Raw genomic sequence first — 67,481 nt, 5'->3', positions numbered from 1 at the left:
ATCTTTGTAATTAATTTAACCAAACAAACAATCCAATTAATTTTTCAAGTAACTAAGCTAGCATACAACAATAACAAAGCAAATACAATACAACTAACAATCAATCCAAACAAAGCTACTTAGACTATGCATCCACTTAAACTTAGTAACAAAATGACAATGATAATGGCAAACATCATGTATTAAGCATCAATATCAAATTACAATAAAGGCAACCTAATACTAACAACAAAATATCATGATGGGTATTCAACAAGTTAATTACCATAGATTAGTAAGTTTGTCAAAACTACCTAATCTCACAATTAAAGGAAAGATAGCATGAAAACAACAAACTAACCACCTAGAATCATGTAAAATAGACAAGTTTAAGAACACTAGTTAAACACATGAGTCTTTCAAATTAGCAAAATATAAACTAAGGATTATGGCCTTAATCTCTAGCAAACATTAACCAACTCAAAGAATCATATTATCAACATACAATTTTCCAATAACAAGTGATAGGTTTCATGCTTGTTAAAATTCATAACCAAGTTAATTTTCACTAGTCATTCCTAACTTAGTGGTATAAACAAAGTATGCATACACAAACTAAGTTCATAAACAAATACTCAACACATAGTTTTCCAACATATTATGGCTAAGCATCTATCAAACTAGCAAGACTAGGAATTAAAACAAGCATTCAACCATTAAACTCTATTCAAGAACATGTCATAAACTTGAAGAACACCAATTTACCAGAATCATGCATAGATAAATATCACATAAGTAGAAGTTTCAACATAATCCAAGTAACAAGAGTATTTAGCCCATAAGGCTTAATACAACAACCAAAATCAAAGTAATCTTACAATTCATTGTCAAGAACAAAAGATTGCAAAATAAGATGAATGATGATTGCTACTTGAAAAGATGATCACACAAGATGGAAGCCTTGAATTCTCTCTAGCAAACACACAATAATTTTCCAGCAAGTTTGAGAATTCCTCTACGGCTCCACCCATAAATGAAGAGAAATGAAGGCTTATAAGCTGTCTGGTCACTTGGCACGGTCGTGCCAAAAAGTGCACGGTCGTGCCCAGATATAGTAAGTCAATGTTTTGCTTTCTCTCGACCAATTTTGCAGTTTTCTCTGATTTGGCACGGTCATGCCAAAAAGTGGCACGGTCGTGCGGCTCGGCACTGGCTCCGGCACTGGCAAGCATGGTCGTGCAGGTCTGGCACTGGCAAGTGCACTGGCAAGCATGGTCGTGCAGGTCTGGCAGAATGCTTATTTTGTCCCCGAAACACCCTCTTTTCATGTTTTCTTTGTGGGGCGGCCGCCCGGACCTGCAATTTCACAAATAACTCTAATAAGCACCAAAACCAATGAATTTGCATGGAGTTTAACACAAATATGAGGATAATTCAATGCAATAAGATGTACACTTTGGGTTACATCAAACATCCCCACACTTGAACTTTGCTTGTCCTCAAGCAAATAAAACAAACTCCAAAATAACAATAATAACCCGCAAGCAATAATTATTCGATTCTTTACTGGATTAAGCAAGCATTGTATATATGTACAAACAAGCCTAATAAGAATTAAGACATAATCTAGAGAACATTACAATTTGTCATCACATTCCCACCTTGCAAACCTCACAATGTTCACTCATACACTCGGCTATATTTAGTGATCATGCGTGTAATAGTGCATGCTGAGAACACTCGATGCCAAGACGATGACTAAGCACGATATAGGCTTGTTCAAGGGTCAAATCAAACCGATACATATATGGCATAAAACACGAGTACTTGAGGGTTGTTGTAACACCCCGACCAAAGGCGGATTATACATCGGGGCGCCACGTATTGTTTCATTACTCGTGACACTATTGGGTGTCAATATTTAATAAATACATTCATTCGCGCACGCGCAAGTTGTGACATCTGCCCGATCCGACCCGATCCAGGTACCCGTTTCTCTGACCCGATCTCTCTTTTATTATTTAATATTTATACTTATATTTTACTTTTAATAATAATATATATTTTCCTTCCCGCCTCTTTCTCTCTCTTTCTTTCCGCCGTCCCCTCCCTCTTCCTTCTCTCTTTCCGCCTTCTTTTCCCTCTTGTCGCCGTCCCGCCCTTACGCCTTGTTTCCCTCCTCTTTGCTTGTCCTTTGGTTCTTCCCGCCTAAGGATGTCTGCAGCTCCACGCGCCAGACTCCTTACATGGAAGCCTGCGTGAAGACATCTTGTTCCTGCGATGCGTGAAGAGAACTCTTCTCGCAGCGCGCTAAGAATGCATGTTCTTCCCGCAATGCGCTAAGAATGTATGTTCTTCCCGCGATGCGCTTAGAATTCTTGTTCACGCAGCACGCTAAGGATTTGTGATTCTTCCCGCAGTGCGCTAAGGATTGTTGTGCCAGCCTTCGCGCTCGCGCACTCAGCCTTCCCGCGCTTAACCCTTGTATCTTCTGTTTATTCCAGCCTGTATGCTTTTGTGTTGTCTTATCTTCTGTGCTGTTGACCTAACCTATCTAATGTCTGAATAGTTACTTTCGGCGCAGCATGCGTACCAACCCCCATTGGTTGGTAGAAAAAGTGACTGACATTATCTTTTGAGATCTGCTTTTGCCATGCTTGACCAGTACCTTTATCTGACCCGCACATGCCTGTTACTGTTTCCCTGACAGCTTTATCTTGCCCCCTGCAGCTGCCATATCTTTTGATATCTTTTGCTTTTGGAATCTTTTGCTTTTTGAGATCTTTTCCCCTTTTCCTAGGGATTGTGTTCCCTAGGGTTTCTCTATAAATAATAACATTATTTTTCCTAACACTACACACACAAAACACTTAATCTCTCCTGTTCTCTTGCTCCTTGCTCTCTCTGCCGTCTTCCTCTCTGCCTCCGTCTTCCTCTCTGCCTCCGTCTTCCTCCTTGTTCTTCCTACTTTTCCGGTAATATATATTATAATTTACTTATTAATTATGCTAACTTATAATCAAGACTTAAAACAAATCATTAAAACAATAATCTTATTTATAGGTTAACTTGTGCTTGTTTAAAGTTGGTTCTTGCTTTATCTATCACCGCATCATTTATCAAGTGAGTTATCTCGTATCTAATCCCTTTTTGCTTTTAATGTTTTGGGATGTTCATGTGTTCATACAACTTAGAGTCTCAAACTTGTTTATGAACTTTAGTCGCGCAGTATCCCATGTGTTGCGGACGTAGACTTGGCTGTTTATTTGTATGTGTGGATCATTAACCGTATGGACGGTCTATTCCGCAGTTTTCATGGTACCATTAGATGAACACGGGAGAACATTCGTTTATGATTTTCTCTTTTGTTTACACATGCACAGTTAGTCTTGTTTGTGAGCTCAATTGTGAGCACTGGCAGTCTTGTCTCTTAGAGTTGGTCCCGATCAGATTACACCCTTGTTGAAAACCAGACATACACATGTTGCGCGCAGATTTATTGTTATCTATGTATTGTATTAAACTTGATTTCTCACCAACACGCAAGTGTTTGACGTTTATTTTAACACATGTTCAGGTTTGCAGTAGCTGTTTTGGAGCTTGTGGACACGTAGGACGTTTTTACTTTTGGACCTAGAATTAAAATGTATCAGGACAAGTTAATGATGTTTGAATGTTATAATTTATAATATATTGATTTATGTTTGATTTATGTTCTTTATTTTCCCCGCTGCGCGTGCGCGATAAAATGTGTATTAATAAATATTGACACCAATAGTGTCACGAGTAATGAAACAATATGTGGCGCCCCGATGTATAATCCGCCTTTGGTCGGGGTGTTACAGATTGGTATCAGAGCTCGTTGACTTTAGGATAGGTGGTTAGACGTAACGGCCTAGAATACCTAAGAGTCCCTTCTCGCGCATGAGAGAAATCTCATGTTCGCACGCTTATTGTTAATTACTCGTTATTTATGAATATGCTCGCGCTTGCGCAGTATATGATTTTATGTTTTATTCCGCGATATTTCGATTTTTGATTGAATTTCGATTTTTATTGATTTTTCTTACATATTCGTTTGTTGGATTTGAAAGTCCGAAAAGTCATGGTGATACATGAATAGTTGATTTTCAATTTCCATTTACGATTATGTTCTGAGGTTGGAGACTTGAAAAGTCATGGTGATACATGAATTGTCAACCTCCAATACTCATTTTCTTGTATATTTTATATTGAGGATTGAAAAGTCATGGTGATACATGAATTGTCGATTCTTGATTCGAATTTGTTACCTTTATTAAGTCTGCATTTAGGGTCATTTATTTTACTTTAACTTTTGACAGTAACTGACTCCGCGAAACCAAGCTTTTCGAGGTTATACTTTGTGCTAAAACCAAGATATTAACTAAAATTAAAACTTTTATAGAATGCCTCCGCTATCTCGTCGCCATCTCAAGAAGAAAGAAGCCGCGCGCAGACGCTCGCAGCAACGTTCCCAGGAAATGGCCGCCGCGATAGCCCAAGCTTTGAGCCAAAACAATGCTAACACCTCTGGTTACAACATTAAGTCCTTTAACGCGGGTAACCCTCCAAAGTTCACAGGTCTTGAAGGAGCCACCGTGATGCTCCAGTGGCTTGAGAAAATAGAAAACACTTTCCTCCACACCCAATGCCCCTCAGACAGACGAACCCTATATGCTTCCAGTGTCCTGGAATCCAGAGCGCTTACATGGTGGAATGGAGTAGCTCATGCGCGTGGCGCAGAGGCTGCTTCTAGCATGACATGGGAGGAATTCAAGGAAATTCTTACGCGAGAATTCTGCCCTCCCAACGAAGTTAAGCGCCTGGAGGAAGAATTCTGGAACTTGAAGCAATACAGCGGTGAAGCGCGCGAGTACGCGACGCGCTTCCACGAGCTAAGCTTACTGGTCCCTCACCTTGTTACCCCTTCCCGCCGAGCCATCGAGAAATTCCTTGGGGGTCTCCCCATGGAAATTCAAGATTCTGTATGGGCCAGAAACCCAGTTACCCTCCCTGACGCTATTGAGTTGGCCGCTGTGCTCAGCGACAACCATGTCAGAGCAGGAACTCTGTTCCTGCGGGGAACTGAGAAGACCAAAACCACCAAAACTGTCCCTGAACCCGCAGAAACCAAACCAGAACCCTCAAACCGTAACAACCTCAAGCGCAGGCGCAAGGCCTATGCGCTTACCAACCCGCCCATTGTCCAGCAACCCGTTTACCAACCCCCAGTTTACGCGCCTAACCCACTGTCAACCTACCCAGCACCTCCTGTAGTCCATAACTATGCCTTAACCAATCCAGCACTCCCTGCCCCGCCAACTAAGAAACCTTACACAGGAAACCATCCCTTTTGCCCAACCTGTAGATTTCACCACCCAACCCAAACCCCGTGTCGACTTTGTAACCGATGTGGCCGTACTGGTCACACTGCTGAGAACTGTAGAGTCCTTCTCGCCAATCCAATTGCGCCAACACCACCAGTCTACCCGCAGAATCCACAACCAACCTACCAAAACCCACGACCCAGATCGTGCTTTAACTGCGGTGATCCCAGTCATTTCCGGAACGCGTGCCCGAGACTGCAAGTGCAAATCACACAAGCGAATCCGGTGAACCAGATTTCGAACCAAGTGACGCGTGGACGAGCTTTTAACATAACCGCGCACCAAGCGCAAGCGAATAATGACGTAGTTAATGGTACATTTTTACTTAACGGATTTTATGCTTCTGTACTTTTTGATACTGGCGCCGATAGAAGTTTTATCTCTCGCGCCTTTGAGCGGAAGCTTGCGCGACCGCGCGATAACTTAAAAGAAGATTTTTCAGTTGAATTGGCTAATGGCGAAACTGTTTTAATAAACTCGGTAATTAAAGATTGCACGCTTAACCTTAACGAAAACGATTTTCTGATCGACCTCATCCCTATGCCTCTTGGAAGCTTTGATGTTATCATTGGTATGGACTGGCTCTCGAAGAATCGCGCCGAAGTTATTTGCGCCAAGAAATTGGTTCGCCTACCTCGAGAAAATGGTGATCTTTACATTTACGGTGAAAAACCCTCCAGTGGTCTTAAACTTATGTCTTGCGCCGAAGCCCAAAGGCTCATGCGGAAGAAGTATATTGCATTCCTAGCCCATGTGGTTAAGCCTGCTGAAGAAAAGAAGCTTCGCGATATCCCTGTTGTGCGTGATTTCCCTGAAGTTTTTCCTGATGATCTTCCTGGTATCCCTCCCGCTCGTGAAGTCGAGTTCCGTATTGATCTTGTCCCTGGTGCTTCCCCCGTGGCTAAATCTCCTTACCGTCTTGCACCCGCTGAGATGCAAGAATTGGCCAGCCAACTTCAAGAGTTGACTGCTAAAGGATTCATTCGCCCTAGCTCTTCGCCCTGGGGTGCTCCGGTGTTGTTCGTTAAAAAGAAAGATGGATCGTTTCGCATGTGTATTGATTACCGCGAGTTGAACAAACTCACCATTAAAAACCGGTATCCCTTACCGCGTATTGACGACCTCTTTGATCAACTCCAAGGTGCCTCTTGTTTCTCGAAGATTGATCTCCGCTCTGGCTATCACCAGTTGCGCATCCGCGATGAAGATGTTCCGAAGACTGCTTTTCGAACTCGTTATGGCCATTTTGAATTCTTGGTCATGTCCTTCGGTCTAACCAACGCACCCGCCGTTTTCATGGATCTTATGAATCGGGTGTGTAGGCCTTTCTTGGATAAATTCGTGATCGTGTTTATCGATGATGTTCTGGTGTATTCTAAGACCAAGGCCGAGCATGAGCAACATCTCCGATTGGTATTGCAAAAGCTTAGAGCCGAGCAACTCTATGCTAAGCTTTCCAAGTGTGAATTTTGGTCTGATGAAGTACAGTTTCTTGGTCATGTTGTAAACAAGATGGGTATTCATGTCGACCCATCCAAGATTGAAGCAATCAAGAACTGGATTACGCCATCCTCTCCTTCTGAGATCCGTTCCTTTCTGGGCTTAGCTGGTTATTACCGGCGCTTCATTTCGAACTTCTCAAAGATCGCTTTGCCTTTAACAGCTCTGACGCACAAAGGTAAACCGTATATTTGGGGCTCGAAGCAAGAAGAAGCCTTTCTAACGCTCAAGCGTTTGTTGTGTGAAGCTCCTGTTCTTGCGCTACCTGAGGGTAATGATGATTTTGTCGTGTATTGCGATGCATCCAACCAAGGTCTCGGTTGTGTTCTTATGCAACGAGGCAAGGTTATCGCTTACGCATCAAGGCAACTTAAGGTTCATGAAAAGAATTATACAACTCACGACCTCGAGCTTGGTGCAGTTGTTTTTGCCTTGAAGATCTGGAGACACTACCTTTATGGTACTAAGTGTATCCTCTACACTGACCATAAAAGCCTTCAGCATATCTTTGATCAAAAGGAACTTAACATGAGGCAACGCCGATGGAACGAACTCATCAGCGATTACGATTGTGAGATCCGGTATCATCCTGGTAAGGCTAATGTGGTAGCCGATGCGCTCAGCCGAAAACCCTGCCAACTTAACTGCATCTTGCCGCGCACCCAGCTTCACTTCGCGCCGATTCAAAGCAACCTTGAATCGCGTATTCGTGACGCGCAGCGCGCATCCATCAGTAATGGTAACCTTCGCGCCGAGTTAGCGTGTGGCGCGGAAGCACTCTTTGTCCCTAATCTGAGTGGAATTCTCTGCTATCTCAATCGCATCTGGATCCCTTGTGATGAGAATCTTCGCGCTGATATCCTGAGTGAAGCGCACAAATCTCGGTATTCTATTCATCCCGGCGCTGATAAGATGTACAAGGATTTGCGCATAACTTATTGGTGGCCCGGTATGAAGAAGGATATTGCTGTGTTCGTAGCTAGATGCCTGACTTGTTCTAAAGTGAAAGCTGAACACCAACGCCCATCTGGTTTGCTCGAACAACCAGAAATTCCTACGTGGAAATGGGAAGGTATAGCGATGGACTTTATTACCAAGTTACCTTTGACAGCAAGCAAACATGATAGCATCTGGGTAATAGTGGATCGATTGACTAAATCTGCTCACTTTCTGCCCATTCGTGAAAACTACCGTGTTGAGCATCTCGCGCAGCTTTATGTCAAGGAAATCGTCTGCCGCCATGGTACTCCTTTGAGCATCATATCCGATCGCGATGGCCGTTTTATATCTCGCTTTTGGAAATCTCTCCAATCTGCGCTAGGAACTCGCTTGGACATGAGTACGGCATATCATCCTCAGACTGACGGTCAGTCTGAGCGAACTATTCAAACTCTTGAGGATATGCTCCGATCTTGTGTTCTTGATTTTGGAGGTAATTGGGATTCACACCTGCCTTTGATCGAGTTTTCTTATAACAACAGCTATCATTCCAGTATCGGTATGGCCCCATTTGAAGCACTTTACGGTCGTAAATGCCGCTCCCCGATTTGTTGGAGCGAAGTGGGTGAAACTCAAATCACAGGACCCGAACTTGTTCAAGAGACAACCGATAAAATCGCCAAGATCCGTGATCATTTGCTGACTGCCAGAAGCCGACAGAAGAGTTACGCAGATCGTAGGCGAAAGCCTCTCGAATTTCAAGTTGGTGATCTTGTTCTCCTCAAAGTGTCGCCTTGGAAAGGTGTTGTCCGCTTTGGGAAGAAGGGTAAGCTTGCTCCTCGTTATGTTGGTCCATTCAAGATTCTCGCGCGTGTGGGAAAAGTTGCCTACAGACTTGACCTGCCGCTCGCGCTCAGTAATGTGCATCCAACGTTCCATGTTTCCAATCTCAAGAAGTGTTTAGCTGACGAGAACCTTCACATTCCACTTGATGAAGTTCAAGTTGATGAATCCATGCATTTCATTGAGAAGCCTGTTGAGATTATGGATCGCGAGGTTAAGCAAACCAAGCGCAGTCGTATCCCTATCGTGAAAGTTCGTTGGGAGTCCAAGCGCGGAGCCGAGTTTACATGGGAAAGGGAAGATCAAATGAAGATCAAGTACCCGCACCTGTTCTCTGCGCAACCTACTTCGAGATAAATTTCGGGACGAAATTTCTTAAAGTAGGGGAGACTGTGACATCTGCCCGATCCGACCCGATCCAGGTACCCGTTTCTCTGACCCGATCTCTCTTTTATTATTTAATATTTATACTTATATTTTACTTTTAATAATAATATATATTTTCCTTCCCGCCTCTTTCTCTCTCTTTCTTTCCGCCGTCCCCTCCCTCTTCCTTCTCTCTTTCCGCCTTCTTTTCCCTCTTGTCGCCGTCCCGCCCTTACGCCTTGTTTCCCTCCTCTTTGCTTGTCCTTTGGTTCTTCCCGCCTAAGGATGTCTGCAGCTCCACGCGCCAGACTCCTTACATGGAAGCCTGCGTGAAGACATCTTGTTCCTGCGATGCGTGAAGAGAACTCTTCTCGCAGCGCGCTAAGAATGCATGTTCTTCCCGCAATGCGCTAAGAATGTATGTTCTTCCCGCGATGCGCTTAGAATTCTTGTTCACGCAGCACGCTAAGGATTTGTGATTCTTCCCGCAGTGCGCTAAGGATTGTTGTGCCAGCCTTCGCGCTCGCGCACTCAGCCTTCCCGCGCTTAACCCTTGTATCTTCTGTTTATTCCAGCCTGTATGCTTTTGTGTTGTCTTATCTTCTGTGCTGTTGACCTAACCTATCTAATGTCTGAATAGTTACTTTCGGCGCAGCATGCGTACCAACCCCCATTGGTTGGTAGAAAAAGTGACTGACATTATCTTTTGAGATCTGCTTTTGCCATGCTTGACCAGTACCTTTATCTGACCCGCCCATGCCTGTTACTGTTTCCCTGACAGCTTTATCTTGCCCCCTGCAGCTGCCATATCTTTTGATATCTTTTGCTTTTGGAATCTTTTGCTTTTTGAGATCTTTTCCCCTTTTCCTAGGGATTGTGTTCCCTAGGGTTTCTCTATAAATAATAACATTATTTTTCCTAACACTACACACACAAAACACTTAATCTCTCCTGTTCTCTTGCTCCTTGCTCTCTCTGCCGTCTTCCTCTCTGCCTCCGTCTTCCTCTCTGCCTCCGTCTTCCTCCTTGTTCTTCCTACTTTTCCGGTAATATATATTATAATTTACTTATTAATTATGCTAACTTATAATCAAGACTTAAAACAAATCATTAAAACAATAATCTTATTTATAGGTTAACTTGTGCTTGTTTAAAGTTGGTTCTTGCTTTATCTATCACCGCATCATTTATCAAGTGAGTTATCTCGTATCTAATCCCTTTTTGCTTTTAATGTTTTGGGATGTTCATGTGTTCATACAACTTAGAGTCTCAAACTTGTTTATGAACTTTAGTCGCGCAGTATCCCATGTGTTGCGGACGTAGACTTGGCTGTTTATTTGTATGTGTGGATCATTAACCGTATGGACGGTCTATTCCGCAGTTTTCATGGTACCATTAGATGAACACGGGAGAACATTCGTTTATGATTTTCTCTTTTGTTTACACATGCACAGTTAGTCTTGTTTGTGAGCTCAATTGTGAGCACTGGCAGTCTTGTCTCTTAGAGTTGGTCCCGATCAGATTACACCCTTGTTGAAAACCAGACATACACATGTTGCGCGCAGATTTATTGTTATCTATGTATTGTATTAAACTTGATTTCTCACCAACACGCAAGTGTTTGACGTTTATTTTAACACATGTTCAGGTTTGCAGTAGCTGTTTTGGAGCTTGTGGACACGTAGGACGTTTTTACTTTTGGACCTAGAATTAAAATGTATCAGGACAAGTTAATGATGTTTGAATGTTATAATTTATAATATATTGATTTATGTTTGATTTATGTTCTTTATTTTCCCCGCTGCGCGTGCGCGATAAAATGTGTATTAATAAATATTGACACCAATAGTGTCACGAGTAATGAAACAATATGTGGCGCCCCGATGTATAATCCGCCTTTGGTCGGGGTGTTACACAAGTAAACATAAGATATAAATAAACCAACATAAATCAATATATTATAAATCAAAATATTCGAACAGCAATAACTTGATACATTTTAATCTAGGTCCAAAAGTAAAAATGTCCTATGTGTCCACAAGCTCCAAAACAGCTACTGCAAACCTGAACATGTGTTAAAATAAACGTCAAACACTTGCGTGTTGGTGAGAAATCAAGTTTAATACAATACATAGATAACAATAAATCTGCGCGCAACATGTGTATGTCTGGTTTTCAACAAGGGTGTAATCTGATCGGGACCAACTCTAAGAGACAAGACTGCCAGTGCTCACAATTGAGCTCACAAACAAGACTAACTGTGCAAGTGTAACAAAAGAGAAAATCATAAACGATAGTTCTCCCGTGTTCATCTAATGGTACCATGAAAACTGCGGAATAGACCGACAAGACGGTTAATGATCCACACATACAAATAAACAGCCAAGTCTACGTCCTCAACACATGGGATACTGCGCGACTAAAGTTCATAAACAAGTTTAAGACTCTAAGTTTGTATGAACACATGAACATCCCAAAACATTTAAAATAAAAAGGGATTAGGTACGAGATAACTCACTTGATAAACGATGCGGTGTAAGATAAAGCAAGAACCAACTTTAAACAAGCACAAGTTAACCTATAAATAAGATTATTGTTTTAATGATTTGTTTTAAGTCTTGATTACAAGTTAGCATAATTAATAAGTAAATTATTATATATATATATTACCGGAAAAGCAGGGCAGAACAGGGAGGAAGACGGAGGCAGAGAGGGAGGCGGCAGAGAGAGCAAGGAGGAGGACAGGAGAGATTAAGTGTTTTGTGTGTGTAGTGTTAGGAAAATAATACTATTATTTATAGAGAAACCCTAGGAGACATAAATCCAGAAAAAGGGGAAAAGATTCCAAGACAAACAGAACAAGACAAAACAAAAGATAACAAAAGATATGGCAGCTGCAGGGAGCAAGATAAAGCTGTCAGGGAACAGTAAAAAGGCATGGGCGGGTCAGATAAAGGTACTGGTCAAGCATGGCAAAAGCAGATCTCAAAAGATTATGTCAGTCACTTTTTCTATCAACCAATGGGGTTGGTACGCATGCTGCGCCGAAAGTAACTATTCAGACATTAGATAGGTTAGGTCAACAGCTCAGAAGAAAAGACATTACAAAAGCAAACGGCTAGAATAAACAGAAGACTAGACTAAAGGGTTAAGCGCGGGAAGGCTGAGTGCGCGAGCGCGAAGGCTGGCACAACAATCCTTAGCGCACTGCGGGAAGAATCACAAATCCTTAGCGTGCTGCGTGAAGAACTAGAATTCTAAGCGCATCGCGGGAAGAACATACATTCTTAGCGCATTGCGGGAAGAACATGCATTCTTAGCGCGCTGCGAGAAGAGTTCTCTTCACGCATCGCAGGAACAAGATGTCTTCACGCAGGCTTCCATGTAAGGAGTCTGGCGCGTGGAGCTGCAGACATCCTTAGGCGGGAAGAACCAAAGGACAAGCAAAGAGTTAGAGGGAAACAAGGCGTAAGGGCGGGACGGCGACAAGAGGGAAAAGAAGGCGGAAAGAGAGAAGGAAGAGGGAGGGGACGGCGGAAAGAAAGAGAGAGAAAGAGGCGGGAAGGAAATATATATTATTATTATTAAAAATAAAATATAAGTATAAATAAATATTAAATCACAAAAGAAAGAGATCGGATAAGAGAAACGGGTACCTGGGTCGGGTCGGATCGGGTCAGATGTCACAGTCTCCCCTACTTTAAGAAATTTCGTCCCGAAATTTCTCGAAGTAGGTTGCGCAGAGAACAGGTGCGGGTACTTGATCTTCATTTGATCTTCCCTTTCCCATGTAAACTCGGCTCCGCGCTTGGACTCCCAGCGAACTTTCACGATAGGGATACGACTGCGCTTGGTTTGCTTAACCTCGCGATCCATAATCTCAACAGGCTTCTCAACGAAATGCATAGTTTCATCAACTTGAACTTCATCAAGTGGAATGTGAAGGTTCTCGTCAGCTAAACACTTCTTGAGATTGGATACATGGAACGTTGGATGCACATTACTGAGCGCGGGCGGCAGGTCAAGTCTGTAGGCAACTTTTCCCACACGCGCGAGAATCTTGAATGGACCAACATAACGAGGAGCAAGCTTACCTTTCTTCCCAAAGCGGACAACACCTTTCCAAGGCGACACTTTGAGGAGAACAAGATCACCAACTTGAAATTCGAGAGGCTTTCGCCTACGATCTGCGTAACTCTTCTGTCGGCTCCTGGCAGTCAGCAGATGATCACGGATCTTGGCGATTTTATCAGTTGTCTCTTGAACAAGTTCGGGTCCTGTGATTTGAGCTTCTCCCACTTCGCTCCAACAAATCGGGGAGCGGCACTTACGACCGTAAAGTGCTTCAAATGGGGCCATACCAATACTGGAATGATAGCTGTTATTATAAGAGAACTCAATCAAAGGCAGGTGTGAATCCCAATTACCTCCAAAATCAAGAACACAAGATCGGAGCATATCCTCAAGAGTTTGAATAGTTCGCTCAGACTGTCCGTCGGTCTGAGGATGATATGCCGTACTCATGTCCAAGCGAGTTCCTAGTGCAGATTGGAGAGATTTCCAAAAGCGAGATATAAAACGGCCATCGCGATCGGATATGATGCTCAAAGGAGTACCATGGCGGCAGACAATTTCCTTGACATACAGCTGCGCGAGTTGCTCAACACGGTAGTTTTCACGAATGGGCAGAAAGTGAGCAGACTTAGTCAAACGATCCACTATTACCCAAATGCTATCATGTTTGCTTGCTGTCAAAGGTAACTTGGTAATAAAGTCCATCGCTACACATTCCCATTTCCACGTAGGAATTTCTGGTTGTTCGAGCAAACCAGATGGGCGTTGGTGTTCAGCTTTTACTTTAGAACAAGTCAGGCATTTAGCTACGAACACAGCAATATCCTTTTTCATACCGGGCCACCAATAAGTTATGCGCAAATCCTTGTACATCTTATCAGCGCCGGGATGAATAGAATATCGAGATTTATGCGCTTCACTCAGGATATCAGCGCGAAGATTCTCATCAAAGGGAATCCAGATGCGATTGAGATAGCAGAGAATTCCACTCAGATTAGGGACAAAGAGTGCTTCCGCGCCACACGCTAACTCGGCGCGAAGGTTACCGTTACTGATGGATGCGCGCTGCGCGTCACGAATACGCGATTCAAGGTTGCTTTGAATCGGCGCGAAGTGAAGCTGCGTGCGCGGCAAAATACAGTTAAGCTGGCAGGGTTTTCGGCTGAGCGCATCGGCTACCACATTAGCCTTACCAGGATGATACCGGATCTCACAATCGTAATCGCTGATGAGTTCGTTCCATCGGCGTTGTCTCATGTTAAGTTCCTTCTGATCAAAGATATGCTGAAGGCTTTTATGGTCAGTGTAGAGGATACACTTAGTACCATAAAGGTAGTGTCTCCAGATCTTCAAGGCAAAAACAACTGCACCAAGCTCGAGATCGTGAGTTGTATAATTCTTTTCATGAACCTTAAGTTGCCTTGATGCGTAAGCGATAACCTTGCCTCGTTGCATAAGAACACAACCGAGACCTTGGTTGGATGCATCGCAATACACGACAAAATCATCATTACCCTCAGGTAGCGCAAGAACAGGAGCTTCACACAACAACCGCTTGAGCGTTAGAAAGGCTTCTTCTTGCTTCGAGCCCCAAATATATGGTTTACCTTTGTGCGTTAGAGCTGTTAAAGGCAAAGCGATCTTTGAGAAGTTCGAAATGAATCGCCGGTAGTAACCAGCTAAGCCCAGAAAGGAACGGATCTCAGAAGGAGAGGATGGCGTAATCCAGTTCTTGATTGCTTCAATTTTGGATGGGTCGACATGAATACCCATCTTATTTACAACATGGCCAAGAAACTGTACTTCATCCGACCAAAATTCACACTTGGAAAGCTTAGCATAGAGTTGCTCAGCTCTAAGCTTTTGCAACACCAACCGAAGATGTTGCTCATGCTCGGCCTTGGTCTTAGAATACACCAGAACATCATCGATAAACACAATCACGAATTTATCCAAGAAAGGCCTACACACCCGATTCATTAGATCCATGAAAACGGCGGGTGCGTTGGTTAAACCGAAGGACATGACCAAGAATTCAAAATGGCCATAACGAGTTCGAAAAGCAGTCTTCGGGACATCTTCATCGCGGATGCGCAACTGGTGATAACCAGAGCGGAGATCAATCTTCGAGAAACAAGAGGCACCTTGGAGTTGATCAAAGAGGTCGTCAATACGCGGTAAGGGATACCGGTTTTTAATGGTGAGTTTGTTCAACTCGCGGTAATCAATACACATGCGAAACGATCCATCTTTCTTTTTAACGAACAACACCGGAGCACCCCAGGGCGAAGAGCTAGGGCGGATGAATCCTTTAGCAGTCAACTCTTGAAGTTGGCTTGCCAATTCTTGCATCTCAGCGGGTGCAAGACGATAAGGAGATTTAGCTACGGGGGAAGCACCAGGGACAAGATCAATACGAAACTCGACTTCACGAGCGGGAGGGATACCAGGAAGATCATCAGGAAAAACTTCAGGGAAATCACGCACAACAGGGATATCGCGAAGCTTCTTCTCTTCAGCAGGTTTGACCACATGGGCTAAAAATGCAATACACTTCTTCCGCATGAGTCTTCGGGCTTCGGCGCACGACATAAGCTTAAGACCGCGGGAGGGTTTCTCGCCGTAGATGTGAAGATCACCATTTTCTCGAGGAATGCGAATCAACTTCTTGGCGCAAATAACTTCGGCGCGATTCTTTGAGAGCCAGTCCATACCAATGATAACATCAAAGCTTCCAAGAGGCATGGGGATGAGGTCAATCAGAAAATCGTTTTCGTTAAGGTTAAGCGTGCAATCTTTAATCACAGAGTTAATTAAAACAGTTTCACCGTTAGCCAATTCAACTGAAAAATCTTCTTTTAAATCGTCGCGCGGTCGCGCAAGCTTCTGCTCAAAGGCGCGAGAGATAAAACTTCGATCGGCACCAGTATCAAAAAGTACAGAAGCATAAAATCCGTTAAGCAAAAATGTACCATTAACTACGTCATTATTCGCTTGCGCTTGGTGCGCGGTTATGTTAAAAGCTCGTCCACGCGTCACTTGGTTTGAAATCTGGTTCACCGGATTCGCTTGTGTGATTTGCACTTGTAGTCTCGGGCACGCGTTCCGGAAATGACTGGGATCACCGCAGTTAAAGCACGATCTGGGTCGTGGGTTTTGGTAGATTGATTGTGGGTTCTGCGGGTAGACTGGTGGTGTTGGCGCAATTGGATTGGCGGGAAGGACTCTACAGTTCTCAGCAGTGTGACCAGTACGGCCACATCGGTTACAAAGTCGACACGGGGTTTGGGTTGGGTGGTGAAATCTACAGGTTGGGCAAAAGGGATGGTTTCCTGTGTAAGGTTTCTTAGTTGGCGGGGCAGGGAGTGCTGGATTGGTTAGGGCATAGTTGTGAACTACAGGGGGAGTTGGGTAAGCTGACAGAGGGTTAGGCGCGTAAACTGGGGGTTGATAAATGGGTTGCTGGACAATGGGCGGGTTGGTAAGCGCATAGGCCTTGCGCCTGCGCTTGAGGTTGTTACGGTTTGAGGGTTCAGGTTTGGTTTCTGTTGGTTCAGGGACAGTCTTGGTGAGTTTGGTCTTTTCTGTTCCCCGCAGGAACAGGGTTCCTGCTCTGACATGGTTGTCGCTGAGCACAGCGGCCAATTCGATGGCGTCAGAGAGGGTAACTGGGTTTCTGGCCCATACAGAATCTTGAATTTCCATGGGGAGACCCCCAAGGAATTTCTCTATGGCTCGGCGGGAAGGGGTAACAAGGTGAGGGACAAGCAGGCTTAGTTCATGGAAGCGCGTCGCGTACTCGCGCGCTTCTCCGCTGTATTGCTTCAAGTTCCAGAATTCTTCCTCCAGGCGCTTAACTTCGTTGGGAGGGCAGAATTCTCGCGTAAGAATTTCCTTGAATTCCTCCCATGTCATGCTAGAAGCAGCCTCTGCGCCACGCGCATGAGCTACTCCATTCCACCATGTAAGCGCTCTGGATTCCAGGACACTGGAAGCATATAGGGTTCGTCTGTCTGAGGGGCATTGGGTATGGAGGAAAGTGTTTTCAATCTTTTCGAGCCATTGGAGCATCACGGTGGCTCCTTCAAGACCTGTGAACTTTGGAGGGTTACCCGCGTTAAAGGACTTAATGTTGTAACTGGAGGTATTGTTTTGGCTCAAGGCTTGGGCTATCACGGCGGCCATTTCCTGGGAACGTTGCTGTCTACGCATGCGCGAGGCTTCTCTTCTCTGAAATCGGCGAGATAGCGGAGGCATTCTATAAAAGTTTTAATTTTAGTTAATATCTTGGTTTTATCGCAAAGTATAACTTTATAAAGCTTGGTTTCGCGGAGTCAGTTACAGTCAACAGTTAAAGTAAAATAAATGATCCTAAATGCAGACTTAATAAAGGTAACAAATTCGAATCAAGAATCGACAATTCATGTATCACCATGACTTTTCAATCCTCAATATAAAACATACAAGAAAATGAGTATTGGAGGTTGACAATTCATGTATCACCATGACTTTTCAAGTCTCCAACCTCAGAACATAATCGTAAATGGAAATTGAAAATCAACTATTCATGTATCACCATGACTTTTCGGATCTTCAAATCCCAACAAATGAATAGGCAAGAAAAATCAATAAAAATCGAAATTCAGCAAAAATCGAAATATCGCGAAATAAAACATAAAATCATATACTGCGCAAGTGCGAGCATATTCATAAATAACGAGTAATTAACAATAAGCGTGCAAACATGAGATTTCTCTCATGCGCGAGAAGGGACTCTTAGGTATTCTAGGCCGTTACGTCTAACCACCTATCCTAAAGTCAACGAGCTCTGATACCAATCTGTAACACCCCGACCAAAGGCGGATTATACATCGGGGCGCCACGTATTGTTTCATTACTCGTGACACTATTGGGTGTCAATATTTAATAAATACATTCATTCGCGCACGCGCAAGTAAACATAAGATATAAATAAACCAACATAAATCAATATATTATAAATCAAAATATTCGAACAGCAATAACTTGATACATTTTAATCTAGGTCCAAAAGTAAAAATGTCCTATGTGTCCACAAGCTCCAAAACAGCTACTGCAAACCTGAACATGTGTTAAAATAAACGTCAAACACTTGCGTGTTGGTGAGAAATCAAGTTTAATACAATACATAGATAACAATAAATCTGCGCGCAACATGTGTATGTCTGGTTTTCAACAAGGGTGTAATCTGATCGGGACCAACTCTAAGAGACAAGACTGCCAGTGCTCACAATTGAGCTCACAAACAAGACTAACTGTGCAAGTGTAACAAAAGAGAAAATCATAAACGATAGTTCTCCCGTGTTCATCTAATGGTACCATGAAAACTGCGGAATAGACCGACAAGACGGTTAATGATCCACACATACAAATAAACAGCCAAGTCTACGTCCTCAACACATGGGATACTGCGCGACTAAAGTTCATAAACAAGTTTAAGACTCTAAGTTTGTATGAACACATGAACATCCCAAAACATTTAAAATAAAAAGGGATTAGGTACGAGATAACTCACTTGATAAACGATGCGGTGTAAGATAAAGCAAGAACCAACTTTAAACAAGCACAAGTTAACCTATAAATAAGATTATTGTTTTAATGATTTGTTTTAAGTCTTGATTACAAGTTAGCATAATTAATAAGTAAATTATTATATATATATATTACCGGAAAAGCAGGGCAGAACAGGGAGGAAGACGGAGGCAGAGAGGGAGGCGGCAGAGAGAGCAAGGAGGAGGACAGGAGAGATTAAGTGTTTTGTGTGTGTAGTGTTAGGAAAATAATACTATTATTTATAGAGAAACCCTAGGAGACATAAATCCAGAAAAAGGGGAAAAGATTCCAAGACAAACAGAACAAGACAAAACAAAAGATAACAAAAGATATGGCAGCTGCAGGGAGCAAGATAAAGCTGTCAGGGAACAGTAAAAAGGCATGGGCGGGTCAGATAAAGGTACTGGTCAAGCATGGCAAAAGCAGATCTCAAAAGATTATGTCAGTCACTTTTTCTATCAACCAATGGGGTTGGTACGCATGCTGCGCCGAAAGTAACTATTCAGACATTAGATAGGTTAGGTCAACAGCTCAGAAGAAAAGACATTACAAAAGCAAACGGCTAGAATAAACAGAAGACTAGACTAAAGGGTTAAGCGCGGGAAGGCTGAGTGCGCGAGCGCGAAGGCTGGCACAACAATCCTTAGCGCACTGCGGGAAGAATCACAAATCCTTAGCGTGCTGCGTGAAGAACTAGAATTCTAAGCGCATCGCGGGAAGAACATACATTCTTAGCGCATTGCGGGAAGAACATGCATTCTTAGCGCGCTGCGAGAAGAGTTCTCTTCACGCATCGCAGGAACAAGATGTCTTCACGCAGGCTTCCATGTAAGGAGTCTGGCGCGTGGAGCTGCAGACATCCTTAGGCGGGAAGAACCAAAGGACAAGCAAAGAGTTAGAGGGAAACAAGGCGTAAGGGCGGGACGGCGACAAGAGGGAAAAGAAGGCGGAAAGAGAGAAGGAAGAGGGAGGGGACGGCGGAAAGAAAGAGAGAGAAAGAGGCGGGAAGGAAATATATATTATTATTATTAAAAATAAAATATAAGTATAAATAAATATTAAATCACAAAAGAAAGAGATCGGATAAGAGAAACGGGTACCTGGGTCGGGTCGGATCGGGTCAGATGTCACAGTTGTAACTTGGCTTAGGGTTAGGGTGAGGAATTTTTGGGAAAAGTGGCTAAACGGCTAGAAAATCCGGAACTAAGTTAGCTATAAAACAAAATCTAACTAACTAAACCAAATGGTTTAAACGGGCTGAGAGCTAACAAACCAAAAATTGCTCTTTGAAATCAAGTTTCACCTAAAATATGATGAACTAACTTCATAAATTTATTTTCTTTTCTTAAAAAGGTTTTTTTTTTCATGCCAAACTAAAAACTTTACATACAAACTTGGAAGATGGCATTGTGCTTTCCCAAGTGAACAAAATACAATATGAAAGAAATACAACAATAAACTAACTAACTTAGCCGAACCGGATTTCTAACCAAAAATGGGTGAAAATATAGAAGGCTATATGGCTAAGTGGCGATAAAAATAGGGTGAAATAGAAAAAACACAGGAAAAGGCTAAACATGGGCTACTAAGCGGATAATGTGTAATAGGAAAGTATAAGTGGTAAAATGGCTAGACAAAGGGTTTATCCTAAATTCCTCAATGGTTTATGCCATGTATATGTATATAGTTTTAAAATGCAATCCCAAAAACAAGTTCTACCTTACAATAATCACCCGGCTCACTCAATTGCCCGCAAAAACATGAGAAAAAATCTGATGAGGCCAACTCACGGAAACGGGCGGAATGGGTAACTTTTGCAAGGTAAGAATGTGAATTTGTTTGTCATGCTTAAAGGTATGTCTTTTAAAGATTTTTGGCTTGAATGTCTTAAAGATTTGTGCTTTGACAAAATAATTAAAGTTGAATTAAAATTGCTTAGTGGTTATTATTTGCTACAAAAATTCTTAGGAGTTTTGCAAAAAATTTAAGTTTGGACAAACAAAATTCGTAAAATTCCCTCCCCACACTTAAATTGTGCAACGCCCTCGTTGTACAATAAAAAAACTATAAAAGTAAGTTCAAAAGAGAGAACATAAAACTCCCCTGAAAAATGCAAAACTGCTAGACTATAGACCCGGTCAGATCCAAGTGAAAATCCGGCAACACCAACTGTGCAAATAAACATCCACAACATGCACATGCAATAGAGCAAGACAAAACAAGCCACACCAAACAACAAAATACACAAACACAATCCATACCATCATTCCAAATAGCATCCATCACAAACCAAAGTCATGAACAAAAGTCTACACAAATCAAACATAAATAAAATCACAAAATCTACAAAGATAGCTTAACTCTTCGAAAACAAACAAGAATAAAACAAACACGCAAAATCTATAAAGTCCTAAACATGCTAAATTTTGACAGAGTCGATAGCTAGACTCACACTCCCCACACTAGATCATGGGGTTGAGGTCGAAAACCTCCAAAACTGTCTCGACCGGCTCACCCAAATAGTGTTTCAAACGGTGACCGTTCACCTTGAAGATGCGTCCATCCTCATGGCCAATCTCAACGGTACTGTAGTCAAACACCTGTCTCACACTAAAGGGGCCGGACCATAGGGATTTCAACTTCCCGGGGAATAAACGAAGGCGAGAATTTTAAAGCAAAACACGATCGCCCACTTGGAATTGTTTTTGGTCCTTCAACTGGGCGTCATGAAGCTTTTTGATCCTCTCCTTGTAAATCCGTGAATTCTCATAAGCTTGGCCTCTCAACTCCTCAAGCTCATGCAACTGACCCATCCTGTTTTTACCTGTGCATGCAAGATCAAGATTTGCACTTTTCAATGCCCAATATGCCTTATGCTCGAGTTCAACAGGGAGATGAAACGCTTTCCCGTACACCAATTTAAACGGTGTCGTACCAATCGGTGTTTTGTAGGCGGTACGGAAAGCCCACAGTGCGTCATCTTTCTCGGACCAATCCTTACGGTTCTGACTAACCGTTTTCTTCAAGATCCTCTTGATGCCCCGATTTGTGACCTTAACCTGCCCACTCTTCTGCGGGTGATATGGTGTAGAGAAGCGATGATGGACACCATACCGGGACAATGCCTTTTCCAACTGGGCATTACAAAAATGTGTCCCTCAGTCACTATTCAGTGCTTTGGGGGCACCAAAGCGGGAGAACAACTTCTTCAAGAATTTCACCACCGACCTAGCATCATTTGTGGGCAAGGCTTGCGCCTCGGCCCATTTCGAAACATAATCAACGGCCACTAGGATGTAACGGTAGCTGAAAGAAGTCGGGAAAGGTCCCATGAAGTCGATGCCCCAGACATCAAAAACCTCGCAGACCTGCATCGGTCGCTGGGGCATCTCATCTCGTGATGAGATGTTGCTCGCCCTCTGGAAAGCATCACAAGACTGCACCATGTCATGAGCATCACGGAAGATGGTTGGCCAGAAGAAACCGGCATCAAAGACCTTCTTCGCCGTGGATGTGGCTCCATGGTTTCCTCCGGTCGGGCCCTCGTGGCAGTGTCTCAAGATATTTCGAGCCTCGTCACCATACACACACCTACGCACGAGCTGATCGGGACCAACACGAAACAAGTAAGGATCCTCCCAAAAGTAGTGCTTAACATCAGAAAAGAATTTCTTCTTTTTCTGGTGAGTCAGACCCTTAAGTACGATCCCACTAGCAAGAAAATTCGCAATGTCAGTGAACCAAGGATGATCCTCATCCCGTGTCTCGATATTCATGAGGAACTCATGGGGGAAATTGTCATTTATGTGAACCCCCACTTGTTCCGATGAAGCTGAGCACTCAAGACGGGAGAGGTGGTCAGCCGCGACATTCTCAGCACCCTTTTTGTCATGGATCTCAATGTCAAACTCCTGCAGCAACAAAATCCATCGAATAAGTCTCGGCTTCGCATCTTGTTTGCTGAACAGATAGCGAAGGGCTGCATGATCCGTGAACACAATGGTCTTAGAAAGGACGAGATAAGACCGAAATTTATCGAATGCGAAGACAACAGCAAGGAGCTCATTTTCAGTGGTCGTGTAGTGCTCCTGCGCATCATTCAGTGTCCTGCTCGCATAATAAATCGGATGAAAATGCTTATCCCGCCTTTGACCTAAGACAGCCCCGACTGCAAAGTCACTAGCATCACACATCAACTCGAAAGGTAAGGACCAGTCGGGGGCAACCATGATAGAGGCATTCACCAATTTCTCCTTCAGAAGCTCGTACGCCCGAAGACATTCGGAGGAGAAAACAAACGGGGCATCTTTCTCAAGGAGTTTCGTCATCGGGCAGGCGATTTGGGAAAAGTCCTTTATGAATCGCCGATAAAATCCCGCGTGACCGAGAAAACTCCTGATAGACTACACCGAATTGGTGGCGGAAGCTTCGAAATGGTATCAATTTTGGCTCGATCAACCTCAAGCCCCGCCTGTGAAATCTTATGCCCTAGCACAATGCCCTCCTTCACCATGAAGTGGCATTTCTCCCAATTAAGAACAAGGTTGGCTTCCACACAACGAGCCAACATTCTCTCCAAATTTCTCAAACAATGATCAAAAGAACTCCCGAACACAGAAAAATCGTCCATGAAAACCTCCATAGAGTCCTCGATCATGTCATGAAAAATCGCCACCATGCATCTTTGAAACGTGGCTGGGGCATTACACAGTCCAAAGGGCATCCGCCGGTAGGTGAATGTGCCATAGGGACATGTGAATGTCATCTTCTCCTGATCCTCAGGAGAGATGGGGATCTGAAAGTATCCAGAGAAACCGTCAAGAAAGCAATAGTACATCTTTCCCGACAGTCGCTCCAACATCTGGTCAATGAAGGGGAGTGGAAAATGGTCTTTCCTCGTGGCATCGTTGAGTTTGCGGTAGTCAATGCAAACTCTCCATCCCGTGACGGTACGCGTAGGAATCAACTCATTCTTCTCATTCACAACAACTGTCATACCGCCCTTTTTCGGGACGACCTGCATCGGGCTCACCCATGGGGAATCAGAGATCGGATAAATCAATCCAGCATCGAGAAGCTTGATGACCTCTTTCTTCACAACATCTTGCATATTAGGGTTGAGACGCCGTTGGTGCTGCACCACGAGTTTGTACTCCTCCTCCATCAAGATCTTATGGGTACAAAAGGATGGACTGATCCCTTTTATATCCATGATCTTCCAGGCGATCGCGTGCTTATGCCTCTTCAGAACCGCGAGCAACTTCACCTTCTCCTCGCTCGACAAACTAGCAGAAATGATAACAGGGTGGCGGGACCCATCCTCTAAGAAGGCATACTCCAAATGGGGCGGGAGCTCCTTAAGCTCAATAGATGGTGGGTCCACAACAGAAGGTTTTGCCTTAGGCTCAGCAACGCGATCAACATCCTCAATTCTCTCTAAACACTCAGGAGGCTCGTGATCCACACCACAGACCAACTCCTCAAATAGAAGTCCACTGACCAAGTCAGAAATCCCTCCAACACACAACTGAGTATCCAAAGAGTACTCCTCACACGTGTCCTATATGTGCTCACAAATGCAAGAATCGACAGTATCAATGTAGAGCTCGTCATCATGATCATGTGGGTGGAGCATGGATCTCCCAATATCAAAGGTCACCTCCTAGTCTCCAACTCTAAGAATGAGTCTGCCGGTGCAGACATCAATGAGAGCTCTAGCATTGGCTAGGAAAGGTCGACCTAGGATGAGTGGTACATTTTTATCCTCATCCATGTCCAAGATCACAAAGTCAACAGGAAACACAAATTTGTCGATTTTCACAAGCATATTCTCAACTATACCCCTCGGGTATTTCACCGAGCGGTCGGCAAGCTGAATGCTCATGCGAGTAGGCTTAGGCTCACCTAGGTCTAGCTTTGCAAAAATAGAATAAGGCATCAAGTTAATGCTAGCACCCAGGTCGGCTAAAGTGTTACTAACTGACAAACTACCGATCAAACATGGAATGGTAAAACTGCCAGGATCGGTCATTTTTTGGGCAGTTTATTCTGAAGAACCGCTGAACACCCTCATTCAAAGTCACACAAGAAAGATCCTCTAATTTCTTCTTATTCGAGAGGACCTCTTTCAGAAACTTAGCATACTTAGGCATTTCTTTCAACGCATCGAGAAACGGAAGATTAATGTGAAGCTGCTTAAAAAGTTCTAAGAATTTCCCGTACTGCTCTTACATCTTCTGCTTCTTCAAACGGCCTGGGTATGGAATAGGAGGAACATAAGTCCTGACTAGCTCACTGGTTTGTGCGGTACTTTATGGGGTTACCCTCGGGTGCACCTCACCAGGAGTCTCAGTCTCGATCTCATCGGCAAATCGGTTTTGGTGTGGAAACCGATGCATCAACAGGAATGGTGGATCTACCACTCCTCAGGGTAATCGCCTTAGCCTCGGCATTCGGATTAATCTCAGTGTTACTCGGAAGGCTAACTTGTGGTCTCGCAGAGAGGAGTTGAGCAATCTATCCAACCTGATTCTCAATGGTCTGAATGGACGCTTTCTGATTCCTCAACTCGAGATCGTGTCTCTGGAGAGTCTCATCAATCTTCAGGTTCCTCTGTTCAGCCAGTTTGTTTGAGGTCTCAGCTTTAGCCAAAAGCCGAGTCAAAATATTTTCAACACTAGACTGACCGCTACTGATGGGACCCTGAAACTGAGGCTTTTGCTGGTAAGACTGGTTCTGGGGTTGATTCTGGTAATTTAGATTTCGGTCAAACCCCGGTGGCTTTTGATTTTGACTCTGATTTTGGGAGCCACCATTATCTTTCCAGCTGAAATTTGGGTGGTTTCTCCATCCCGGGTTATAGGAGTTGTTGTAGGCATTGTTTTGGCGGCCCACAAAGTCAACATCCTCCACTACCATGGCCTGCTGGCACTGACTGGTCTGGTGTTTCCCGTCACACACCCCACAACAAGAGCTAGACTTAGCCAGATCGGATTGCATCTGGTCAAATCTTTTGGTCAAGGCTTCTAACTGAGCAGAAACAAGGGTATTAGAATCGACATGAAGAATGCCCTCAGTGGAAGGAATACTACGAGGCGGATTATATGCAAAACACTTCTTAGCAGCTCGATCCAAGACATCCAACGCCTCGTTGTACCGAAATCTCCTCCCACAACCTGATCAACGGCCTGCTTTTGTGCTCAGGATAAAGCTTCAAAGAACGTACGACACTGAAGACCGCGACTCAAACCATGATGAGGAATTTTCTCAACAATCTCTTGAACCTCTCCCATGTAGCATGAAGTGACTCGTCATCATCAACACGAAAACCAGTGATTTTTGCCCGGTATCTTGCAGTTTTATCGGGTGGGAAGTACTGAAGAAGAAACTGCTCAACCAATTGGTTCCAAGTGGTGATGGAACCGGAAGGGAGTGCCTCTAACCACTCTAAGGCAGCTCCGCGAAGTGAGAACGGAAAAAGTCGGAGTCTCACGACATCGTCCGTACACCCCTGGATCTTGAATGTCGCACATAATCGAAGGAAATGCCCAACATGAGAGTGAGGGTCCTCGTTCGAGAGGCCATGGAAAGAAACGGAATTTTCGACCATATGAATAATACTCGACTTTATCTCGAAACTCACGGTAATCTCGGGCTCCGTGACTCCGCTGCCATAGCCATCGAGGGACGGCGTGACGAGGTCATCCATGCGACCTTGATTGTTCGGGTCCACCATTTCTTCAACCACGGGATTCGCGTCGTCCTCCACAACTTCGTTTTCAATGACCTCGGCAATTTCTGGTGCTCTCCTCCTCAAACCTTCTCGAAGATGTCGTTCGGGTTCAGAAAAGGGGGGAAACAAGATCAGGACCGGGTGTGGTGGACATGCATCTCCCGAAAAAAACGCGGAATGGAAACAAACAAGACACGGAAAACTACCTAAAAAAATATAACTAACAAAATAAAACAAGATGAATAAAAATGAAATAGACTAAAATAACATAGAGTAAAAATATCAACAAGGCAAATCAATTACTCGTATCATTTTTAAAAGTAAAACACCGTGTCCCCGGCAACGACGCCAAAAACTTGACGTGTGTGAATATATATAAAATTTGAATAAAAGTTTCACACAAATCGGTTTTAAAAATGGTTTTCACCAACAACCAAACCACACACGAAAGGCAAGTGTACCTATCGTTTGTAGCAAAGTATCGGTAGGAACCGATTGTCAATCCATGGACACGGCTAACTTTTGATACTGAATCTTTGTAATTAATTTAACCAAACAAACAATCCAATTAATTTTTCAAGTAACTAAGCTAGCATACAACAATAACAAAGCAAATACAATACAACTAACAATCAATCCAAACAAAGCTACTTAGACTATGCATCCACTTAAACTTAGTAACAAAATGACAATGATAATGGCAAACATCATGTATTAAGCATCAATATCAAATTACAATAAAGGCAACCTAATACTAACAACAAAATATCATGATGGGTATTCAACAAGTTAATTACCATAGATTAGTAAGTTTGTCAAAACTACCTAATCTCACAATTAAAGGAAAGATAGCATGAAAACAACAAACTAACCACCTAGAATCATGTAAAATAGACAAGTTCAAGAACACTAGTTAAACACATGAGTCTTTCAAATTAGCAAAATATAAACTAAGGATTATGGCCTTAATCTCTAGCAAACATTAACCAACTCAAAGAATCATATTATCAACATACAATTTTCCAATAACAAGTGATAGGTTTCATGCTTGTTAAAATTCATAACCAAGTTAATTTCCACTAGTCATTCCTAACTTAGTGGTATAAACAAAGTATGCATACACAAACTAAGTTCATAAACAAATACTCAACACATAGTTTTCCAACATATTATGGCTAAGCATCTATCAAACTAGCAAGACTAGGAATTAAAACAAGCATTCAACCATTAAACTCTATTCAAGAACATGTCATAAACTTGAAGAACACCAATTTACCAGAATCATGCATAGATAAATATCACATAAGTAGAAGTTTCAACATAATCCAAGTAACAAGAGTATTTAGCCCATAAGGCTTAATACAACAACCAAAATCAAAGTAATCTTACAAATCATTGTCAAGAACAAAAGATTGCAAAATAAGATGAATGATGATTGCTACTTGAAAGGATGATCACACAAGATGGAAGCCTTGAATTCTCTCTAGCAAACACACAATAATTTTCCAGCAAGTTTGAGAATTCCTCTACGGCTCCACCCATAAATGAAGAGAATTGAAGGCTTATAAGCTGTCTGGTCACTTGGCATGGTCGTGCCAAAAAGTGCACGGTCGTGCCCAGATATAGTAAGTCAATGTTTTGCTTTCTCCCGACCAATTTTGCAGTTTTCTCTGATTTGGCACGGTCATGCCAAAAAGTGGCATGGTCGTGCGGCTCGGCACTGGCTCCGGCACTGGCAAGCATGGTCGTGCAGGTCTGGCACTGGCAAGCATGGTCGTGCAGGTCTGGCAGAATGCTTATTTTGTCCCCGAAACACCCTCTTTTCATGTTTTCTTTGTGGGGCGGCCGCCCGAACCTGCAATTTCACAAATAACTCTAATAAGTACCAAAACCAATGAATTTTCATGGAGTTTAACACAAATATGAGGATAATTCAATGCAATAAGATGTACACTTTGGGTTACATCACCAACCCAATGCCTTGAATCGATCAAAAACATCAAACGGACCAAACTCACGTTCCGGGACCACTTTCTCACAAATAAGTGCGTCGTACTTCTTTGTCAATGTATTCATTTTCTCGTGAAACAACTCTGATTGCCATCTCAAATCATGATCTGTTAGTGGTCCATGAGTCCAATCTGGTTTAACATACTCCACCTCTTCTTCCCGTTCTTGTTGTTGTTCTAACCTCCGCTTTTTTGCTTGTTCGGCGGCAGAGTTGCTAGATGAACCTGCAATCCCTTTTCCTTTGTCCTTAGCAGAACATCCCATCTAAACAATGACAAACATTAACCAAGTTAGTATTCTTCTCTATATACATTCCCACACTTGCTTGTTTCTATGGTTATGAATATATGAAAGTCATAAACCATTTTTCACAAAATTTTGACAGCATTTCGTTTAAACATAGACATAATCCGTCTTCAACTTTTGTCAAACTTTAATTTTCCATACCATATTCACAACCATAACACAATTTCAAACTATCATCAAACTTTCTCACATTCAACAAGCAAGTGTAAGCAAAGTACAACATGTAATCTTAACTAATGAGCTTTGTAGCAAACGAGTGAAGAGAAACATACCTTTAAGCCGAATTAAACCCTCTAATCACTCTAATCACTTGCAAAACCCACTTGTTGTTCAAAATTTTCGGACCAAAAACGTCCAAAATCGAACCCCAAAAAGTTAAGATTGATGAAAACCAAGCAAAGAATGTGATTCATTGCAAAAATCTAGTCAATTTAGACCCGAAAATCGTTGATTTTGGTTAAGATTTGAAGAAGTTATGAATTGGGGATTAGGGTTTTGTAGAGAGCGGTGGATGGATGAATGAAAGTATGAAGAAGAAGGTAAGTGGAAGATGTGGATGGGTATTTTCGGATTTTATTAAAACTTTTATTTATTTATTTATTTTATATGTTGCTGCTGTACCTGCGTCGCCCATTCACAGTCCATCGTAAGCTACGGTGGCTACCGCAGCTTACGGTAGGTTCCTTGGCGTAAGATGCTGGCGTAAACAGAAAGAGGCCAGCGTAGCAATATCAAGTCCACCGTAGCTTACGGTGGATACCGTAGGCTACGGTGGCATCTGATGGGATTTTTTTTAAGTAAAGCCAAAATCCATTAAAAACTAAATAAAATTATTTATAAAACAAAAACTAAAAATTACGCTACCCCCATGAAAAATCCGAGTTGTCCTCAACACGGTGAAGAGATTCTTAAGAATTCCCCACACTTGATTTGGACAACCCCCTAAACGAGAAAGGTAATTTTTAAAAACAAATTTGGACAAAATCAAAACTAAATTATACAACAAACCTGGACCGTTTAATTGGTTATTTCCTCAGGTGACCGCAACAGGTAGCCTACCTTGTCCATTTCACACATGTTGATATGCTTACCCTCCAAGTATGGTTTAAGTCGGTGTCCGTTCACAGTTTGTCTTGCTTGATTGTGCAAGTCTTCAATTTCCACATCACCAAACTTTCCCACTCTTGTTATAACATACGGGCCCATCCATTTGCTTTTCAACTTTCCGGGAAAAAGCTTGAGCCGTGAATTATATAACCAAACCTTTTACCCTTCTTCAAAAATCCACTTCCTCAACTTGGCATCATGAACCTTTTTCAACTTATCTTTGTATGCCGATGCACACTCAAAAGCTTCATCCCTTATCTCTTCCAATTCCGCCAACTTCAACTTTCTCAATCCACCGGCTTCGTTGTAATCCATGTTCACACTCTTAATAGCCCACAGTGCCCGGTGAGCCAACTCCATAGGAAAATGACATCCTTTCCTATAAACCAACCGGTAAGGAGTCGTTCCTATGGGTGTTTTATAAGTGGTTCGATACGCCTATAATGCATCATCCAAGTTTACCGACCAATCCTTCCTATTAACCCGTACTGTCTTCATCAATATTTCTTTAATTTGTCGGTTGGACACTTCAACTTGTCCACTTGTTTGCGGGTGATACGGAGTAGCAATTCGATGATTCACATTATACCGCTTCAACAATTTCCTGAAATTGAAATTCTTGAAATACGTTCCACCATCACTTATAATCACTCTCGGAATTCCAAATCTTGCAAAAATATTGGATTGAACAAACTTACATACCACGATGTGATCAATAGTCCTTGTTGCTATGGTCTCAACCCACTTTGAAACATAATCCACCGCCACCAATATGTATAAATACCCACAAGAATTTGGAAACGGGCCCATAAAGTCAATTCCCCATACATCAAAAATGTCAACCACCAAAATGGGTTGCAAAGGCATCTCATCCTGTTTTGAAATTCCACCCATCTTTTGACAATTCAAACAGTGGCGAGCATATTCACTTGCATCTTTAAAGATTGTGGGCCAATAAAACCCACATGTCAGAACTCGGTAACCCGTCTTTTGCCCACTAAAATGACCACCACAATCGGATGAATGAGCATGTGCCAAAATCTCTTGAACTTCCGATTCGGGAATGCAACGCCGAATGATTTGATCGGCACCAATTTTGAACAAATCGGGCTCATCCCAAATATATTGCTTGACTTGGGAGAGAAATTGTTGTCTCCTTTTCTTGGCCCAATGTTTCGGCATCTCACCCGTGACCCGATTATTGACAAAATGCGCATACCATGGTGTAGTGGAAACGGCTAACAATTGTTCATCCGGAAATCTCTCATTGATTTCATGTGAATCATCGACCCCTTCCAAAGGAATTCTCGATAAGTGGTCCGACACCACATTTTCACACCCCTTCTTATCTCGGATCTCCAAATCGAACTCTTGTAACAATAAGACCCAACATATTAAACGGGGTTTTGCATCTTTCTTCTCCATGAGGTAACAAACCGCACTATGATCTGAATAAAGCACAACCTTACTTCCCCATATGTATGACCGAAACTTATCCAAGGCGTACACCACCGCAAGTAATTCTTTTTCAGTAGTGGTGTAATTCAATTGTGCCTCGGATAACGTTTTGCTTGCATAGTAAATCACCACCGGCTTCTTATCAATTCTTTGACCCAAAACTGCTCCAATCGTGGTATTACTTGCATCACACATAATCTCAAAAGGCTTCGTCCAATCCGGCGGTTGCAAAATCGGTGCTTGCACTTATTTTTCCTTCAAAACATCAAATGCTTGCAAACAATCATTAGTAAAATCAAATGCAACATCTTTTAGCAACAAATTGCATAAAGGTTTAGTAATCACACTAAAACCTTTAATAAACCGCCGGTAAAACCCGGCATGCCCCAAAAACGACCTTACCCCTTTTACATTTTTCGGTGGTGGTAATGAAGAAATAACCTTAATTTTTGCTTTATCCACCTCCATTCCCCGACTTGAAACTACATGCCTCAACACAATACCCTCTTGTACCATTAAATGAATTTTCTCCCAACTTAAAACCAAATTAGTCTCGACACAACGTTTTAAAACTTTTTCCAATTCATCAAGACATCTTTCAAAAGTTGACCCAAAAATAGAAAAGTCATCCATAAATACCTCAAGTGAATCCCCAACCATGTCCGAAAAAATACTCATCATACATCGTTGGAACGTGGTCGGGGCATTACACAATCAAAATGGCATTCGCCTAAAGGTAAAAGTGCCATATGGACATGTGAATGTGGTTTTGTGTTGGTCGTCGGGATGGATTGCAATTTGATTATATCCCGAGTACCCATCCAAAAAACAATAAAATTTTTGACCTGAAAATTTTTCAATAATTTGGTCAATAAAAGGTAATGGAAAATGGTCTTTTGAGGTAGCCGCATTTAGCTTCCTATAATCAATGCACACTCGCCACCCGGTTACCGGTTGGGTGGCGATTTGTTCACCACTTTCATCTTTAGTTAGCTGGATGCCGGCTTTCTTTGGAACTACCTATGTTGGACTTACCCATGCACTGTCTGAAATTTGATAGATAATTCCCGCATCCAACCATTTGATGACTTCCTTTTTCACCACCTCTCTTAAATTGGGATTCAACCTCCTTTGAGTTTCTCGAGTAGGCTTTGCATCGTCCGTGGTGATGATTTTGTGCATGACTATAGATGGACTAATACCCTTCAAATCGGCTATTGTCCACCCAATCGCCGCCTTGTGAGCCTTCAAAACTTCCAACAATCCCTCTTCTTGAGCCTCATCCAAGTTAGAGGCAATGATAACCGGCAACGTCTCATCTTCTCCCAAAAACGCATACTTGAGATGACTTGGCAATTCTTTCAATTCTACCTTGGGAGGATAAATCAACGAGGGTTTAGTATCCGAATTGATTTCTGTTGGTAGACTCTCAACCTGATGAGTCCATGGTTGTCTTCCGTCTTGCAATGCCAATACCTCTTGTTTCTTTTCCTCTAACTCCAATGCACAATTGTGAACCTGTTCAGAATCATCACAAACACAAACATCCAACATACCTTCCTCATACTCGTGTGGTACACACCCATCTATAATATCTACCATAAAACATTCTTCACTAGCCAATGAATTAGCAACATTAGTAAACACATTTACACGCATTTTTCTATTTCCAAAGGCCATGTCAACTGTACCAAACTGACAGTCAATAATAGCATGAGCAGTATTTAAAAATGGCCGACCCAATATAATATTTTGTTGTTGTGTTGGGTCAACCGACGAGTAATCCAGAACCAAAAAGTCAACAGGATAATAAAATTCCTCTACTTTAAAAAATAACGTCCCGCACGATGCCTCGAGGAAGTTTGTGAGACAAATCAGCCAATACAACTGTGGTCTCAACTCGTTTAAGTGGACCAAAATCGTATTGGTCATACAAACCCCCCGGTAGGATACTCACACCCGCTCCAAGATCCAATAGTGTCCGTGACATTTGAAAGTCACCCACTTGAATGTTAATCAAGGGCGCTCCCGGGTCTTGAAGCTTAGGTGGAATATCACCCTTTAGAATTGCACTCACTCGTTCAGTTAAATCAACTCGTATAGGAAATTTTTGTTGTCGTTTCTTAGTACACAATTCTTTTAAAAATTTTGCATATGCGGGTACTTGTTTTATTGCTTCAAGTAAAGGAAGATTAACTTTAACCTGTTTAAATACCTCCCACATCTCCTCCTTTTGAGGACACCGTTTTAAAATCACAATTTTCTTGCCCGGGTCAAGCTAAGCCGAAGGAAATGGAATTGGAACCTCTTACACTTCCTTGCTTTTATCATTTAAAAGTTCATTTTGACCCGAATCTTTTTTTGAAAACGTGGCTAGTTTAGGGGGTTGAATGGGTGAAGATTGTTCATCTTCAATTTCTACCCCCGTCACATCCTCTACCACACCTTTAACTAATTCTGGTGTAGTGTTGATTTTAAACTACTTACCACTTCTAAAAACACTTACCTGATTAATCGGCACATTGCGAGAAGTAGTGTGAGTAGGGTTCACCTTGGTGTCACTCGGGAGTTGACCTTTGTTCTTCTTCAAATTGGATACCTCGGTTGCAAGTTGGCCCATTTGAGTTGTTAATGATTGAATGGCCTTGTCACGAATTTCATCCTTTTGTACACAAGCTTCATCCAACTGATTCCTCTTTTGCATCTCTTGATGCATCAACTTTAACATGTCCATCACTTCATTCCCACTTGATGAACCTTGGCCCGAAGTACTGTTGACGGGGGATAAAGGTGGTTTGAGAAGTCCCTTGGAAATTTGGATTGAGTTGAGTTGCTTGTTTTCCATAATGGAAATTTGGATTGAGTTGAGTTGCTTGATTTCCATAATGGAAATTTGGATGATTTCTCAACCCGAGGTGGTAAGAGTTTGAGTTCATATTGAAATTTCGATTACCACCCCTTGACCTTGAAGTGCATTCACCTATTCAACTTGTGTTTGCCCTACCGTACACACATCAGCCCCATGACCCAACTTGTTACAATTGGTACAAACATCAATTCTTTGATTAGTAGTTTGTACCCCCACATCCTCCACAGCATGAACTTGCGGTCTTCCAATTGTCGGCCTTGCTCTTCTTGCATTTTGAGCCTTTCTCTTTGATGTGACCGACATTTGTTCCAAGAATGCCCAATCTTCTTGTTCATAATTGGTACCGAATGTACCGTTTGTGATTGACATCAAATCGCTTTCATCTTCCGCATTCAACCCTTCATGAAAAGCATTCAACAACTCCCAAAGAGCTATACCATGATGAGGACAATTCTTGATCATCATGTTGAACCTCTCGAATGCTTCATGAAACATTTCACCCGATTGTTGTTGGAAAGACCTCAAACTTCGTCTCGCATCATTAGTCGTTTGGGCCGTGTAAAACTCTTTAAGAACCTTTGTTGCATCTCGGCCCAAGTATAAATCGATGCGGATGGCAAGGTGTAAAACCATCTCTTCGCCTTATCCTCCAACGAAAATTGAAATAACACTAATTTCACTTCATCCGGTGTAAAACCTTGACCCCTAATCGTGTTGCAAATGGAGCCATATGCCTCCAAATGAAAATAGGGTTCTTCCGTTGCTAAACCCTTGTACTTTGGTAAACTTTGGAGCGCATTGGTTCTCACTTCAAATGTTCTTCCATTTTGGTTTTGAGGAATAACCACCGGAGATGGGTTTTGGTGATGACCGGTCTAAAGTGAGCTTCAATTTGATGTGTGTCTAACGATGCTCTCACAACTAAGCTTTAAATTTACTAAACGATATTCCTAAAGAAGCCACACAAAACCGGCAAGTGTACCGATCACTAATAGTATAGCACTAAGGAAGTCCGAGTATCGAACACAAGGACACTTGAAAACGTATATGATACCTAACCCTAACCAAGACTCACCTAATAATATTTAAATGATTTTTAATATAATTAACTACTTAACCTAACTTACTTTAACTAAATTAGTAAACTAAACTTAACTTAATTAAATGAAACTCTTGACGAAACTTGGAAACTTTACTACAGTCGGAAAAAACGTCTACCTAGGTAAGAATCATATTGAAGGTATAATAAGATAATGGATTGAAGACTCTCACGACACCGGTTCTAAAGGATGACACAACTAAGGTTTGCTCAAGAAGGCTAGATCACCTCTCAGTCTCACTAACAAACTCTAACTTACACTTAGTTGATTTTAAGAACAAACCGGGAAACGAATTGTTAAAGTGCTCTAATGTCGACTCTTCTCTCGGTCTCACCGACATACTACCCTAATGGAGACGAATACTACGCAACCAAGGATAGAGGAACAATTCAGCTTAACTTAAACTAGTTCAACTAATCGCTCAAAAACCCAAACCCGACAAGAACAAAACCCGCTCTCGCGCGATCTTAATTCTAACAAGCAAAAGCTATGAGACGAGTTTACTTCCTATCACCTCTCGGTCTCTAAGAAGGTGTTCACCCGCTGAATCTAATCAATTAATATACCCACTTAAACCCTACGGTTGATCACCCCGCAAACAATCTCTAGACACAAAGTAAAGAGTTCAAACAAGCTAAAATCAATCAAAACCTATTCAATTAATCAAAGCAAGAGGTATATGAGTATAACTAATAAATTCACAGCCACTAAACACAACCTAATTCAATGTTAAACCAAACTTTTCATTAACAATTCAAGCCATGATGATCAACAATCCATAAAACTCATTAAAACCTAACAATATTCATCTAACCTAGGTAGAACTAACACGTTTAGCCAATCATAATCAATGAACAATAGATTAAATAGATATAAATGATAAAAATGTTCATATAAATCTGATTACAAAAGGTTTGAATGCTTAAAAACCAAAAACGAACTCACAAACGTTAAAATAGTCAAAACCGACAACCGAAGGATAAAAGATGTAACCGTAAGCTTGTCCTCCTTGGTTTCTCCTCTAGAGCAGGTGTGGGATGGCTGGAAACTTGAATTAAATCGTTCATAGGGTTTTAGGGTTTATATATATATTTAAACACCTCCTTCCTAATATAAAATAGGTTAAAACAAGCCCACTAGGCCCACTAGAAGACAAAATAGACGTGGTAGCTGATTCTTGAACATTCTTGGCATCCTTGGGACATGTTGAACTCTACCACATGCTTCTTGAATGGTATGACCTGGTCGCGTAGCTCAAACATGACATTTTCTGACGTTTTTCGACTTTTAGCTCGTTTATCTTCGTTTTTGCGTACCGGCTTCATCCGAGCTCCGTTTTAGCTGATTCTTTTTCCATTTGACTCGTTTTCTCGCTCTCTTCAACATGGAACCTATCATATACACAAACATGTAATTTCATGCAAGAAAAATTTATATTCGTTAACGTTTTACGCACAAAACAACCCAAAAACGGGATAAAAACGCTATGTGTTTTACAACACATCACAATTCCTCTAAACATTTCTCTTGCATGACGTCTTGGTATCCCCAATGGTACTCTCGGTTGGTCCATTTGCCGATAAACAGGCCTTTGTTGTGCATATTGTTGGTATTGTGGTTGAGGATTTGGTTGTTGAAACTGAGGTTGTTGATATTGAGGTTGTAGAGGAACTTGTTGCAATGGTTGTGGTTGCTGCGGTTGGTCTTGAATAATTGGAGGTCCACCCCATTGTTGCACTTGTTGTTGAGGTTGACTTTCGGGTCCATACCTGAATTGCCCTTGAATCCTCAATTGGCTCCCATCAACCCCACTTGCATACCCTTCTTCAAAATCTTCATACCTTTCACTACCATCACCATACCGTGGCCCACCAAACAAATGCGGGCCCGATATTTGACCCGATGGAATATGAGTTATGGGTGGGTCTTGGGTAAATGTGTATGGTTGTTGATAACGTGGATTTTGTTGAGATTGGAAAGATGATTGTTGTGGTGAGTTTGATGATTGTCCTTGCATACGCATGAAAGTGGTCAAGGGTGGAAGGTTAGGTGCTGATTGAAAACTAAACACGGTTGAAGTTGGTACATTTGTAGAGGTTGTGGTAGTAATGGGTTCAGTGGATGATGGGTTTTCAGAATTTATGGGTGGTGGCATTGGCGGGACAGTTTGTTCCGAAGCCATGATTGTGGTGTTTGTTGTTCGACTTTTTGTACTTGGAGACCCAATAACCTTGTTTTCCCTTTGCAGAATCCGGTTCTGACGAAAGGTTCTCTCAATTTCAGGATCAAACGCTAACGGTGATGAAGACCGAGAGCGTCTTGTATGCATATACCTGTAAGTACCTGCACACTAGCACAACCCGCGTAAAATTGACAATAACAATTTAAACAAAAACTACAATAATAACACACGTTGCGCACTACTCCTCGGAAACAGCGCCAAAATTTGACACGAGGTCGAAGACTCGCGCAAAAATAAACCAATTACAACTAATTAGATAGTGGTAAATGGGTGTCGAACACGAAGAGTTTGTGGAATATGTGTTACTGAGTAGTTTACAATTAACTAATATAAATGTAAATGACAAAAAAGTAAAATTCAGGTTGGTTTGATTTGATTTTATAAAATAAATAAACTAAACTAAGGTTGTAAACAATTGATTAAATGAGCATTCCTCTTGGAGCTCGGTTATTACGCAACTCTTTTGTTTAAGTTCAATGGATAAATCATAATATCTTGATTTCGTGTAAATGTAATTGTTTGTGATTAATCAAGAACTAAGTACTCGGATTCCTAGAACGCGAGGTCATTACTTGGTTAATCAATCAATATAATCTTAACCCTAATTTCTTCTACTAAATCTCGATTGTCAACAACACCAAGAACGTATAGAACGAAATTAGGTTAAACGATATGGACAAATTACAAACAATCAATCAAACAACGTGATTATACTAATCTAAACGATTCGATAATCAATCCAAGTGCACAACAATAAACAAAAAGAGTATTGCAATAACCTTACAACCAAGAGAAATACTAAAAGTTTTAGCCACACATAATTGAAATCATCATACCGAGTTTAATCCGAAGCAATTCTAGATTATGATGTTAATCCTTGATTAGAAACACCCAAAATGTTGTTCCCAAGCACCAAAATCACCCCACAACAATGTCTAGATCGGGATTATGAAGAATGGAGCTCAAAAGCCACTTATAACATAAAAAACGAGTTGTAACCGCCACCAGTCGTCAGGGTCCACCGTAAGCTACGGTGGCCACCGTAGCTTACGGTGGCTTTGAAAATCACTACGCCATGTTCTATCTGTTTATGCTAGGCTGCTACGTTGGGACCCTACCATAGCTTACGGTGGCTACCGTAAGCTACGGTAGCCTCAGCTCCAAATTCTTTGTTCTTCTTTGACTTGTTGACTGCCATCACCAACTCTCGAGTTCTTTGTTCCTCTCCATCATAGTTCACTTGAATCGCCATTTTTAGCACCTGTACCTGCAAACACGCACCATATACGGTAGTAACCTAAATCCTTGAAATAACACGTAACCGCTCATGTTTTGTTTAGAATTACTACAATTAAGGGTGGCTAATTTCAATTATTTAAGAAAATAAAAAGAATCACGTACCACACTTTGTTTTGACATTGATTTAACTCATTATTTTAGATTTCAAATAAGTCTAGTAATTTTATAAACCTAAAAATATTAGTGAATATGGACAACCATTCCTAAGTAGCCTTGCAATTGGATACATGTTTAAGACACGATAAGACATGTTAATAAAAAAAGTGTGGTACGTGATTCTTTTTATTTTCTTAAATAATTGAAATTAGTATGCTAGACTCCATCATTTCCCTTAATGGTGCATGAAACTTAAAATTGCTTTGTAGTCATGACATATTGAGTAATTAAACGAGTCGTATTCATGTTTGATACTTAGGTTAAGTATATCATTTCTAACATGTTAAGACACGAATTAGGATGGTCAATACCCAATCCACTAGTTTCTTATTGTTTAAAGAATTTAAAAAAGACTATTCTTTTTTATCAAATCTATAATGATTGTTTATCCTTCACTTTCTTTTAAGATTGTATCATTCTAGAAAAACACAAATTTCTATCAAAATGCAATAAAAAGAAGAAAAGAAAAGCACAATCCAATTAGAGAATGAGAAAACTAGAAAAAAATAGTAACATGATAGCCAAGATTCGAACTCTTGACCTTGAATTAAAGAAAAAAAAAGGTAATTTACCGCATTGGCTTTAAACATTTTTTTATTCATATTCTTAACTACTTCTTTCCTTGTTCAAATTTAAAAATCCTATGGTAACGCTTGGTAAACAGAAATGAATGGTGGAATGGAATGACTCATTATGTGGGAACGAAGAAAAGTGTGTTTGGTTGATTAAAGGAATCAAATGACTTATTACCTAGTCCATTTCATTTCTCTAAAACACCCAAATTTCATTCCATCCATACCCCATGTTTTTTTTTCATTCCATTTACTCTTTCACCTTACATCATCTCCACCACCCTCTCACAACCATCAACCCCACCACCAGAATCCACCCACCACCACCATCTTTATCAACCGTCGTCGTTACCTCCACCACCACCCACTGCCACCAATCATCGCCATCAATGCCAGCCACCCACCACCACCAATCGCTCGCCACCACCATCAACCATTGCCCCCGCCTCTCACCACCACCGCCCGTCGCCCACCACTGTCACTCACCACCGCCACCATCAGCCGCCGCCACATCCCACTGTCGTCGTTGCCCACCAATGCCATTATCACCATTGCCTGCCACCTCCACTGTTACCGCCACCCCCACCCCCACCCCCACCCCCACCCCCACCTACAATGATCTCCCGTCGCCAACCACCACCAACCACCATCACCGCCCATCATTGCCACGACCGCCACCTACCTCTCACCACGACCGCCACGCACTACCATTTTAATTTTGTTTTTTTACTTTTTTTCCTGCCTACCAGACAATGCAAAGTAATGATTCATTTCATTCCCATGTTGTAACCAAACATCTCATTGGAATGGTAATAATCCATTCAATTCCTTTAACCATTCCATTACCATGTTCATTCAATTCATTCATCCATTCCACTACCTCATACCAAACAAAGAGTTTGTCTAATTTTTTGGTACAATATCTTTACTGTTATTTTAATAAAATATATTGTGTTTGCATCAAGATAGAAAGCAAAGAGACAACAAGCTGCGCTGTAAGCCCTTTTTTGAATTGCAAAACCAAATATTTTAAAAATTACATTGATAGATCTTGGAGTCATAACATTACTATGCATGACACATTGGACTCGACTAAGTAGCTCCACAACTTCAAGTGCGAGGAAACCAAAAGTGTCAAATGCAAAAGTTATAAATACATGTTCGTTGTCAAGACAAGCCAAAATCTGTCACACCCCAACCTAAGGCGGAAATGCCGGGGCGTGATCCGATTGCTCACAACTCGAAGATACTATCATAATATAAATGACAATATCTAATTAATTATTTTATTCAAATAATCTACACAAAATCCAAATACAAAAACAAATTCAAATAAATAAATACAACATGTTAAATTCATGTATATCTTCATTATAACCCTAAAGTCTTTCTAAGTGTCCATACTTTAACTTCAAGCAACCTGCATATGCGTAGAAAACAAAGTTTGTCAACAACACTTGTTGAGTGAGATGATCACCAATTTTGACACAACAAATAGTTATATAATAAATAAATAATAAATAATAAGTGTTAAATGCGCAAACCAATCTATATGGTAATAATCAATCAAACCTTAACAAACCAAAACCAAGTTGTACTCGTGTGCCAATGAATCATTGCCAAGCGAATCGGGCATTGATTACAATGACTAAATTATCGGTTTACCTTCGCCAAGCGAATCGGGCTCCGGTTACTAAGACGGTCGTATGATCATACTAATGAGAACCATCTACAAGGGGATATGTTGGACCTCTCCGAAAGTTATCAAGTAAACAATTAAACATGTAGCAATTAGCAAATAACATTCAACTGATATTCATACAATAATTATGTTTGCGATTTTTGAGTATATATATATAATAGAAAATATGAGTAAGTACGCATATGTCCCCAAAACGTTAGAAAACAGTGTATAAAAAGGGGAATGATCAAACTCACCTAATCTTTAAGCCAAACGGGAATGATTACGATAAGGAAGCGATAATCACAATCTTCGAGAATTACCGACAAGAATCCTAATTTTATGAACGAGTTATAAATGATGTAATACGTATAACGAATTTAGGATTTCGATGTGAATTGAGTTACAATTATGATTGGTATGTGATGGATTGAACGATACTTTTAGATCAGCCTGTCCTGTCGTGAAACCACTACTCCCCAAGCCCACCAAAGAAGAAACCTTGTTAGATCCACACACGCATATTTCCCTCCCTCTATCCAAAGACCAAAATATCAACTAGACGAAGAGTTAAACATCCGTCTAAAAGGTTAGTAAGAAAATTTACAAGTACTTGTTTATTAGCAAAAATCCCAGATTCATAGGTACTATATGTAACATACAAAAAACAAAGAAGTAAATAGGTTCATTTAAACCCAAACCTATTAGGACGCCACTGCTATAAGCAATAGCTCTTGTTTTTGTATTAGACGATCAATGGAATGATAAGAATTCTACATTTCTCTCATTTTCTTTCTTTCTCTCCATGGTTATTAACTATATAATATTTGTTTGTATAGATGTACTGACATATATTGGACGTTAATAGGCCACTGTTTCACAACAAATACTAATATATTGAATTTCTATCATGTAGTGTTTCTCATATATAATAAAAAAAAGAATGGGTGATTACATAATTGTCTTGTATATTATAATCAAATCAAAATATGCTAGTGTTAACATTTTTGAAAAAGAAATATATATATATATATATATATATATATAGGGGTGAGTTATAGTAAACAGAGATAGTTTTCTAGGAAGAGTAAGTATAGATCTAGGCCTTTGGATCTAGGATCTAGTGGTTGAGATTAATAGTTTTCAAAATACCAAATAGTTTTCTAGAATTTAGGATTTAGTCTACATAGTTTCCTAAATAGGCTCACATAGTTTCCTAACTCTAGATTTTATGTCCTTCATACTCTTTCTACAAAACTATGTATATTTATTTTAACCCTTTTCTACACACACACACACACACACACACACACACACACATATATATAGATTTTGTCCCCCGTATTACGGGGGTTGTTTTACATTTTTCGTTTTTTAATATTTATTTTTTGGATTTTAATTTTCTTTATTGTAAGAAAGTTAATAATATATTTAGGGTTTGATGATGAAAGGGTTTAATAAATAAATGTATGTTATAACCCGTTTAAAAGTTATCTGGATTTGGTGACCCATGACCCGCTTATGTTTTTTGCTATAAAATTGTTTATTGATTATAAATAATATCTTTTTCTTTTTAAATTGGATATTAAATTTTAGTATATCCCTATTTTATAGGATTTTCATATCAAGTAATTGGTAAGATTAATTTTTAATTTAATGAGATGCTATAACCCGTTTAAGAGCTATCTGATTTTGGTAAGACCCATTAGGTTAAATCAATAAGATGCCTCCATTTAATTATCAAGCAATCTGGTGACTTCCATAAAAAGGGGGAGCGATCACATCACGACACATAGGATTTTAGGGTTTTCATTTATATATATTATATAGATATAGATAGATATATATACATATATATTATATATATATGTGTAATATATATACATATATATTTTATATATATGTGTAATATATATATATATGCTAGTGTGTTATAGGATTCTCATAATTTTTAAAGATTTATATTCAACAACCATCTTAAATTTCAAATGAATAATATAAGATTTTCTTATATATAGAATTCATGTTTGAATCTTAAGCTTCATATTTGTACTTGTATATACATACACAATGTATGTGATAGCTCAAGATATAAATAAAATAGATTTAATCCTCACTTTCTCTCTCGTCTCTAACACAACATCAACATCTATGTTACCCATTGATTCCTTATTTGTTTAAAAACTTGCGTGTTATACGAAAAACAATATAAAAAATTTATTTGCTATTATACAAGTAATATAATATAACAATATGGAAAACAAGAAGTTGATTATTGTTAAAATGTAATAAGTTACATAATAATACTTTTAGAGAGTTTTCTACATATTAATTTATGTGAATAAGTGAATATAAATGTATGCGATCATATGTTTCTCGATTTGGATTGTGTTTTAAATGATCCAAAAATAAAGAAATATGTTTTTGACAATGTTGTTATCATAAGTAGGGTGTCACTCCACCAATGGAACTAATTCGTGTCGAAGTTGAAATGTAAAAATCGATTCTCACGCATATTTTTAAGCATTGATCGATGTTGAATGCTCGGATCAAAATTAACAACAATGTTTGTAATTCCTGACAGATAGAGTTTGTTTGCAACTAGCTAGTAACTTAAACTATCATAACTTTGCTGCAAGCATATCAAATAACCATACATTAACCGTGTCCCAGTCAATCATAGCAACAATATCACCGACATGTAGTAACATGTTGTTCGTCGAGCGTTTAGCGACCTACTTTCCCTTGACAAGCTAGCGGCGTAATTTTCATATTGACATTTAAATTAATCCTTATTAACAATAATTTTACTATACATTATGTGAAGTATCTTAATGATATATTAACCAAATCCTTTTGATAAGTTGCCAATATGCTATGATCTCAAAAGACAAATTAATGTGAGCAATGTGTTTGTCCATTATCATGTGAGTTTGAATATATGTCCAAAAGGTTTAAATCTTAATAGCGATAGTTATTATAAAACATTAATCATAATAATAAAAAAATATATTTAAAAGAAAAGGCTTAATTTATTTATGGAGCATCTTATTAAGAAGTCACACCCATTAAATAGCAACATAAATTAAACAAGGAGCGTATAGATGAAACTAGTTTTAGCCACAATAACCATCAAAGCTCACTCAAAATCAGTTGAGCACCAAACTGGGGTTGCAATGTGACAACACTATGCGGCGTATGTGAGTATGACGGTGAAAGCTCGAACGAGAAGCGCCTTAGAATCATAGCAAGTGTGAGTTTTGTTTCTAACATAGCAAAAGTTTGTCCAATGCATATACGTGGCCCTCCCCCGAACGGGAAATATGTAAGCTGTCCCTTGGTTGCCTTTGACACGCCTTCATCAAATCTTTTTGGATTGAACTCGCTCACATCATCACCCCATATATTAGTGTCATTATGTAAGAGCATGAGATGCAACATAATGTGTGACCCAGATGGTAATGTTAAGTTTCCTATTTTAGTTTTTTCATGAATCATCCGTCCTAGGACTTCAACGGGCGGATACAACCTAAGTACCTCGTGTAAAATCATATTAATCTACAAACCAAGAGTTTAGTTTAGTATCAAACAAGCTTACTTGTATGTTTATTATTGGTGGTTTTGACCGTTAACAAAATTATACTCATATGTTCTTATATGAAGAAGACTTACCGTTTTTAAATGACTTAATCCGTCCATATCTGGATTTTTGTTTGCAAACACTTTTAATACTTCATCTCTAGCGCGATCTTGCCAATTCATATGTTGGCCCAACAAAATCATCGTCCAAACAAGCAAATTTGCAGTAGATTCCTGTCCTGCAAAGTAAAAGAGTTTGCACTCTTCAATTACCTCGTCAATGCTAAGTCCAAAACTATTATTCCCTTGTTGCTTAATTTCTTTGTCATTTGAATCCAACAATAAGCCTAGCAGATCTTCCTTCGCACTTTCTCCGGTTTCCTTTAATCGTTTATTAATGATTTTCTTTATCAAACTCTTCACTTCCCGATCAATCTCTATCATCCTTCTGTTTCTTTTTGTAGGAAAAAATCTATAAATTTATACATAACATGTTAATTTATGCCAATCACTAACCAGTATCAACCATAATATATATATTTTTTAAACCATCCATTTTAAGATGTGGCGATTTTGTTCATTTCCCGTTTTTACCATAATTAAAATGATACTTTATAAAAACAACCCAACCTGTTTCAGTCTAACACTCGTTTGTCAGGTAATAGTATGAATAATAATTGATATAAATTCCTCAATTTGTTCCTATCTATATTCTTGTATTACTTATTTTTTATTATTTCCTTATGTAATTGTAACAAATCGTATTATATAATGTATGCAAATCTTTTCTAATTGGGTAAAGAAAACTTCTTCCTTTCATGGTATAAAGCCTAAATCTGATCGTCTTCTTCCTTCGACTTTTCCTGTAACCCTAATCCCTCCCCTCCCCTGCCATTTCTTTTTAGCTTTCCCTCACCACTCCAAATCTTCCTCTTCATGGCCAGCAATACCACTGATGGAACCCTCCCCATGGCCACCATCCTTCATATGACGTCCCTCAAACTCAATTCCACCGATTATATCTATTGGCATAATCAGATGCTTCCTCTTTTCTCCTACCAAAAATTAACCGGTCATATTGATGGTACCGTCACTCCTCATCCGGTCATTATTTCATCTGGTAGCAAAGATTCCGTTAACACTAAGCATGCCGAATGGTTAGAAGTTGAACAACTAGCAGTTCTCATAACCAATTCCTCCCTTACGGAGGAGGCCGTGTTGGATATTTTAGTGTTATTGGATTAACTTGTCGATAGAGGAAATAAGGTTATGAGATTAAACGAGTTAGGTGATGCGGGAGTGCGGGCTTGTTTAACAATAATGTTATTTGGGCTTTGTTATTTGGTTTTATACTTGGGCTTAAGTGTAATGTCAAATGGGCTTTTAATTATTTATTTGGGATCACAAGGGAAATGCATTTGGATTATATTAATATATATATGTTTTTCATTCCCTGGATGATCAATCTCTATCGAATACACAAGAACAAAGAAAGCGGTTACTTCTCTGTGGTTCTTCATCATCACACATAATCATCAAAGTCCAATTCCATCAACAGAAATCTCTGTCTTATCCGATAAATCATTGCGTGTAACCCGCAAATAGGTTTATCTGAAAGTGATTCACGATTCAGAGATTAATCCAGGCAATTGTTCAAGAAACCAAAATTGAAATAAATATTACAGGTTTGCATCATTGATTGAATTCATCATCCAGGTACGCAATTATACAATAAAGATAAACCTATTAGGTTTCATTTGAATTAGAATTTGAATTCACGGTTTCAAAATATAAGGTTAAATTCATTTTGATAATCCGGGGGTTAAATTAATTTTGATGAAATCGGGTTGAATGATTTTCGATGAATGTGTTAATTTTCATATATTGAACAGTGGGTTTAATTTCGAATATGATGAAATTAATTCTAGATTTTAGTAACATACGGTGGTTTGTGGGTTTGATTACTAAATTATGTGAAACCCTATTATGAATTATATGAATCCAGTTTGACTCAGATGATATTAAGAAATAATATTATTTCGTATTATTTAGATATATTAAATATTAAATTTGTGATTTGGATTAGGATGTAGATCTCTTGGGCTTAAGTTTGGATAAGTATCATATAGATTCATTTTATCCAATGAATTTGAAAGGCAAATATATTTATATACATAATACTCATGCACCCTCACAATTTGGAAGATCAATTTTGATCTTGTGATGGCATATTAGACAAAATGGGGGACAACAATTGATGTGGTTTATTTTCCTTTCAATTGTTTTTCGTTCACTGCAAAGAAAAATGTTTTTGTTTTGTGATTGGATACGAAATTATCCTTGCTACACATTAAAATATGTGTGTGTGAGATTCTTGAATATGTAATTCTGTATAGTTAAAAAAATTAATTATGGTCATTACATGATTAGTGATGTTTTGTGTTTGAAATATATATATGTTGATTGAAAAGTGATCACATGTTGTTTTGGAATTGCTTCTGAAATAAGTGTAAGTCATTTAATTATATAAAATCAATTATATAAAAGTCATTGCATATTACTTGCTTTGGGATTGATATTGAATTTTGGCTAATAATTTTGATACTTTCTGAACCGAATGTTATTAATGTATTTGGCTACTAATTTTGTTTTTCTACTTTGATTACCACAATTTCTAATTAATATGTTTGACAATTATGTCAACCGAAAATAAACTGAAGTTTAGTTGGGACAATATAATTATCTCAAAAGAATCCTAAGTTGTCTTGTTGAAGATGTGACAAGCCTGGAAAATCAAGAAAGATTTTCTAGTGAAGATGGCAAATGAAAACAAGTATAATGTGACGGGTCCAAATGGGTCGTAAGACCTGAATGCTTTACAAGGTACACTTACTAACTATACTTTAAATTTGACAAAAGTTGATTCAATGTTTCATTCGGGACATTTTTGCTAAACATAAAATTTGATTTGATTGAAAGAAACAATGTTTATTTTGTAGTTGAATGATAAAAAATATTATTAAAACATTTGTCCTGATGGTACAAACATAGGGTTGATGGGCCATGGCCCGGGTAATGATTAACACATTAGAAGTATACAAGTTTGAGAAAATCCGTTGGGTATGAAATAAACGAAACCATGGTTTTGGGTTTGTTATTGGATTTAAAAGGTTCAATGGTTTCTAAATATAATTCGGTTAAGAATTATGTATCGTTTATTTCTTAATTCTTTTATGTATAGGATGGCATGCATGCATGGTGGATAGACTCAGGTGTTATGAGTCATGTATGCAAGGATATGAAATGGTTTAAAAAATTTGAACCGATTGAAGACTTGTATTTACTTGCTGAAAAACATTTGTTTTGGATTATGTGTTGTGTGTTCTAAGGATTTGAAAGAGTCTCATGTTTGGGATTTTGTTTTAACTAGTTATGGTTTTAAACAGGTTATTGAGATGGATAAGTTTATCTTATCTCGACATGAATCTTTTGAATTTGGATATTCGTGTTATTCAGATTTTACTTCAGTTTAGAAGTAGTATTCTGATACAAGTTATATAACTAAGTGGATGTGTATTTTCTGTTTAGGGGAGGTTTCATTTCTTAGGTAATTAAGGAATGGATTTGCATCATTTGACAATGGAATGTGAGTTTCTAGCATTTGAAACAACTGATAAAAGTGGTTGAATGGCTAAGAAACTGTGATTATGAAATTCTATTGTGGTCAAACCGATATCACCAAAATCTATCAGGTGGGATAGTGTTGACTATGGGTTATAGTCAGATGTATAAAGGAAAGTCTAGACGGTTATATATTATACTATGCAAGGTGTGATATCAGTTTAGTTTGTAATATATGAGTATAATTTGACTGATGATCTAACTAAAGAATTAGGAAGAGATCTCGTGAACATATCAGTCATGGGGATGAGTTTAATGTCCATACGTTAATATCATATGTCAAGAGACCCAATTCCCATCTAATACAACGTTAGATGCTGAATTCAATGTGGAAAGTTTGTCATATAGATATTGGAACACAATATAATAAACATCCCAAAGTTTGCATTCGGACCGCAAGATAAAGTAGGTTGAAGTATAGCTTCTTAATAGTTCATTGATAAATTGCAGTGCGGGTGCGAGAATAATGAACTACCTATAAGAATATGAAGTTTAGCCGCTTCAAAAAGCTTTGGACTTGAGCTTTAATATATTCTTTGAAGGATTAGGACACACGCTAGTAAAATATTGTGTCAAGTGGAATTTGGATTTATAAACGTATGTGTATTTTACCTTCAAGTATTCAAATGAATAGTAAGGGTTCAATCCATAGGACACCCCGATATTTGAATATTTGGATCGTGTAATTTACTAAGATGAAAATTCAATCCGTATGACATTTTCATTTATGCATACGTTTGCGTTTCTATGACGATGGTTAAGTTAATCATGGATATCACTAAAATACGGGAGGATTGTTGGATATTTTAGTGTTATTGGATTAACTTGTCGATGGAGGAAATAACGTTATGAGATTAAACGAGTTAGGTGACGCGGGAGTGCGGGCTTGTTTAACAATAATGTTATTTGGGCTTTGTTATTTGGTTTTATACTTGGGCTTAAGTGTAATGTCAGATGGGCTTTTAATTATTTATTTGGGCTCATAAGGGAAATGGATTTGGATTATATTAATATATATATGTTTTTCATTCCCTGGATGATCAATCTCTATCGAATACACAAGAACAAAGAAAGCGGTTACTTCTCTGTGGTTCTTCATCATCACACATAATCATCAAAGTCCAATTCCATCAACAGAAATCTCTGTCTTATCCGATAAATCATTGCGTGTAACCCGCAAATAGGTTTATCTGAAAGTGATTCACGATTCAGAGATTAATCCAGGCAATTGTTCAAGAAACCAAAATTGAAATCAATATTACAGGTTTGCATCATTGATTGAATTCATCATCCAGGTACGCAATTATACAATAGGCCGTGGCCGAAGTACTCGGTCTCAAATTTGCTCGCGAAATCTGGTTGGCCCTCAAGGCTGCCTATTGCAACATGTGTGGTGAAAGGATGCATATTTTACTTGATAACCTAGGCAATAGACCAAAGGCTCGGGTACCATTAGTGAGTTTGCTCGTAAATTCAAGGCTATATGTGACCAGTTGTCCGTTATCGGTCATTCCTCCAAAGACATCGAGAAGAACCGTTGGTTCGTATGTAAACTTGGATATACCATTGAGAATATTTCCCTACTGTTCGTACCAACATTTCTCTGCTTTCCTTTAATTTCTACAAACTCTTCACCCACCATCTCCTGCGCCGGTTGCTTTCACGGCAAATCAACAACGGTTCCGTGGCTCAGGTTCACCAATGAATAAAAACAAGTTCTTAGACCAATTTTCCCATGGCTCAAGTTCTCATACTGGTCCTCAACAATTTCCCCTGGTCGTCGTCGCCCTCCTAAATGTCAAGTATGCCGAAACAACGGGCTTTGTGCCGATAAATGTCCGAGTCTACCGTTAGGGATGGCAAAATAACCCGAACCCGACGAGTATACCCAAAACCCGAAGCATTCGAACAGGTATACCCGAAGCCCGATGGGTATTAGGCCGGGTATGGGATTAGATTTGAAAATTTTTCGCAGGTACGGGCCGGGTATGGGATTTGGTGATACCCGGCCCGATTACCCGAAAAGACATACCCATTTACCCGAATTATATACACGAAATAAAAACGCGAAATTTTTTTGTTATTAATTTTATTTTTCTTAACCTTTTGTATTTAGATATGCATTAAAAAGTATTATTTATGTTTTATATGTTATCAAGTTTATACATAAAGTTATACAAAAGTTATAGTACTATTATTTATTTATGATAATTTTTATATAGATGTAATATGTTATATTTTAGTTTGTAATAGTTCATATATAAACAAAAAAATATATAAGATAACTATAATGGTAAAAAAATCTAATTATAAATCCTAACGAAATTTTTCTAACAATCTAATGGGTATACCCGATACCCGACGGGTAATTACCCGACGAGTAATGGGCCGGGTATGGGATTGAATTTTATAACCGGGTACAGGTATGGGATTAGCAATACCTGGCCCGAACCCGTCCGTCGCCATCCCTATCTACCGTCCTTTGCTTTGGCTCCTAATACTAATGAGGCTATTGCACAAGCTTTTCAGGCACGATGTCATGTCACTACAGGAGCTCCAGATTGGGTAGTTGACTCCAGAGCCACTACTTACATGACCAAATCCATGGGTGCCCTCCATGCCACCGCTCCTTATACTGATAACTCTAAAGTCGCCTTTGGTAATGGAAATTTATTACCGATTTCTTATACGGGTCACTTATACATTAACAAACATTTATCATTAAAAGATGTCTTGGTTGTTCCTAATTAAACCAAGAATCTTTTATCCGTTAGTCAATTAACCATCGATTATCCCATTGATGTCTTACTTTCCCATCCCTTTTTTACTATTCAGGACCGGAAAACAAGTCAACCTCTAGCCCAAGGTCGGTGTGAAAATGGTCTCTACATGCTCCCGGATAGCAATCTTGCTTTTGTTGCTTCTGTTTCTTCCAATAAAGCCTCGTTTGACCTACGACATTATCGTTTAGGCCATGTTACCTTTGATACTATGTTTGTTTTAAAAAGACTTGGTTGTTTGTCATTTACTTCTATTTTGCCTAAACCTAATAATTGTTCCTCTTGTCTACTTGCAAAGGCTCATAAAATGCCTTTTAATTTGAATGCAAAATGGGTATCAAACCTCTTGGACCTTATTCATTGTGATTTGTTGGGTCCTTCACCCATTATAAGTGTTATGTTGTGTTTATTGATGAGCATTCGCGGTTTTCTTGGCTTTATCCACTTAAAACAAAGGACGGTTTATACTCCGTTCTATAACTTTCTTGCGTTTTGTACAAACACAATTTTCAAGGAAAGTTAAGGTTTTTCAAGGTGATGGTGGTACAAAATTCGTTAATCAACAAGTTCGTAAAATATTTGATGATAATGGCACCTTTCATCGTTCGTCTTGCACCTACACCTCGCCTCAAAATGAAGAGTCGAAAGGAATCATCGCCACATAGTTGAAACAGGCCTAGCTATGTTATTTCATGTTCGCATCCCAGCTACTTATTGGGTTGAGGCTTTTAGCACCGCTACATATATTATCAACCGTTTTCCATCCGATGTGTTGGAAAATAAGTCAACCTTTGAAAGTTTTTTCTATATTACCAACATACACCAATTTTCGGGTTTTTGGATGTCGTGTATACCCATATCTTCGCGATTACACATCACGTAAATTAGCTCCTCGTAGCATTCCTTGTATTTTCATGGATTATGCCACTCAATACAAAGGATAAAATGCTTAGACCCTCAAACCTCGCGCATGTACATCATCCGTCATGCTCGCTTTGATCATACCTCGTTTCCCTATGAACTCAACCCTTCCTCTTTAGACTTGACCAAATTACCCCTTTTAACTTATTAAGAGGATTCTTCCCATTATACCAACACTCCCACTCAAAATTCATCCTCAAACCCCGTTATTCCTTAAAACCCATTGATCCCACTCCCTCCTCATGCATAGGGGTGTGCAGAAATCAGGTCAACCCGAAATTACCCGAATATTGGACTGAAATTTAACTAAAACCTAGACCGATTTATGGCATAGGGCAGTATTCGGTTCCCATATATTTACATTTTCGGGTTCGGGTCAATTACCCTGAAAATCATAAAAAACTGAACCCGACCAAACATATAATCTATAATCCAGGTAAGCATGTAAGGCCTACATTTGCAGCTCATAGGGATGATGGTAGTGGATCTATGGTGGTTGGAGAAGTGCTTGGATGTCTGAATATATGATCACCGGAGATGTATGAGAGAGAAAACCAGTGAATGGTCATCATTGGAGATAATGGTATGAGAGTTGAGAAAGAAGTTATAACAAAGAAAGGGTAGAAGATACTAATTTGCTTATATTATTGGTAGGCGAAACTGCTTATCGATTAAAAAGATATTTAATTAAATATGAAAGTAACTTTGGAAATCAAAATAACTTTGAAACCTAAATCATGGTACCCGGTACCCGAATGACCGAGACCCATGGTACCCGGTACCTAAACTGAACCAAACGGACCAATCGTCGGTTCTTGTATATGTGATTTTTTGGGTTTCGGTCTAGGTCGGGTAAATCACGGTTCGGGTTGGTCCAATCAAAATGCTCGCCCCTACTCATGCACTTTATGCAAACATGATTTGCATGTACATGCACCATCCCACACACCCTCTGTTATTGAAACTATTATATCAGCGGATGCCCCTCCCACCACCCCAATGCTACCACCGACCCTCCACCAACATCCTCACACGCTGCCACACCTCCCTCAACACCGTACGTTACCCCATCACCCTCATCCTCAGATCCCATGCTCCCCTCATCAACTCAGACCCGTCCTCAACCCTGCTTCCATCATCTTCGGCCCATCCGATGATTACCCGATCCAAAGTTGGTATATTCAAACCCAATCCCAAACGTTATGCCATGCTCGCTCTTGCTACACATCACACCCTTCATGTGACCCTCCTCGACGCTTCTGATCCTAAAGGGTTTCGCTCCACCTCCAAAAGTCCACATTGGATGCATGCAATGCATGAAGAAATTGATTAGCAACAACACTTGGAGCTTAGTACCTCAACCACCAACGGCTAACAGAGTTTGTTCCAAGTGGGTTTTTCGCACCAAATACCACTCGGACGGTTCGATTGATCCACATAAAGCACGCCTAGTTGCCCAAGGCTTCACCCAAATTCCGGTCCTGGACATTTCTCATACTTTCAGCCCGATCGTGAAAGCCTCAACCATTCGAATTGTTTTGTCTTTGGGTGTTATAAACAATTGGTATTTACATTAACTAGATGTGAACAATGCCTTTTTAAATGGGTCTCTCGCATAAACTGTTTATATTGAACAACCACTGGGCTTTGTTGATTCATGCTTTCTCAATCATGTGTGCAAACTCAATATGGCTTTTTACAGTTTAAAATAAGCACCAAGCACTTGGTTTCAACGGTTAAGTTCATTTCATTTTTCTTACGGGTTTACGTGTAGTCTGGCTGACACGTCATTGTTTGTTTTTCATCAAGGAGATTGTCTTATGTATCTTCTCATTTATGTGGATGATCTCATTCTTACCGGTAATAAACCTGTCATTATTGCCAACTTCATCAACCGTTTGCATAATGAATTTGCCATAAAAGACTTGAGTTCACTAAGTTATTTTGGGACTAGAGGTTATTCACACGACATATGGATTGTTCCTTAGCCAAATGAAATATGCATGTGACATTCTAAATCATTCCGGACTACTCAACACCAAACTTGCGCCCACACCCCTCGCCACTACTGATTCATTCACATCTGTTGGGTCTCCCTATTTTGAACCTACTTTCTATGGATCGATTGTTGGTGCTTTACAATACTTAACAATTACTCGACCCAAGCTTGCGTATGCGGTTAATCAGGCATCCCAATTTCTACATGCTCCTACTGACCAATATTTTCAACTTGTCAAACGAATACGACGCTATGTAAAGGGGACAATCTCACATGGTCTTGTTTTTGCCATCCTAAGAATACCACTATTTTTGGTTATTCAGATACCAAATGGGCTTGGTGTATTGAAACACGACGGTCAACTTATGGTTATTCAGTTTTTTTAGGGATCTTGTTTCTTGGAGTGCAAAGAAGCAACCCACTGTCTCTAGGTCACGTTGCGATTCGGAATATTGAGCTATGGCTAATGCTGCCACTAAAATCGTTTGGATCGCTAACTTGTTACGTGAACTTCATGCTCTTCCACCAGACATACCTACTTTGCCCTATAATAACCGCAATGCTCTATTTATGAGTCAAAATCCCATCTCTTATAAACTGGCTAAACACATTGACTTGTATTACCACTTTGTCTGTGAGCTAGTTATGTTTGGCAAGCTTCATACTCGCTTTGTTCCGACCAAGCTTCAATTAGCTGATATATTCACCAAAAGTTTACCGAGACCTCAATTTGAACACTTTCGGGAATTACTTTGTGTTGTTCACCCACGTTTCACTTGAAGGGGGATAATAGTCAACCATATATCAATCCCAATGATTGATATCAGTTCCTCAAATTGCTCTTGTCTATATTATTGTATTAATTAATTTGATTATTTCGTTATGTAATTGTAACAAATTGTATTATATAATGTTTGCAAATCTCTCCCAATTGGGTAGAGAAAATTTCTTCCTTTCATCAGGATTAACAATATATACTCACCGAGATCCTGGAATATACATAGACTGTCTGGGTTTCATAACTAGCTTTGCTAGTTCTCGCTGAAACTCAAATATTCTTCTTCCTTCCTCGTAGCTGCTACCAAACGCCGTACGTGAAATAACATCACTGGTCATTGTTTGGAGATAAGGATAAACATCAACTTCACATGATCTTCCTTTTGTCATCCCTTCCCATTTGTTAATCATCTCACTACAACTAATGTGAAAGACTGGTAACATAATCTACAACAAAAAAATGCATTAGAATCAAAGGTTGGTCTTCCATTAGTTTAAATATCTAAACATAAACAACGCATAGATGGAACCTTTAGTTTCTCAACATGAAATGCAGGGTTGATGATCTTTCTATGTTTGACCCATTGATCCCCGTTTGTATGTACAACTCCTTTTGCAAGTATCCTTGCTAATGGATTCCCTCCTTTTGGCTTTTGAAATTGATTATAATTAGCCAATATTTGTTTTATTAATAAAGGTTTTGTTAAGTGCACCACAGGTCGTGGTCCCATCCACGTAAAGAATGTGCAACCTATATAACAACAAGAATTACATGTGCATATATATAAATTAGTGCATGATATATATTCAAAGATAGATATACTAAACTACACAATATCTAGTTTGTATTTCGCAGTACTTATGTGACAAAATTTTCAATTAATAGGGAATTAAGCATTGTATTTTTAAAAAAGTTTGATCTTTACCGTTAGAGTAGATAAACCACATGTAAAAGCTTAAGTTTGTAGGGTTTGTAAAGGCTTTGGGCTTGGGCTTAAATTAGAGACAAGGAGAATAAGGGCTCGGGCCCGTTATTGGTTTTTGTTAGTTAAGCCTTTAACCCTAGTTTTATGTCTATATATACCCTTGCTATCAATTGTAATCTTTGCACCTTAATAATGAAATAACCTAGTTGCAGCTCGCGGATGTAGGTCCCCAGTTGGAACCAAACCACGTAAAATTTGTGTCGTTTATCGTTATTATTTTCTTAAATCTGCGTGATAAACGAGTATACTCATTTGTGTGTTGTTCCGCTGCACTGCTTTGTTCCTAACAGGTGGTATCAGAGCTTTGGCTCGTTGAACACTCGGTTCATGCACGAAAAAAAATGATTCGCAGTTTGATTTAGGTTTGTATTTTGCGTTTGATGATCGAAGTCAGATTGGTTAAGGGTTTTGGTGGTTGAATCGATCAAAGAAACATTTTTGGAGCAGGAACTTGTGTCTGAGAGAGAGGTGGTTAGTTAGTTTTTTCAGTGGTCGTGAATGAAAAAGGTCAAATATCAAAAGTCGTTATAGTGTTCAGTTAGGGTTAGTGGTAGGCGTTCTTAGCCGACACATAAATAACTCTTGGAACGAGGTATTTTGACTGGGATCCTTTAATGTTGTCTTCGTTAACCGGGCTGGGTTTGTTCCATAACGGGGGTCGGGGGATGATTGCTGACTGTTTTTGCCAAAGGTGTGACCGAAAAATCGAGACAGGAGGTAGTCGGTGCGATTAAAGTCAGATGTACAGCGAAGTCTGGTATTGGGTGATTCTCGTGGCGTGCTACTGTGCTGCAAGCGTGTTTTGTTATAAGATGGAAGTCCAGAATGCTTCGGCTTCTTTCCCTATATATTTTGATCAAAAGGTGCCGTAATAAACCCAGGTGGGCCATAATTTTTGGGTTAATTACTAGTTGCTGTTGGTCATGGAATCATGGAAATTGGGCCTTGTGCATTCAAAAGACATGTTCTTTTTTATTTTACATTTGGCGTCATTGTTTCGTGACAAAAACAAAAGAAAATGTTATATCTCTGTTTATTTTTTTGTTTGATAAGAAAAAAATAGGGTATCTTTTGTCTTTTGTGTTCCATGGAGTTTGAGTAGACGGGCATTGTCATCGACTATTTTGCTACGCAAGTACAAGTTTAAGACGCTTGGATTCATAAGGTTTTGTTTTCGAGTTCGGGTTTGACCGTGGTTATCCATCGTGATTATTTTAACCGTGTTTTGTGAGGTTCATTTGGGTTCGGGTTCATATTTGTCTGCAAATGATTAGCCCGAGTTGAAGGCGGGATAGTTATGATCGGAATGTTCATCGGTTATGGTTTCGGTTGGCTGGTTTGTCAAAAGGAACTTGGATGTGGTACTGACGTGGGATAAATCTTGAGAAAATGGAACCAATGGGTGTGCTGGTGACGACGTAAGTGAAAAAAAAGATGACAAGTCATGTGATCTATTGTTCATTTGGATGATCATTTGGTTAGGGTTTGAGTTAACTGATCGTGTGCACGGTCATAGAACCCTTGGTACCGTTTTCTTTTCGTTGAAAGCTCAACTACCATTATAACCGTTTGCCTATTAGCTGGTCTAGAGCTGTGAAACTATTCTTGTTCGGTGGTGATTAGTGTTTCGACATGTGAGGGATCTTTGTACTTGTATTGGGTGAGGCTTTATGCCAGGGAAGTATGAGTGGAGATTCAACTCATGAGTGTTGTTTTGGCATGGGTTGGGATAACAAAGACAGTGGGAGCTAAGCATATTTTGACTTAGTGGGGCTGCATGAAGGTATGGGACATTCTATAGAGTTGATGTCCATAGATGGTAAATTCTGCTTCTGAGAATGTGTCAATAGTGATGCATTGGGACTCACTGGAAGGCAGTGAAGACTCTTGGGTTGGAGATTATGTTGTGTTACATTTTCTTGTTACTTACTTCAATGAAGCATCGGACTCTATTATTGAAGAGTTTTCTGGTAAAAGTCTTGGCTCGTTGCATTGGGTAGAGCTAAGTGGGTTCATATAGCAAGCATGAATCCTAAAGCCACATGGATGTCATATTAAGTGTATTCGGAGGTTTAAAATTTGACGGTGATTTGGTAACAGTGGGAGCATAGGGAGTTTCAGGTACAGTTACACAATGACGTTGGGGTTTTGAGACCGAAATTTCAAATGAAAATTATCTCATTGGTGCTTGCTCTATTAGAAAAGTGTTCATTCTTCTAGAAGTCTCTGGAGCCGGTTGTGTGAGTAAGTAGGTGCCAGTTGAGATTGAAGATGAATCATTGGCTGGTTTTTCCATGATTAGGTCTGTGATAACCGTATTGGAGCTAGGGTGCTTCAATGGGCCTTTTGGGAAACCTATGCAAAGGCCGGCCGCTGCAATTAGGTGGATTGGATTGTTGAAATATTAGCTTGTTCATGGGGAACTGAAGGCTTGGAGAACTTCCGTTGTTGAAGTTTTAGCTTGTTCTTAGAACTAAAGGCTTGGTGGAATTATGTTATTAAAGATTACTGGAGTTACTTGGTACAAGGTTTTATTTGGGTAGCTGTTGCGGTTCGTGCAAAGCCTTCAAGTGGGAGATTGCTGGGTTTGTGAAGGCTTTGGTCTTGGGTTAGTTCAAGTGGGAGATTGTTGGCTTGGGTTCGTGCAAAGCCTTCAAGTGGGAGATTGTTGCGGTTCGTACCGCTCATCGAGTTCTCGTATAATAACAGTTTTCATTCTAGTATTGGAATGGCACCTTTCCAAGCCCTTTATGGTCGCAAGTGTCGCTCTTTGATTTGTTGAAACGAAGTCGGGGAATCTAAAATTACTGGTCCTGAGTTAGTTCAAGAAATGACCGACCGTATTGCTCAAATCCGTCATAATCTTCTTGCCGCTCGTTGTCATCAAAAGAGTTATGCGGATAAAAGAAGGAAACCTCTAGAGTTCAATGTTGGTGATCGAGTTCTTCTTAAAGTTTCTCCGTGGAAAGGAGTGGTTAGATTTGGAAAGAAAGGAAAGTTATCTCCTCGTTTCGTTGGTCCTTTTGAAATCCTCGATAGAATTGGTCATGTTGCTTATAAGCTTAAATTTTCCTACAGAACTCTCAAGCGTTCACCCGGTGGTTCATGTAGCGAATCTGAAGAAGTGTCTAGCCGATGGTAATCTTCAAATATCTCTCGATGAAGTTCGTATTGATGAGACCATGCATTTTTTTGAAAGACACGTTGAGATTATGGACCACAAGGATAAAGTCACTAAACGAAGTCATATACTGTTGGTTATGGTTTGTTGGGAATCCCCATCTGTTCGCTAAAGTTAATTCTCTAATTTCAGGACGAAATTCCCAAAAGTAGGGGATATTGTAACATTTCAGATCTTTTGTAATCGTATTCATATTTGTTTTATCGACTTGCGAACGTAATTCGGATCTTTATCATTAACAAAGTCAAGGATTTATAAGTATTCATGGATGTATTTTCATTTTGTACCCTTTATGTTATTCAAACTAGTCAATTAGTGCTTAAAAACTCTTAAAATGCCAAAAATTAACATCTTATAAAGCACAAAGACTAAAAGTGCCAAAACGTGAAACCTCCCCCACCTTGACCACGCCGCGCCAAGCGGCCAAGGAGGGTGAGATGGTCGCGTGGCGTGGCCAAGGGTCTGCACCATATCTCTTTGTTATTTTAGTTCCTAGTTCGTATTTTAATGCAAAATCGGTTATTTTTAGACCGAATCGCTTGATTTAAGCCCCAAGAAAACCATCCTAGACTTGGTGTTTGCGTTGACTTTGCTTTCTTACCGACCTTTGACTCCGCTTTCTCATTGATTCAAGTGTTTTCCGGGTAAGTTGTTTACTGATAAGTTGTTCATTATTGCTCAATAGTCAATAAACCTTAATCAATTTTTGAGATTGAGGGGAACTGACGGGTCAATTTGACTCCAACCCATTTAAGGCCATATTGGTCAACAACTTTGATCAATCGTTTTCTATCGCTTCTGGTCGAAACTGACTTTCGGTCCAGAAGACTTTTATTTTTATTTTGAGATTTTAAGGCTACTGACCAACTCGCTGTTTGGATTCTGGTCAGTACCAGCTCACTTAAACGCTAAATATATCATAACCGGAGTTCTAGACATCCTTTTGGATCGATTACAGCGGCTATGTTCTCGGTTATAATTTTAGTTATTTGTCTCAAAGTTTCAGGTCTGTTCGGTTTATCTCAGACAACGCGTTAAAGGACGATTCACTTATTTTAATATATTTTTATTCTTATTTCTTGCAAACTCGCCTACGAAATAAGGTGAGAGATCATTCCCCTCTTATTTTACTGATTTTTAATAACTTTTGGGGATATATGCGTATTTAGTTCATATTTTTATATTATATTATATATATATATATATATATATATATATATATATATATATATATATATACTTATAACTAGCAAACGTAATATTATGTGCATTCAATTAAATGCTAATTGCTACTTGTTTAAGTGTTTATTTTATCGAATCCGGAGAGGTCCATCATAGTCACATTATAGTATAATCATATGACTGTCACAATAGCCAACGCCCGATTCGCATGGCAATGGTCAACGGACACATTAATTGCTCACGGTTTGATTGATATTACTCGCATTATTTTGTTTGCTTATTTCTCATATATTATTATATCAAGAAAAATTGGTGATTATTTCACTCAACCTCGTGTTGACAAAACCTATTGTTTATTTTCTACGCATATGCAGGTTACTAGTTGATTTGAAGCTAAGGTGAAGAACGCATAGAAAGACCTTAGAAAATAAAATAAAGAATATTTGCGCTATTATTTTGTTTTGGGATTATTTATTTGTTTTGGATTATATTTGTCATGTTTGGAACTTGTGAACTTAAATTGAAATTTTGAAATAAATGAATTAATAGATTATTGTCATATTTATATTATATGATAGTACATTGTGAGCTGTGAACCAACGGTTCGCACCCGACATTTCCGCCGTAGGTTGGGGTGTGACGACAGGGGCTGAAATCGTCAAAAAAACAAACTTTGGTCAGATACCCCCTCTCCAAGCCGCGCGTAGGAAACACTCTTGTTCCCACGTGCTGCACGGGGGACCCATCAAATCAATTAAAAACTCGTTTTGAACCTTTAATTCATTTTTAATGCTAAATCATGTCTATTTTGACCCAAATGCCGAGACTTAAGCCTCAAGATAGGTTATATAATATTATGGGTCAAGTATTATACAAAAGTGGACAAAAATGAGAAGGATGAGAATAATTTGTACCCACACAAAAAAATTAATAAAAAATAATAAAAAAATCATAACTCAAAATGTAGTAAAAAACGAAAAAAGTAAAAACACAAAAATGTTTTCATTGTTTTTCTCATTCTAAAAAAAAGACATAATGTTGAGGGAAAAGATCATTGTGTCTTTTATTTATCATTGTGTTTTTGGATTATTTTTGTGATTGATTGTGCCTTTTTTTCCTTGCCATTGTGTTTTTTTTCTTGATATTGTGTTATATTTGTTCGACATTGTGTTATATTTTGCGATACATTGTGTCTTATTTATTTATAACAGTGTCTTTTGTTCATTTTTGTTATTGTGTCTTTTCGTCGTTTTTTGGAACGAGAATGACAAAGTATGAGAAACATTTGAGTTTTTAAATTTTTGTTTGTTTTTATTTATTTTTGAGTTATGATTTTTTTATTATTGTTTTTGAATTTTTTGTTGAGGGGTTTTTTGTGTGATCACAAATCTTTCTCATACTTTCCATTTTTGTCTTCCTTTGTATGTTTACCTTTCCCATGATATTATAACGTGTCCAAATTCACTCCCTAACTAATAAAAATGAATTTTGTTAGTTAAAACACCCGATTCATCATCAGTTCATTATTTCGTTTCCTAATCGAGTTGTTTACCTGATAAACAAGTCTTAACTCTTAATATTTAATCAAGGCATGCCATAAACCCTAAAAAACTTCTGTAAACTCAACCTCCATCTTTAATTTTCATTCATATGGTGTTCATGATGCTTTTCTTCAAGAAACTTCATTATATGGTTTGACTTTCAAGCTTTAAGACCATTGACTCATATTTTCTCATCGTTTCTTTATTTTTCCGGGTAAGTTGTCTTCTAGTAAAACATTTTTTTTCATATAATTAACAAATTCCCTCAATCAATTTCACTGATTGAGAGAGATTCGGTGGTCCATTTGATTCTGACTCATTTAGGTTTATAAAAGTCAATTTTGGTACATTTTCAATTACTATACCTTTTATTCAAAACTAGCTTTTGGGACAGAAGAATTTTACGTTTGTTTTGATATTTTGAGTGTACTGATCAGAGCCTGACTCCCGATTCAAAGTTCAGATTCTGAACAGTACCAGCGCGCTTAATGTTAAAAATCTAATATCTTGAGTTTTATTCATCCGTTTGACTTGATCCCAGCAGCCATGTTCTCGTTTTTAATTCTACTTTACTGTATCAAATTTACAAGTTCATTCATGTTGGATCAGTCAACGTGTTAAAGACTCGAGCGTCGTTTAATTCTTTCTTGTTATCTCTATCTCACCTAATTACTAAGGGGGGGGGGGGCTTTATGCGTACCAAATATTATTTTCATATTAGATATTAATTATTATACACAACTAACAAATCATGATTATTGTATGTTTAATAATTGAATGCTTATATGCCACACGCTTACTTGCTTATTTGTTTATTTTATCGCACTTGGAGAGGTCTGTCATTAAAGTCTTTCATTTGAGGTCTATCATATGCTAGCCAAAGCGCAATTCGCAAGGCAATGGTCAACCGACACCAATTACGTGCTCATTGTTTAATTGTTGATACTTACAATATTGCCTTGCTTATTTTCTATATATTATATTATTACATAAAAATATGATGATTACTAACTCAACATGTGTTGTTGACAACCCTTATTTATGCATATTGTAGGATATTTGTCTTGAATGGTTGAAGTCATTCAAGAACATAGTTTATTTTACTTTTTGGTTATTATATTAAACAAGAATTATGATTGTCTTGGATTCTATTTGTATATTTCTTTCGAGTTATGTACTTGATTTAAATTTAATAAAATAATTTGATAATGTCACTAATATTGTTATGCTAGTGCCTTGTGAGCTGTGAGCAATTAATTCGCGTCCGGACATTTCCGTCTTAGGTTGGGATGTGATACTAGTTTGATATAATAATATATGAACAAATAACAAGAAAGCCCATCAACACCCTTCATATTAGATATAGTATACGAACAAATAACAAGAAAGCCCATCAACACTTAAAATTTTTATTTAATTTACAAACAAGACTACAAGAGTAACATTCAAAAAACATGAAAAGAAAAGGAAATACGTGATTGATGGGAGCAACACTCCACACATATCACCACTTAAAAATATTATTATATACATTATATAAAAAATACAAAAAGCAAAGCTCGATGTCGCAAGATTTCTATTGGTTCACTTAACTATGCTTGGTTGACCAATTTAGGGGTTTTTTTTGCAAAGTTCTTTTTTAGTTTTGTTTATACTATATCAAGCGTAACTGAAACAAATCGAATTCACGTTAGCACGCCTTCGTAACACTCGGGTTTTATCGACGTTCGAATTTTATCAACGCTCGAGTTTTACACATGTATTGAACATGAGACACCAACCAAATTCACGTTGACTCGCCACCATAACGTTCGGGTTGTTATGGGTCAATTTTATGACCTAGGATCCTTGACGCTCCAGGATCCCCGATATCAGCCGGATCCCTGAGTACTAACGGTTTATTTCGATCTTGGCTTTGAATTATTATTGCAGGTGAGCATTGGTGATTTAACTAACCAAAAAGGCTCGCGAAACAAACTGAAGAAAAACGTGTGGAAAGGCTAGAAGTGTTGACCAAGTTAAAGTCCTATTAATCAGGCTGGATTCTCGGAGGCAGTTACCCTTGTTTCCATTAATAACAAAGGTAATATTGGAATGTGTGTACTATTATGGAAGGATGTTATGTTGAAGACCCGGGAACTAACTTAGGAAAGACTCCTGAATATCAATGTTAACAGTCATGACTGTTGCCCAAGTTGAAGAGCGAGATTTTCGGGATACTGGGTGAGATTTCCGGGATATTATTTATTTTTCTTTATTATAAATAGAGGCTATTGCCATGGTTAGGGACACAACACTTTTCCACTCAAAACACTTGCACTACTGTAACTTAGACACCATTGCAATCAGCTCTCGACCTGTAATCACCATTATATAATAAATCTGAGGCAGTCGGATAATTTTTCCCTCCCGAGGTTTTTTTCAGGCGATCCTCACCAGGATCAGGGGTTTATCCTCGCTATATCTCGTGTCAACCATTTACTTTACCGCAATTACTTGTCTATTTTGTGAAGAACACACTACCTCACATTCTAAGTTTGATCTTGACCAAAACAAGGGTTTTACTAATGCTCAGGTTTATCGACAACACCCGGGTTTACCAACACTAGTGTTTTACCGACCGAACAAACGTAGTTTTAAATATTTTGAACTTTTTTTATATGTTATTTGAAGAATTTATTTTTTGGGCTTAATTATGCTACGTAATGATCATAATTGATACCGATCAAATTCACGTCGACTCACCGCTACAACGCTGGTGTATTACCGACCGAATTCTTCGCTCAATGCGCATGAAGCAATCACTACTTCACTAGTTATATATTTTTAATTATCAATACAAAATGGAAAGGGAATGGGAACGTTGGAAAGAAAGCTGGCCCTTACCATAAGTGTTTGCAGAGGTATAGTAAAACGGTATGACTCGTGGAACAAGACTGTCGCATAGTTTGATGGGTTTAAGTTTAGCCTGATTTGTCATGTGGTCTATCTCTTTCAAGTCTCAGAACAACAACCGGTAACGAGTTCCGTTCAACCCTTGCTCTCTAAGACTCTTCTCTATCGCCTTCGGCCGTAACCAAACCCAGTTCAAGAATCTCCACCCGCATATTGCCACCACCAACGCCACTGCAACACCAAAACACACCGCATTCATCATCATCACTTCCATATTGAAACTGCTACTTGCTTTTAAGCAGTAATAGTAATAGTTGGACTAGATAAATTAAGGAGGTGATATTTATTGATGTGTAAGTTTCACTAAAGTCCCTCATGTTGGTGTTATTACGGTTTTGATACATAAATTGTGAAAATGTATTCACGAGTTTGTGAATATGAAAGGACAAGTGGGTTAAGCTAGTTTAGTTTCCAAGTTGTAAGCTATGGCAGAGACGGGAATCTTTTTCTATGAGTTTGATATTTTTCAATATTTGATATTCAAATAAATAAAATGAATATCATTATCATAACAAAAACGCATCGTCAACATTCAATAAAATACAAAGTCGTTTTAAATAAAAAAATAAATTACATATTATAAACTTTCCTTTCGAATTTTCATGTTTTGAAACAATTCATTACATATTCAATCGCGACTTAAAAATACAACTCATTTTCAATATAGCATATGCAAGCATCATTCTTATAATCGTCATTTATCCAATAGTTATCCCGTTAGCCATTTCTTTTTTTTTTCTCCCAAGTTTTTATTAAATATTTGTTTAGGTATTATATATCATAATTTGGCTATTGTCTTTTTGGGCTACTTTATAATTATTTTTTGACTTCTGTATTACTTTGCAATTGGGTTATTTTTCTACTTTTGTATAAAACTGAAAAAAGATTGGGTTCAGCCGAATCCGAACCCAAACACATACCTCCACCCATAATATAAGGCTTGAGCAAATGTTTTGAGTGTGTGATCAACTGAGATTATTGTAACGAGTTTTTTACTTAAGTTTTTTTTCTTTAATAGTAATTTTTTTTACTGATGATGTGTCTAAGGCTTTGAATTAGCCACGCCAATAAGAACAAATATAATTTGGTAGCTTGTGAATGATTTTGAGCAAATAAAATCATAACCTAAATATCCAAGCGATGACAAGTCCAAGAACAGATGTTGTAATTATTTTTGTTCAACCACAAATGTTCTATCAAATCCGATCAAAGATTTGAATGTTTCTCTTTGTTTTGTATAACAAGTTACAAAGTCTCTCACTAGTAGTATGATCGATGATCCCACATCATCGTAGTCGTCTTGTCAAGCTCCTTGGCCCGAGTCCTCAATTATCATATAATGTAAGATGATGCAAGTATACATAATGTTTACTAACCTATCCTTGCGGAGTAAACACGCCGGTTGAGCAATTATGCTCCATTGTTTCTTTAGTACATTGAATGCCCGTTCCATATCATTTCTTGCCGATTCATTTTTTTTCTTGAAATATAGACGTTTGTCATTGTCCGGGCATGAAAAAACTACCCATCAACGTAGCCCACTCTGGGTAAATACCGTCAACTAGGTAGTACCCGTACTCGTACTCGACATCGTTTGCATAGAATGATGTCCCCGGTGCAACTCTCTCTATGACATCGTCAAATAAAGGAGATGAATTCAACACAACGATATCATTGTTTGCGCCGACCATACCAAAATATGCATGCCAAATCCATAAATCATATGATGCAATAGCTTGAAGCTTGAAGTATCAGCGTTGGACCATCATGATCACCCCGGTGATATTGACACTGCCAAGCCGTTGGACATGCAGCCCAATCGCAATTGTGCGGTCAAGGTTACCAAGCATTCCCGAAAAACCATGTACCGATCGATGAACCTCATATATTTTTTGTATGTCGTCGAATACAGAACTTCTCAAATATTTATTTTCGTGAAGATCAATAACACCTAGTAATATTAACAATAATATATATGAATAATAATAGTAATAAAATAATAAATATATGTTTAATATCAAAATTTTATTTATAATAACAATATCAACAACAGCAATAGAATAACATTTATAGTATTAAATATTAAAATAATAATACCTTCACAAAATAATTGAGGACTTTTCAGAGCCATCTTTTCAGACATTTTTAAATACTCATCGCGTCACTCGATATCCTGTATGGTAATTGACGAGTTGCGGCTGTGCATTTCTGCAAAGTTGAAAATCATAGTTCACGTCGATCATCCTCCTTTTGTTGGAAATATCTAAACTCGCATTCTAGGTCCCTGGAAATACGTAGGAATAACCGTTGGCTCTTCCGAAATGGCGATGAAAATGTTCCAAATCATAAATATGGTCTTCAGAAAAATAATCTTTCACCAAAAGGTTATGAGCAGCCTGACAACCCCGTTGAAGTAGAGGTCGTCTAGCAAGCAGTTGTTTACGTTGGCATGCCTTGAATAACAATTGAGCCGCTGCCCGAACCGAAGCAATTATCGCTTCGTCCTCCATATATGATACTGATAAAGAGTTGACGTGATAATAGTCGGAGGATGATGAGCCGGAGTGAGAGTTCATTTTTTTGAAAACTTAAAACTTTGAAATAGAATGGTAGAAGTTTGGAGAAGACGGGAAATTTTTGGTATAAGTTTGAGATTATTTTTTAAT

The 67,481-nt window shown here is 39.2% G+C and overlaps 1 protein-coding gene and 2 pseudogenes across 2 annotated transcripts; 1 reads left to right on the top strand and 2 right to left on the bottom strand.

Moving 5' to 3' along the window:
• Positions 1 to 30,015: 30,015 nt before the first annotated feature.
• On the bottom strand, positions 30,016 to 30,666 carry LOC143558167 (uncharacterized). The gene is made up of 2 exons (XM_077047063.1): positions 30,391 to 30,666; positions 30,016 to 30,294 (listed from the first exon to the last, which is right to left on the bottom strand). The coding sequence occupies exons 1-2, from the start codon at positions 30,664 to 30,666 to the stop codon at positions 30,016 to 30,018; spliced, it is 555 nt and encodes a 184-aa protein (XP_076903178.1).
• A 3,950-nt stretch (positions 30,667 to 34,616) lies between these two features.
• On the top strand, positions 34,617 to 34,717 carry LOC143558175 (small nucleolar RNA R71; annotated as a pseudogene).
• A 9,648-nt stretch (positions 34,718 to 44,365) lies between these two features.
• LOC143558153 (cytochrome P450 CYP72A219-like) lies at positions 44,366 to 65,029 on the bottom strand (annotated as a pseudogene). Its single transcript, XR_013139687.1, has 5 exons — positions 64,747 to 65,029; positions 55,501 to 55,721; positions 55,176 to 55,417; positions 44,906 to 45,284; positions 44,366 to 44,791 (listed from the first exon to the last, which is right to left on the bottom strand). The product of XR_013139687.1 is annotated as a cytochrome P450 CYP72A219-like (transcript).
• Positions 65,030 to 67,481: the final 2,452 nt, after the last annotated feature.

This window comes from Bidens hawaiensis, unplaced genomic scaffold, assembly GCF_021521415.1.
Source record: "Bidens hawaiensis isolate Kalapana, Puna unplaced genomic scaffold, B.hawaiensis_p1.1 tig00019341_1, whole genome shotgun sequence".
In the NCBI taxonomy this organism is placed as follows: domain Eukaryota; kingdom Viridiplantae; phylum Streptophyta; class Magnoliopsida; order Asterales; family Asteraceae; genus Bidens; species Bidens hawaiensis.
The sequence above is the reverse complement of the archived record's forward strand: the minus strand, read 5'-3'. Positions and strand labels throughout refer to the sequence as shown.

Coding starts and splice junctions, on each gene's coding strand:
- LOC143558167 (XM_077047063.1), bottom strand. CDS start 30,666: ATGGGCCCGTTTCCAAATTCTTGTGGGTATTTATACATATTGGTGGCG. Junction 30,295..30,390: donor ACCCGCAAACAAGTGGACAA/GTTGAAGTGTCC, acceptor GATGCATTATAG/GCGTATCGAACCACTTATAA.